The following is a 72,089-nucleotide window of genomic DNA, read 5'->3' as shown; positions in this document are numbered from 1 at the left end:
TGCCTACCCTCAACAAGTTTTAGTCCTCATTCTTTTTATATGTGAAGCCATCACTTCCCATAAGATCATTACATGATCTTTCATGCTTTTGTTCTATTCTCACTCTTTTGATCATGACAAGAGGCAAAGCCCTTCAACTAAGACACTCTTTATTATATGGCTCACGAGCAAGAATACATCGGGCGTGACACAAAGTTAAACTCAAAACTAAAACACTAAAAAAATTAAACTAGTAGAGTAAAATAAAACTGAAAAAGAAAACTAAAACAAAGGTAAAGGCAAAAGATGTGATGGTGATACGATACCAGGGCAACTCCCCCAAGCTTGGCAAACGCGAAGGGGATTGCCCATACCAATGCTCAGTTGTCTTCCTTTGGTGGTGATGGTGGAGTTGTTGCAATCTTTGACTCCAGGAGGGCCATCAATCTTTGATTTATACCCTGGAGATCTGCGATATGTTTTTCCAGCAAAACAACTTCACGAGTGAGACAAGTATTGCGAGCACGAGTTGTTTCACAAAACCTCAAGAGTTCAATCAAAGATGGAGACAGTAGGTGGAGGTAGGGTTGGAGGAAATCCACTTCCTCAACTTCTTCCTTGTTGAGCACAGGTTGCACTTCGTCCCATGCCTGATCCTTCTCCTTAGCCTTGCCCTTGGTTTATTTAGGTAGCCTTTCCTTAGCCTCCATGACCTCCATCCTTTTCAGATCAGCATGAACTTCTCCCTAGGCTTGACGGAGATTGTTCTCCCCCACACACTCCTCGGAAGACATCTTGCCCTAAATCTGCGGCAGAAAACAGGCTCGAAACAGAAAACAGAAGAAATCTGCGTGATGTAGGGGCCAGACCAAACGGGAGTATATATAATGACTTTTTCCAGACCAGAAGGAGTACCCTGCACAAAAATGGAGTCCGGGAGGCGCACGAGGTGGCCACAAGCCCTCACGGCGCGGCCAGGGGGTGGGCCCGCGCCGTGCATGCTTGTCACCTCCTCGCGCACTTTCCGGACTACTTTCAATTTTTGTATTTTTTCAAATATTCCAAAACAAAGAAAAATTCCTATTGGAAAAAGTTTTGGACTCTATTTTCTTACCGAATCACATATCTCTTCGTTTTCGGAGTCTGAAACAGGCTGATAAATGTCCCTTAGGTATTCTTCCGGAGTTATGGTATTGATGATATTGCTGTCAACATTTATGGGAGTACCTGAGATATAATGCTTGATTCTCTACCCATTTACCACTCTCGGACAATTACCTTCCGTGTTGTTGATCTTGATAGCACCGGAACGATATACTTCCTCAACAACATAGGGACCTTCCCATTTAGAGAGAAGCTTGCCTGCAAAGAATCTTAAACGAGAGTTATATAGCAAGACATAATCACCTACATTGAACTCACGCTTTTGTATCCTCTTATCATGCCACCTCTTAACCTTCTCTTTGAACAACTTGGCATTCTCATATGCCTGAGTTCTCCACTCATCAAGCGAGCTAATGTCAAATAACCTCTTCTCACCGGCAAGTTTGAAATCAAAGTTGAGCTCTTTGATTGCCCAGTAAGCTTTATGCTCTAGCTCAAGAGGTAAATGACATGCTTTACCGTACACCATTTTGTACGGAGACATGCCCATGGGATTCTTATAGGCAGTTCTATAAGCCCACAGTGCATCATCGAGCTTCTTAGACCAATTATTTCTAGACCTGTTGACAGTATTTTACATAATTAGTTTAATCTCTCTGTTGCTTAGCTCTACTTGACCACTGGATTGAGGGTGATAGGGAGACACAATTCTATGGTTGACATCGTACTTAGCAAGCGTTTTACGGAAAGCACCATGAATGAAGTGTGAACCACCGTCGGTCATTAGATATCTAGGGACTCCAAATCTAGGGAAGATAACTTATTTAAGCATCTTGATAGAGGTGTTGTGATCAACACTACTAGTGGGGATAGTTTCTACCCACTTAGTGACATAATCAACAACAACTAAGATGTCAGTATACCCGTTGGATTTTGGAAAAGGTCCCATATAATCAAAGCCCCAGACATCAAATCGTTCAATGACAAGTGAATAGTTCATAGGAATTTCCTGACGTTTGCTAATATTACCTATTCTTTGACATTCGTCACAAGACAAGACAAACTAACGGGCATCCTTGAAGAGAGTGGGCCAATAGAAACCTGATTGCAATACCTTGTGTGCAGTTCTATCTCCTGCATGGTGTCCTCCGTAGGCCTTGGAGTGACACTTCTGTAGGATCTGTCCCTGTTCATGTTCAGGTACACAACGTCTAATAAGACCATCTACTCCTTCCTTATAAAGGTAAGGATCATCCCAAAAGTAGTGTCTCAAGTCAAAGAAGAACTTCTTCTTTTGCTGGTACGTGAAACTGGGTGGTATGTATTTGGCAACGATATAGTTTGCATAATCATCATACCACGGTGCACTACGTGAAGCATTGATGACATTCAATTGCTCATCGGGAAAGCTATCATCAATAGGTTGTGGGTCATCAAGAACGTTCTCCAACCTAGAGAAGTTATCTGCTACTGGGTTATCAGCACCCTTTGTGTCGACAACATGCAAATCAAATTCTTGTAGCAAGAGAACCCATCTGATAAGTCTAGGTTTAGCGTCCTTCTTCTCCATGAGGTACTTAATAGCAGCATGATCAGTGTGAATAGTGACTTTGGAATCAACTATGTAAGACTTGAACTTTTCACATGCAAACACGACTGCCAAAATTTCCTTCTCCCTAGTGGCATAGTTTCTCTGGGCACTGTCTAGAGTTTTACTAGCATAGTGAATAACATTCAACTTCTTATCGACTCTTTGCCCTAGAACAGCACCAACAACATAATCGCTAGCATCACACATGATCTCAAAATGCAAGTTCCAATCAGGCGGTTGAACAAGAGGTGCAGTTATCAAAGCCCTCTTAAGTATTTCGAAGGCTTCCTCACAATCATCGTCAAAGACAAAAGGAATATCCTTTTGTAAGATATTGGTAAGAGGCCTAGAAATCTTAGAGAAGTCTTTGATGAACCTTCTATAGAAACCAACATGACCAAGGAAACTTCTTATACCTTTGATATCTTTGGGGTATGGAATTTTCTCGATTGCATCAACCTTATCCTTATCGACTTCAATACCTCTTTCAGAAATTTTATGTCCTAAGACGATGCCTTCATTAACCATAAAGTGGCACTTCTCCCAATTCAAGACAAGATTGGTGTATTTACATCTGTGTAAGACTCGATAAAGGTTGTTGAGGCAATCATCAAAGGAAGACCCATAAATGGAGAAGTCATCCATGAAAACCTCGACAATCTTTTCACAAAAGTCAGAGAATATAGCCATCATACATCTTTGAAAGGTGGAAGGTGCATTACATAAGCCAAAAGGCATACGTCTATAAGCAAAGGTACCGAAAGGCCAGGTGAAAGTGGTTTTCTCCTGATCAGATTGTGCAACTGGTATTTGGGAGAAACCAGAATAACCGTCTAGAAAGCAGAAGTGTGTGTGTTTAGACAACCTTTCTAGCATTTGGTCGATAAAAGGCAGAGGGTAATGATCTTTTCTAGTGGCTTTATTCAGTTTCCTGAAATTGATCACCATCATATAGCCAGTAATAATCCTCTGTGGGATCAATTCATCCTTATCATTAGGGACAACGGTAATGCCTCCCTTCTTAGGGACGCAATGCACCGGACTCACCCAATCGCTATGAGCAACAAGATAGATAATACCCGCTTCGAGGAGCTTTAGTATTTCTTTTCTTACTACTTCTTTCATCTTAGGATTCAATCTCCTTTGATGATCAGCAACTGGTTTGAAGTCAGGATCAGTTTTAATCTTGTGCTGGCATAGAGTGGGACTAATGCCCTTAAGATCATCAAGAGTATATCCAATAGCAGCACAGTGCTTCCTCAAAGTTTTTAGTAACTTCTTTTCTTCATGCTCTGAGAGGCTAGCACTAATAATGACAGGATATATCTCCTTTTCATCAAGATAGGCATACTTAAGAGTATCAGGCAACTGTTTAAGCTCGAACACAGGATCACCCTTTGGTGGGGGTGGATCCCCAAGCAGTTCATCAGGCAAGTTATTCTTAAGGATAGGATATTGTTCTAAGACAACTCTATCTATTTCATCCCTTTCATCCATATGCATATCATTTTCATGCTCAAGCAAGTATTGCTCTAAGGGATCAGTAGGAGGCACGACAATAGAGGCTAAGGCAATAGTTTCATCCTTACTAGGCAACTCCTTTTCATGAGGTTGTCTACCAAACTTAGAGAAATTGAACTCATGTGACACACCTTCAAAGCCAACAGTGACAATTTGCTTCTCACAATCGATATGAGCATTGACAGTATTGAGAAAAGGTCTACCAAATATGATGGGACAAAAGCTATCTTGTGCGGCAGCAAGAACGAGGAAATCAGCAGGATACTTCGTTTTACCACACAAGACTTCAACATCCCTAACAATTCCCACATGGGAGATAGTATCTCCATTGGCAAGCTGAATAGTGACATCTATAGGTTCTATCTCAACAGGTGCAATCTCGTCTTTGATTTCATCGTATAAGGATTGAGGTATTGCACTAACACTAGCACCCACGTCACATAAACCATGATAACAATGATCTCCTATCTTAACAGAAACCACAGGCATGCTAACAACAGGCCTATGTTTGTCTCTAACGTGAGGTATAGCAATTCTAGCAGCATCTTCACAGAAGTGAATATTATGCCCCTCAACTTCTTCAGACAGAAGATCTTTGATAATAGCAATGCTAGGTTCAACTCTAATTTGCTCAGGGGGTGTAGGCGTTCTAATATAGCCTCTACGTATCACAGTTGAAGCTTTAGAATGATCCTTTATCCTAATAGGGAAAGGTGGTTTCTCAATGTAAGCACTGGGAACCACAAGATCATTATAGGCAATGACTTTCTCTTCAACTGGAGTCGGTTTAACTACATTGAATTCTAAAGGAGGATGAAATTTAAACCACTTCTCTTTGGGGAGATCAATATGAGCAGCAAAGGATTCACACAATGAAGCTACTATCTCACAGTCAAGTCCATACTTAGCGCTTAAGTCACAAAAAGTATTTGTCTCAACAAAGGATTTAACGCAATCAAACGTGAAATTCATACCTGACTCCTTACCTTCTTCAAGCTCCCAATCTTCAGAGTTGCGTTTCATTCTCTCTAATAAATTCCATTTGAAGTCAATATCTCTCTTCATAAAAGAACCGGTACAAGAAGTATCAAGCATGGTGCGATCATCACGAGAAAGCCGAGCATAGAAGTTCTGAATGATAATTTCTCTCGAGAGCTCATGATTGGGGCATGAATATAGCATTGATTTAAGCCTCCCCCAAGCTTGAGCGATGCTTTCTCTATCACGAGGCCAAAAATTGTAAATATAATTCCGATCACGATGTACTAAATGCATAGGATAAAACTTTTGATGAAATTCCAATTTCAACCGATTGTAGTCCCATGATCCAGTATTATCACATAGCCTATACTATGTCAACTCCTTATCCTTCAAAGATAAAGGAAAGACCTTCTTCTTGACCTCATCCTCGGGCACACCTGCAAGCTTAAATAGACCACAAAGTTCATCTACATAGATCAGATGCAAGTCTGGATGTGATGTTCCATCACCAGAACCTTATCCTTCATCGTTGCTAGCCATGTTTCGTATGATTAAATCTAGTCAATTAATGTTAGACCTAATAAAATGGATAATGACATAAAAAGGCCAATGTTTTGCAGGAATGTTGATTCATTCCCATTGCGGCAAATCCTGGGCATTCGATATTTCCTAGTTTGTAGCACAAGTCATGCCGAAATTCACGGAAAATTTCGGCATGACCTTTGCTACAAACTGGACAAATAGAGCACCTGAAATTTGCCGGAACGAAAATGAATCAACATCTCGGTAAAACATAGGTCACTCGGAATCATTCCCTGCAAACAACAAAAGGCCACTTGGGCACAATCGAACCACTTCAATGAAAATATATAACATGACCACTTCAATCAAAAGATATAATCAACAATAATGGAATATGCAAATGAACATCAATGACATATATCATATAACATCAATTCTGTTTTTTGTTTATAGCTAAATGCCGTAGCTACTATTTTTTATTTTTAGGTAAATGCTTTTGTTTTTTGTTTAAAGCTAAAAGTCTAGGAAAGGATCATCTTTAAAATAAAACTTGCCTAAATTCTTTTCCTTGAAAAATAGTGGTCTTCTCAAAAATCAAAAACCTTTGCAAAATGACCTCACTAAACACTTCTCTGCCTAGGACAGAACCCAAATTCTGTTCTAGCTATTCCTCTCTCTCTCACACACACTATTTTCTATAACCCTTCTGTGTCTAGGACATAACCCAATTAAATTGCAAAGGAACTCCATTTTCTCTAGCCCTTCGGACCTCAACAAATTTTTCATAGTCCAAATAATTCGAATTTCATTTGAATGAAATTTGGACCAGATTCAGGTCCATAGTCCAAATAATTTTTGCTAGTTAACCTAGTTAGTTAACCTAGTTTACCTAGATAATTAACCTAATTAAACTAGTTAACCTAGCTAGTTCTCTGTCAGAGCCCTAACTAAAATTTTGCACTAACCTAGATAATTAAACTAGTTAACATAGCTAGTTCTCTATCAAAGCCCTAACTAATTTTTTGGACTAACCTAGATAATTAACCTAATTAAACTATTTATCCTAGCTAGTTCTGTGTCAAAGCCCTAACTAATTTTTTGCACTAACCTAGATAATTAACCTAATTAAACTAGTTAACCTAGCTAGCTAGTTCTGCGCTATGCATGAGAGAGAGAGAGGAGGGGTGGGGGCTTACAGAGGATGGCTCCGGTGGTGGCGAGGGAGGCAGGGGCGTCTCCGGCTACGGTGAGGGAGCCAGTGGTGGCGAGGGAGGCATGGGCGTCGAGGGTGGCTCCGGTGGCGTTAGGGCGGCTCCGGTGACATCGACGGCGCGCGACTCTGGTGGCTCCGGGGGTGTCGACGTCAGCAGGAGACGGCGGCGAAGTGGGGCAACGACTAGCGCTTTTTGCACAACGCGCTACTGCTATAACTATTTATTTTCCTTTTATTTTCTGTTTTCCTTTTCCCTTTCTATAGCAGGGGTTTACAAAACGCTTTGCTGCTACATTATCTATAGCGCGTGTTCTGAATAAACGCTACTGCTATGCATTTCTCCTTTGTTTTTCTTTTTCTTTTCTTTTTCTTTTCTTTTTCTTTTTTCCTTTCTCCTTTTTCTATTTCTTCCATTTTCATTTACTTTTCTATTTGTTTTTCATTGTATATTTTTTCATTAGCAGTAGCGCATTTCCCGAAAAACGCGCTGCTACAATAATCTTAGCGGTAGCGCGGTTTTCGAAGATCGCTGCTGCTATTTGTGCCTACCAGCTTAGTATTAGGAATTTTAGTAGTAGCACTTTCCCAAGAAAACGCGCTACTGGTACACACGTATCTGTAGCGCGGTTCACGTGCACGCGCTATGGGTAATTAGCAGTAGCGCTTTCTTTTGACATGCCTACTGGTAAGATTCTGTGTATAAGCTTTTTCCTAGTAGTGAGAAGTTACTATGATACTATCATGGTCAAAGGAACGTAAAACACATGTTAACACGTGTTATAACAATTGGTTTCAGACGATATTATCTCGAAGTATAAAAAACAAATTTGGGTCGATTCAATGTGATCGTTCTTCTAACGTCACACTCTCAATGTTGTTTTAGAATCATCATTACACTTAACGATATCCTAAGATCCTGAAAACTTAACCACCAACAACACTTGAGCTAGTCATAGATGAAAGACTAGGAACCTTATTTTATCATTTACCATTCCACACGTGCATATGAGTTTTTCACTGAATCGTGTATTCGGATCATAGCGGTTATAACATAGGATATAAACTCTTAATTATGAATATGGACATATAATAATACAATATTATTGCTTTTAGGGCATATTTCTAACAATTGTGGTGCCCAAATTGGGCGTCTCGTGAACTAGGAGCCGTGTCGCGGTATGAGCGACGCAACGCTGCCCGTCGCTCGATCTTCACCAAGTCGGACGCGGCGTTGGACTGGATCCTCAATGACCCCGACCATGTCGCCGCCTGGGCCCTCGACCATGGTACGTATTCTTTGTATCTATAATTTTTGCTTGTTTCATGTCAATACTCTATAATTTTCATATACTTTTGGCAACATTATATAATGTTTTTGGGACTAATTTACCGATTCAGTGCTTAGTACTAGTTTCTATTATTTTTACATGTTTTGTAGAAAATCCAATGAAGTCCAAACGCGATAAAATTTACAAAGATTTTTTGGAGAATATATGTGAATTTTGAGAAGAAGAATCAATGCCACATGATGCTTGAGGTGCTCCCAAGCCAATAGGGCACGACCAGGGGTGGGTTTTATCTTAATGATCTTTAGTAGTCGTGGACGCTTGCTAGATTTCTAATCATAATTGCGTATGATTCAAGTACGAAAAATATGTTCGATCATGCATCTCCCTCATATAAAACTGTAATAATGATTACGATCGAGTTATGGACTCCCTAGGAGCAAATCCTTTTCTTGTGTTACAAAAAGCTTTCTAAACAACTAACTTTCATTATCTTGCAAAGTATCCGTAGTTTTATTTTCGAAAAGTACTTCTAGTTTTATTCCTGTAAAATAGTTTCATACTTGTTCTAGGTAAAATAAGCGTTAGCGTGCATAGAGTTGTATCGGAATATTAATTCTACCTTTAGCTCTTCGTTGAGTTCAACTCTTACTTATTAAAAAAGGCTACAAACGATCACATATACTTATGGGTTATCAGACCACTTCCTCACCACCATGGAGACGTGCACGAGGTGCAGCCACCGCCTTGATGACGAGGAGTGGTCGCTTAGCGACTCCTTAGGGCTCCCGCTAGCGCAATCGCCATTGGCAACGGTCCTCCGCACCGCGTAGGAGGAAGTGAGTCGGCTCCTCCATGAGCGCCAAGTAGCGATCGAACAAGGCTGCCGTCGCGGACCCGCGCCCTTCCTCCGTTGGAGGGACTATGACGACGACACAGACGATGACGACGGTGTAGCTGGACAAGGCGTCCATACATACGAGGTCTCCGTCACCTTTTTCTTGTTTTATGTTACACGACCAAAATATCCATCATTCTAACTAAATTGTGCGTGAACTTGAATGAACCGTTGTGTTTGCTGAAATTTGCCCCATTTGTTAAAATTCAGTTTGAATTGTATGTGGATACAGTTGGATGTTGCTCTCGCATGAGTGTGATCAAACTGCTCCGAATCCGCGCACAGATACAATGTCCACTTTGGACGTCAAAATCCTTATAATTTTTTGTTTTAAGGTTCTGACCGAAAAAGTGTCCACAACAGAAACTGTAAAAGTGCTTCAACCTGTAAAATTATTAAAGGACGCCGAAAATCCACACCCGAGACCCTTATATTTGAATGCTAGAAGGCCGAACCGAGGGAGCAAACACGTCGCCAGGGAATTTGCTGGAATGTGCCCGAAACTCGTCGGAGTTCATCATCGCACATCGAAAAAGGCCACTTGACACGGAATCGATCACTGCCGGTTCTAAATGGACGAGCTCGGCCTCGCCGTGGCCTCTCGTGACCTCAGCCGGTCCACCGAAATCCTCCCGACGCAGCCGACAAAGGGGCACGTCTCTGTCGGCGTGGCTGGCAACGGAGCATGGTGCAACCCGTAGGGCTGGACGCGGCCGACGTGTCCGGTTGAGGGAAGTGGCGGCGCTTGCTGGGCTGAAGGAAGGAGCTCTTATCGTAGTTTTACAGTTTGCTTTTTACAGTGTTTGTTCGACCGTAACTAAAATAGATCCTTAGAAATGCATTTTTTTATTCTTTATTTCAGTTTTACAGTTTATGGTCTTAAGGGTCAGCTAGAGATGCTGTTGTACCTCCAAGAAATAAAAAGGAGTCATCGTGGCCGTAAAAATCTAATCACTCAGTCATTTGTGTTAAATTCGTACTCCCTTCACTCTAAAATAAGTATCTAGAATTTAAAATAACTTTATGCTATAATAACATAAAATTAGAATAGTTATTTTAAGACGGAAGAAGTATCTTATAATGGTTCTTCTATGAATGTTTCCGCACCTAGTTTGTTCACGACATTTCTCCCGTTGTTTGTGCATCCTAGATTTTTCCAAAAAAGCATACACGAACGTAGACCCCCTCCGGGGCGCGGTGGGCAGTGGGCACCGGCCCTGGAAAACCACGTCGAACAGTAGCAACTCAAACGGCTCACAGCTTGTCGGTCCCTTTTGCCGATATTTTGAGCCTGTACAGCTAGACCAGCTAGAAAAGACAACGTTCTCTGCATGCAGCGCAGCACAGGGCGGGAAGGAAAGATCTCCGCCCCGCACCGCAATCATAGCAACAGAATAAGTCGACATGGGCCCGTGTCACAGACATACTACCACTGGCCACTGCAGGCTCGAAATATCGAGGTTGACGATGGAAAATATCTGGGAAAATATCTCCGGCGGCGAGGCGACGGAATATCCAAGCCCGCCCCCGGCTCCCGTCCGTCCATCCTAGTACCACTGCCGCGCAAAAGCGCACGCGAAAATCATAAAATACAGCCGCCCGCCCGTCCGTCCGAAAGTCGGAAAGCCCGGCCTTTCAGCTGCTAACCAAAACGGGCCGTCGCTGTCATCCCGGGCCCGCCCGCCAGCGACGCCGCCGCCCCCCCGCGGTGGTGGACCGCGGCCCCCGCGAGTGCGCGGACGAGTGAGAGGGAGAGGCTAGTGGCGGGCGCAGCAGCGGAGCTTTTCGGCCCGAACAAAACAATACCCGCCAAGCCACCCCCCGTGCACACTTCTCCCACCCATGACGGCTCACTGACACGGTGGCCTAACTATCACCAGGCCCGCTTTGTCAGTGACGGAGCGAGTGGACGGGCGGCGCGGCGTGGACCGCACTGGCGGGAACCGGAGCACACGTGGCGCGCCTATCCTGCGCTGGAATGACGAGGGTGCCCTCGTAAAAGCGCAAAAGCGCGGGCCGGGGGGAGAGGGGGGAGATGCCCTTTTCGCTTTCTCCCTGGCCCACCCGGTCCGGGCCCGCCTCATCTCTCCCCCCCTACGCTACCACTTCCTCTTACCGCTACTACTTGTACCGCGGCGCGGCCTCTCTTGCTCTCTTTTGTTGTGCTCCTCTCCTCTTCCTCCTCCTCCTCCTCCTCTGCTGTACATCTCCTCCCTCTTATCCCTCCGCCGTTCCAAATCGTTCTTCGTCCGGCCCCTCCTTTTTTTCTTTTTTCTCTTTTCCTGAGAGAAAGAAGAAAAAAAAAAGTTCCTACGCGGGCTTGGGCCTGCCGGAGCGAGCTTCGGGCCGCTGCCAACCGCCGCCTGGGGGTGTCCCGGCGCCGGCTGGATCTGACGAGCTGCGGTTTGCTTCCTTCCTTCAAGGTGCGCGCCGTGCCTACCTTCTTCTTTAGTCGCTTCTTCGTGTTCCTCTTTGGAGTTGGATTTGGATTTGGGGGACTCCGGTGGCGCGCGAATCTGATGCTTCGGTTCTAGCACCACAGGCTTGTTCGTGGTCGTCGGGTTTTGGATCGAGTTATCACGCTCGGGAAGCTTCGGTACCGCTGGATGGATTTGGTTGTTGTTTCCCACGGCCGCCGTTTTCTTACGCTGATCGCGCGGCTTGCTTTGATCCGGGGTGTTTTACTTTTCTATTGATTCGGTTCGGGTTTTCACGATTGGGCTGGCGACCTCTTCGGTTGATTTAGCTTCGATTATTATGTCGCCGGATGGACCTCCGGATTCTTCCACACCAGCCTTGTCGTCTAGTTCTATTTCGATTCCTGCACTTCTAGATATTACCAGTAGTAGCATCGGTTTTCCTCGGACGTTTTCCTCGAGCCATCCTCCGTTTTTAGCAACAAGCGTAGAATGATTTCTTCTGCAAGCACGTTTTTTTAGATTGATTTTTCTAATGAAAAAAATAACACCATGTTTTCGATTGTAGCTTTTCTTTATGATGAAATAGGCAAAAAGAAAAACGGTCGGTATTTAAATGGACTTTAATAAAATAAATTATATTTTTATTTGCAAAGGAGATGTCAAAAAATCTTATGTATTTTATCTTTATCCGCTAAAGCGTGCTTTGGTGCGCACGAACTGAAAAATAACTTTCGAACTTTCATACGGAGTACTGTATAAAACAACTTTTTGTACCACTTTGTTCGCACGAATAGTCCATTTCGTCCCCCTTTCCTTCTTCTTTTCCATTTCCATTTTCCTTCTGGACTCTGTCTAAATGCAATTTAATACTAGAAATCGACCATTTTAAGGTTCCGCATTAAAAATAAACACTTCCTGATGTTTACTAGTAGTTTCAGCCCAATAAAATCAATATTGTGAGGCCTTTGTTCCCTTCATTTTGTAACTCCTGTTTGATATAATTCCTGCCATTTGCGATGCTTGTTGCAAACCGCATATTGTCCTTAGTTGATCACTTGATTGGTAAAGTTGTGATAGGATACAGTTTATTCAATGGTAAAGTTGTGATGGAATACAGTTTATTCCAATGTAAAGAATGATATGGTTGCAGTACCAATTGACCAGTGGGGAATATATACTTGTAAGCAACCATTGTGAATTGTAGAAAATACCGAGAGCAGAAGATCCCAAGACTAGTGCTCTGTACTTTTGTAGTGGGACTCCTACTTTATATGCTGGTCGGCAAATTGAGGCGGAGTCCACGGTATACGTGCCCATCGAAACCTAAAATCTTCTTAATGTAGATGGCGGCAAGATGTCCCAATTAGGAAGTAGATATATATTATCCATGATTTTATATTATTTTTACCTTGATGCAAGACGTCTATGTGGCGCAGCATGATTGTTGCTGCATGTTTTCAACACTTCTCTTTGTTTGAATTGAAAAGGCAGTTCCTTTGGTCAGCATATAGTAATTGCATCATGTTAGTCTCATGTATGCACCATTAAATCCCTGTGTGCTGGTTTATGATGTTATATCCATTCCATCCTAATGAGTTCTACTAGCACGCATTTTTAATGACTGATTGTCCCTACTACACAGGTTTCTTGCAAATTTGGGTCATCTTGAAAGCTCGTGAAGAAGGGGTTGTTGGTCAAGTAAAAGATATTGGAGCTGGCTTAAAGCGTTGTCCATTAAAACAATCATGGGTGCTCTCTGCGATTACTGTGGGGAGCATAGGTCCATGGTTTACTGCCGATCCGATGCAGCCTCTTTGTGCTTGTCATGCGACCGCAATGTGCATTCAGCTAATGCTCTTTCTCGGCGCCATACAAGAACCCTTCTATGTGACCGGTGTGCTTCACAGCCTGCCATGGTCCGCTGCCTAGAAGAGAACACCTCACTTTGCCAAAATTGTGACTGGAATGGGCATAGTGCTGGATCCTCCGCTGCTGGACACAAAAGACAGAATATAAACTGCTATTCGGGGTGCCCATCATCTGCAGAGCTTTCAAGAATGTGGTCATTCATTTTGGATATTCCTAATGTAGCTCCTGAGCTGAATTGTGAGCAAGTAATAAGCATGATGAGCATCAGTGACAGTGCTGTCAGTAATGGAGACAATGCTCAAGGGGACAACAGTTTGGTAGATATGGCTTGTGCAACACTTGATGAAGAAGACAAGCAAAAGTCTGTGATCGGCTCATCTTCCGAAGCTGGTCTGAACCTTCTTCCACCTACTAATGATCAGACAGCTGTATCTGTGGATTCGACGACACCTAAGGTGCACTACATATCCTTCCGCGCGTAGAACTATTAATAAACTTATGCTGTTGCATATACTACTATGGTACTATGCCATGGTTTTAAGATAGCCAGCAGATTTCCTCCCTACAGTTGTTAAGTCTTTCACTTGCACTACATGTCATGATTTTATTTCATTTTGTGCATGCATGTTGCACTTGAATATATTTTTGTTACTTACTACAAAAATTTAGTGCAACTTAGTAAAAAAAATACCACTACTGGAATTTTTTCCAAAAATAAACACTGCCTACAATATGCTAGCATTGGTGGGGTTACAAATGAATCTTGATTCTTGCCATGTCATGGGTCATTCAGGACATATTTAGAAAAATGAACACTACTTGCTACTGATGGCATAACAAGGTTACATGGCATCCCACCAGTGGAGTGATAAGGTAATATTCATTTTCCAAAACAAATTAGGGTGAGTTTCTTTTAGAACATCTTTTTTAAAATCTTTATTTTGGGGAACAAATTAGGATGCACTTTGGTTGGTAATTAGCATATGTAAGTGAATATTAACACAAGCCAGATGATAGGAAGCTGTGCATATCACACAAACTAATGTTGTGTTTAATTGGAATGAGATAGTACCTTTGTTTCTAAATATAAGATGTTTTGGTAGTTGAATTGAACTGCCAAAATGTCTTACATTTAGGAACAGAGGGTGTACTTGCCAAATTTATGACTATTGGTTGTATACTTCCACCTATGGGGTAAATAGGTAACCATGTATTGTAAGCTATTGCCCGTTCAGTATGAGTAATGAATCGTCTACATGTAAGTTAGCATACCGTAAGCATCTCCTTAGTGAGTTCTTAAGTTGGGAAATTGTACATTGTCTGTCCCTTCTTTGCCTTTGTTTTGGTAGCAAGAATGAATATGAGAATTTGCAGATGTGTACAGATAAAAGACTGAACACGAGTTTCCCTCATTTGCATTTGATATTATCTCATATATTTCTTTCTCCATGGACTGGCATATGCAACATCTGTAGGTTTCTTCTCTTTAAGTTCTTACCCTGCTCTGTGCTTCTTCAGATATTAATTTTTACTAATGTGTGCTTATGGTTTCCTTGTGCAGTATACGCCAGACAAGCATATGTTCAGCAAGGATAGCATATATGAAGATTTCTCTATGGATGATATTGATCTGAGTTACGAAAACTATGAAGAACTATTTGGTAACTCTCATATTCAGACTGAGGAACTCTTTGATGATGCTGGCATTGACAGTTACTTTGAAATTAAGGAAGTGACTGCTGTGAATTCTGATGAGGTTTGTAGCTTGTTCCCGCTAGCCATTTATTTAGTTAGAGAAGATGTTTTATAGGTGTTCGCATTCATGTGGCGATGTTCTCATAACGGGAGTTATCTTTGTTTGAACAATCACCTTGCTCTAATGTCAATTTAGTATTCCTCCCATGCAGGCATACTTAAGAATTAACATATACAGTGCAATTTCATGTTTTCTTTGCCAAAATTCAGTTTAAAAAACTTAATGTGTAATTGATTCATATGGTTTACCTTTTGAATTACAATCATTGTTGAGAAAAGCATCAATAATGTGTAATTGATTGTTATGGTTTCCTTTTTGAATTACAATCATTGTTGGGAAAAGCATCAACTGTCACTTTTGAATTACAATCATTGTTGAGAAAAGCATCACCTGTCACTTTTTACTCTGTCATATTGCAATGCTTTTTCTTTCTTTGTTTTTTTGGCTGACCTCAAGATTACTTGGTTACAGCAGCCCAAGCCAAAGCAGCCGGCTGCTAGCAATGCATTATCTGCTGACTCAGGGATGTCAAATCCAGCAGTAAAAGAAGATGATTCCAGTCTTTGTATCCCTGCGAGGCAAGCTATTTCCTATTCTGGCTTCACTGGTGAGAGCATTCCTGAAGAATACCAGGATTGTGGTGTATCACCAATGCTCCTTATGGGCGAGCCTCCTTGGCTTCCTCCTGGCCCTGATGGGTCATTTGCCGGAATTAGAGACAATGCTATCACACGGTACAAGGAGAAGAAGAAAAGAAGAAAGTAAGTGTCTTTATTATAAACTTCCCGTGCCTTCTTATTTGTGGAAGGCGTTGCATGTTTACTTGTAACGATGTGGTAGCTTTTAATCATACAACAAAAATATTTTGTAACTAGTATGTTTTGTGACAAGCTTTTGTAGCTCTATCTCCTATTTTCCTTGATATCTAGCTGACTATTCTTCATCTGTTGTGGCCCTTTTGATAGGTTTGACCACAAGATCAGATATGAATCTCGCAAGGCTAGGGCGGATGTGAGGAAGAGAGTTAAGGGCCGGTTTGTTAAGGCCGGCGAAGCGTATGACTATGATCCGCTCGACACAAGGAGCTACTGAATGCAGAAAACCACTGTGCTTAGATTAGCAATCCTAAACCAGTGCCTATTGCAGCTGGGGTAAATCGATAAATCAGATGCTGAAGCAATCATGGCATACCCACCTCTGGAAAGGAAAGAATGGAAAGCAACCAGCGAGACCAAAAGATTTGAAAGTTGTGCAAGTTTTCGACGCTGTTCCTCCTGTTTCTTCTGTACAGCGGATGGAATACGCGTCTTCTGTTGCTTTTGGGGGAGCGACGCGTCTTCTGTTGCTTTTGGGGGAGCGACACGAGTCGCTCTCCAGTTTTGGTGAATGAAGACAAGACAACTAGATGGACTTCCAGCGTTTCTCTCTTTCTTGCTTGTACTGACTATGTGGCATCCACCTACCCTTGCTGTGGTGTTTTCGGCGGTATGCTTCCAGATTGTGCTCTCTTAGACAAAAGATGGCTGTAGTTGTGAAGTACCCTGCTGTGTTATATTTTTATGTGAATTCTACTGCAATCCGGAGTTTTGTTTGCAATATGCATGTGTAAATACCAGATCGGAAATAAGCCGGTGGTTGTAAAGTTTGTTCTTTCAAGCTGGTGGTGGTGATGGTGCCCATGTAAACTCGCCACCAATTTTCTGTGCTCACCCTGCCCAAATAAGCAGACATTCAGACCTACTCAATGCTACTGTTTGTACTTGAGCATATATATGCTCTGATATGTCATTTTTTGGTGATCTGTTTGGCTTCTAGTTGCTCAGAAACTGGGTACATTTTGATAGAACATGGGGATCTAATAGGCATAGATAGATCCGGTAGAACACATGACTTTACCTTGTCGTGAGCCGGATGAGCTCCCACCGGTCTCCATCGTTGCGGTAGCGCCGGCGATGACGGAGGAGGGTTAGGTATAGGTGGAGCTTTCCGTGAACACTGCGCTTAAACTAGATCGGATAGGTATGTCGGTAGGGGTGTGACGGCGGCGAATCTCGTAGTTCGTGTCCCGGCACCCCACCGTCCTTTATATAGCGTGGGTCATATGGGCTCACCAACCATAATGGGTTGGGCGCCCCCGATCAGGGCGCATAGATCGAGGCCCGGCCCCTTTGGGCCCACGCGGTGAGAGATCAACCTAACATTCTTCCCGTTGATCTCAACTTTTACTTTTGACTTTATACTTTTCATTTTATTTGTTCCATCACATATAGGCATGTAGAGCATGTCTCATCGTCACAGCTTAATTGTCGATAAAATCATACAGCTACAACACACTTTTGTTTTGAAACAAATTAATTTACTTTTGGGCCTTTTATAATCCAGTGATCATAGGCTTTCCATCAAACCCGTGTCGGCTAAGTGTTCCTTGAACACACTGGACGGTAAGCCTTTCGTTAGCGGATCCGCAAGCATATACTTCATACTTATATGCTCGAGACTTATAGTTTGATTCTGGATTTTATCTTTCACAACGTAATACTTTATATCGATTGTGTTGGAAGCATTACTAGACTTGTTGTTGTGAGCATAAAATACTGCAGGTTGGTTGTCACAGTATATCTTTAGTGGCTTGTGAATACAATCTACCACTTTCAAGTTGGGTATAAATTTCTTTAACCATATCGCGTGCCCGGTGGCTTCAAAATATGCTATGAACTCTGCTTGCATCGTGGACGATGCAACTATGGTATGTTTGGAGCTTTTCCATGAAATAGCTCCCCCTGCGAGAGTGAACACGTACCCAGACGTGGATTTTCTATCATCTCTATCTCCCGCAAAATCTGCGCCTGAGTACCCTTTTATCTCTAGGGACTCAGATCTCCTGTATGTTAGCATGATTTCTTTTGTGCCTTGCACATAACGTAGAGCTTTCTTTGCCATCTTCCAGTGCTCTTGGCCTGGATTTGCTTGATATCTACCGAGTACCCCGATGATAAACGTCAAGTTAGGGCGTGTGCACACTTGTGCATACTGTAAACTTCCAACAACTGAAGTATATGGTACTGTTTTCATTTCATGGAGCTCGTATTTATTTTTGGGACATTGGTGATTCCCAAAACTATCGCCCTTGACTATTGGAGCAGGTGTGGCTTTACACTTATGCATATTATACTTTTGGAGAACTTTCTCTAAATATGCTTTCTGTGAAAGTCCTAAGACTCCATTTTTTCTGTCTCGGTGAATTTAAATTCCCAAAACATATGATGCATCACCAAGGTCTTTCATGTCGAAGTTCGAGGATAAAAACTTCTTTGTCTCTTGTAGTAGACTAATACCATTGCTTGCAAGCAAGATATCATCCACATACAAGATTAGGAAAATATATTTCCCATGTTTAAACTTTGCATAAATGCAGTTATCCTCAACGTTTTCTTGAAATCCAAACCTTTTAATAGTATCATTAAACTTTATGTACCACTGTCTAGAGGCTTGCCTTAGCCCATAAATGGATTTATTTAGGTGGCATCCCATATTTTCCTTGCCTTCCTTGATAAAATCATTGGGTTGTTTCATGTAGACATCTTCTTCTAAATCTCCGTTTAGAAATGCCGTCTTTACATCCATTTGATGCAGCTCTAAATCAAAATGAGCAACTAGTGCCATTATGATTCTGAAGGAATCCTTACAAGAGACTGGAGAAAAGGTCTCATTGTAGTCTATTCCTTCTCTTTGTGTGAATCCTTTTGCCACAAGTCGGGCTTTATACTTATCTATATTCCCATTAGAGTCATACTTTGTTTTGTAGACCCATTTGCAGCCTACTGTCTTTGCTCCTTTAGGAATAGTCTCTAAGTCCCAAACATTATTGGAACTCATCGATTTCATCTCATCTTCCGTTGCCTCTAGCCATTTTAATGAGTGAGGGCTTTTAATGGCTTCTTCGTATGTGGTGGGATCACCTTCCATATGAACCATTTCCGTGTTATAGACTTTATAATCAGTAGAAATAGCAGGTCTTCTTGTTCTATTAGACCTTCTAAGTGCCTCATTGTCTGGCACACTTTCTACTATTTCTTGCCGCTCTTCCCTTTCATGATCAACACCGGGTTCAGTCGGCTCCTGAAGGACAGGTTCCGGGTCTTCTCCCATAGTTGTCATCGTTGGAGTCAGAGCGGGTAGCGAGAAAAATGGCTCTTGAATCATTGGAATGGGTGCATGCACCCTTTTCTCCTCAAGATCAATTTTCCGAGCTACCATGCTCCCCCTCATCATTTCGTCCTCTAAGAAGACAACATGTCTCGTTTCCACAAACTTTGTGTATCTGTTAGGACAATAGAAACGAAAACATTTTGATCTATCAGGGTAGCCAATGAAAACATTTTGATCTATCTGTTTCCACAAACTCACTGTCTTTGGATCTAACTTTCCAATGTTTGGATTAAACATTTTGGCCTCAGCTGGACATCCCCACATCCTGAAGTGTTGCATGGATGGCACTCTTCCTGTCCATAGCTCGTGCGGTGTTTTGGGCACCGACTTGCTTGGTACTCTGTTGAGAATGTGAATGGCGGTTTTAAGCGCCTCCATCCACAATCCCAACGGTATGTCGGAATAGCTCATCATGCTGCGCACCATATCCATGAGGGTACGGTTACGCCTTTTAGCTACTCCATTTTGCTGAGGCTCACCCAACATTGAATACTGGGCGACAATGCCAGTCTCCTGCAAGAACTTTGCAAAAGGTCCAGGGGCTTGGCCATATGGTGTGTGTCGACCGTAGTACTCCCCCCACGGTCTGACCTCACAATCTTAATCTTTTTGTCAAGCTGATTTTCAACTTCAGCTTTGAATATCTTGAATTTATCCAATGCCTCATTCCTTTCTTTGATTGGATAAATGTAACCGAAGCGGGAGTAATCGTCTGTGAATGTTATGAATGAATCATAACCATCCACACTTTTCACCGAAAACGGTCCACAAATATCAGTGTGGATAATTTCCAGTGTTCCTGTGCTTCGGTTTGCACATTTCTTTATCTGTTTTACATATTTTCCTTTAATGCAATCCACGCATTGTTCTAAGTCAGAGAACTCCAACTTTGGAAGAATTTCTCTTTTGATTAATCTTTCTATTCTCCCCCTGGAAATATGGCCCAATCGATAGTGCGATAGTTTCGAGGAGTCGTGAGTTCTCTTTCTTTTCTTTTGTTCGTTGTTCGACGAAGAACTTTGCACATTCACATTATTTGCATAATTCACTTTGTCACGAATTGATAACAAATAAAGCTTATCATGAAGAAAGGCATTGCCTACATAATCATTATTGTACCAAACGGTACATTTACCATGTCCAAAAACACATTGATAATTGTCTTTGTCTAAGCATGACACACTTATTAAATTCCTATTACATGAAGGCACGAACAATACATCTCTAAGCAAAAGGTTGAATCCTTCGGTTAGCTCCAAGGAGACGTCACCTACAGCTTCAACTTCTGCTTGGACACCATTAGCGACTTCAATGCTTCTTTCTTTTTGGCACATGGTTCTCGTCGAACTGAACCCATGTAAAGAGTTTGCAACATGAACAGTTGCACCTGAGTCAATTCACCAAGTAGATTTTGAAAACTTTACATACAGAGATTCATTTACTAAGGAAACAATATAGTTACCTCTCTTTGCCATGAAGACCTTTAGCCAGGTAGCACAATCCTTCTTGTAGTGCCCTTTCTCCTTGCAGTACAGACAAGTTTCCTTGTCTACTGGAATGGGCTTGTGCTGATAATGGATGGGAGCTTTGCCATGATCTTTGCCCTGTGGCTTTGAGGGAGAACCTTTGTTAGGTGGGAAAACCTTTTTCTTTTCCTTCACATAGTTAAGGGAGCCACCATGTGAAGCCTTGATTCTCTCCTCTTCTTGTGAGCACATTGCGATGACCTTTTCTATATCCCATGTCTCAGGTTGCATGTTGTAGTTTACTACAAAGGTCTCAAATTCTTTAGGCAGCGAAGCCATGACCAGGTGGACAAGGAGATCTGGTTTGATCTCCAGATCCGCATCCATGGGCTTAAGCTTGGCTGCCGTGTTGCTCATCCTAAGGATGTGCTCCCTTATGCCATGTCGACCTCCATTGTAGCTCTCTGTCACCAGTTGTTTGATCAACTGGGTGGCATAGGTCTTAGAAGAGCCAGTAAACTGACTCTTTATCTTGTTGAGCATCTCCTTTGCGGTAGGGCACTCTGCTATTGAGCCCACGATGGTGGTCTCAATGGTGTTCTTTATAAACGCCAAACATTTCTTGTTGGCATTTATCCATAACTTGTTGCATATGGAGTAGGACATCTCCTTTTTGCCACAATCCCATTGCTTTTCTCCTAACTCTCATCATCCTCATCAGCATCTCTGACCGGGTCTGAGGGTGCAACTGGCTGTGGTTCCTCTAAAACCCAATCCACCTCAGCAATGCACAAAGCCATGTCAACCTTCTTCCTCCATTCAGACTAATTATCCCCTGTGAGTGTAGGACGTCCTTAAGGCAACTCATCAGGTGAAAACCTCCTGAAATCACCATATAAGCGAAATCAATACGATAATTATATGCATTCAGTAACGTTGGTTAAAATAATCATACAATTGCCTATGCAAATGTCACGCCCAAGATGCGACCCTATCCTCAATTTGGCACGGGGGCCTCGTCAGGGATAGAAGCGCATCTCGTCGTGTCGCAAGAATGGATATCGTTACAAGTACATGTACTGAAAAGAAGAGGTATAAATAGAGTTGGCTTACACTCGCCACAAGCTACAACAGAGTCACATCAGTACATTACATAATCATCAAGAGTAAGAGCAGGGTCCGACTACAGACGAAAACAAACGACAAAAGAAGAACGACGTCCATCCTTGCTATCCCAGACTGCCGGCCTGGAACCCATCCTAGATCGATGAAGAAGAAGAAGAAGAAGCAACTCCAAATGAACAATCAACGCGCTAGTCAAGTAGCCTTTACTTGTACCTGCAACTGGTGTTGTAGTAATCTGTGAGCCACATGGGACTCAGCAATCTCATTTCCAAAGGTATCAAGACTAGCAAAGCTTAATGTGTGAGGCAAGGTTAAGTGGTGAGGTTGCAGCAGCGGCTAGCATATATGAGGTGGCTACACTTACGAGTACAAGAAATAAGAGGGGGAAGATCTACGCATAACAGACGTGAACTACTGTTGATCAAATGAATGACCCTGAACACCTACCTACGTCAGACATAACCCCACCGTCTCCTCGATCGGAGAAGGAACTCACGAAAGAGACAGTCACGGTTATGCACACAGTTGGCATATTTTAATTAACTTGACTTCAAGTTATCTAGAACCAGTGTTAAACAAAGCTTCCACGTTGCCACATAACCGCGGGCACGGCTTTCCGAAAAGATTTAACCCTGCAGGGATGCTCCAACTAGTCCATCACAAATTACCACAAGCCCATAGAAATCCTCAATCACGAAGCTCGCGATCTCGTCGGATTCCCTAGTGGAAAACCTCAACTCTGAGATTACCCAAAACATCACCGGAATCCCGATGCACAAGATACCTCGTCAAAGGTAAAACTAATCCAGCAAGGCCGCCCGACGTGTCGACGAACCCGATAGGAGCCGCGTATCTCGTTCTCAGGACACGACGGATGGAAAATCCTACAGGTGCCAAACCTCGAGTTGCCCCGTGGTGGCCCCGCAGTCTGTCCAGTTTGGACCAACACTCATGAGGAGCACTGGCCCAGGGGTTGATTAAATTAGTCCGCGGGTGCCGGCGGGTCCCTATGCATTATTATTAGGTTATTAGGCAAATGTAGTACCAAAGTTGGGCCTTGCCACACCAGCTTTAATCCAAAACGAATTATCAAGGGGGTCCCCATAACAACCCCGATCGTGTTAGGAGCGCTCATTTATAGAACATAACATCGGTAGCCGAAAACTAAGGGGGGGGCAAAGGTGGAACAAAACACCAGGCTAGAAAGGCCGAGCCTTCCACCTTTTACCAAGTATATAGGTGCATTAAATTAAATAGCATTAATAGGGTGATATAACAAGGAACCCATGTTATCACATGGAAGCAACTGCACCTGCAACTAGCAACGCTAACAACATGGTTAAGCAAGCGGTAACATAGCCAATCCGTGGTTTGCTAGGTTGAACAGGTTGAAGGTTTCATGGCAATGTTGAGAGGCTGATATTTAACATGTGGTAGGCAACGAGACATAAACGATAGCATCGAAATAACTAGCATGGCAATGATAGTAATGGTATCTGGGAAAATGGTCATCTTGCGTGAGATCCCGCTTGAAAGAAGAATGCCTCCGTGAAGCAGACGGACCGACGTAGTCGAACGGGTCCTCACAATCCGGCACGCTGCGGAACTCTATCGAGACGGGGAAAACCGGAACAAGCATCAACACACGGAATTCACCACACGGTGCACAACACAAATGATGCATGAGCAGCTGAATACATGCAAGTCACGGCATGACAATTCACAACAACCAAATACTACACATTAAGTGAAGTTCAATTTGCAACGAGTTGCATATTGACGAAACTCCACGTTTATTATTTAGTTCTATCCCGAATAGATACACGGCAATATTAAATGTTATTAAACATGGCAAGAGGTGAAGCGCAATTAATCTACCTATCTAGGCATTTTAAATGAGGTCGGAAATGACATATAGCATCTCCGAGACGACCTCACATGTTAATTTACAATTTTGTCCAGATCTGAACTAATGCATTTAATTAGTTGCTAAACAGCAAAACAAATAGGTTCACATGATTCTACGCGTCATTTCAAGCAATCTACACATAAAGAACATCTCCAACGGAGCTACGGTTCAAAAGATACAAGCACCGCAAGATATGATCGCATGAATGCAATATGTGTGCAACGACGGTCACGAGCACTTCAAAACATACAACCAGCAAGAGAAAATGAAACTACACGACATTCTAAGCAAGTTTCGTGTAGGACACGATCAAATCGGAGCTACGGATCTACAACTACGAGCAAAACAAGATATCACTACAAACTGCCAAAATCAGCCACATTGCACTTTCTACGCCCCACAACTACGAGCTACACAACTCCGATAAACTCAAGCAAGGCATGACACGAAAGAGGGCAAGAAGCACTACTACAAGCAACTAACAACAATTAGCATGGCATCATGGAACACTAGGAAAAGAAGTCACAAAATGGCATCCCACACACTATTTCAGACTTGGTGAAAATTACACCTCATGAAAGTGCAGTTTTCGATCTGAAGCCATATTGACAGCAACAAAACTATAAGCTACAAGACTCCAAAAGGCATGAAAATTCACAGCATGCTAGAGAAACACAAGGGCTACAACTAACTCCATTGCACCAACCTCAAAAGAGCTACAGATCAAAAGATAGAAGAAAGACAAGACATCAACAAAATATAACAGATTCCAGACTTAGAAATATTTCAGCTCCTCCAAATCAGCACTATTTCTAGCAACTTGAGAGCAATCAAACCACACCTAAACATGCATTTCTATTGCAACTAAAAATACCGGGGGCTAGACAAAACATCAAAGAAGAACTCCCTAGTTGACAACTCCGTCAAACGAAGCACGGAATAAATCCTACGAAATAAACAAAAGGGCAACATGGCAAAATATCTCGCGAACTAACTTACTCAAAAGCTAAAACTAATTGCATACCCCGAAAACATATAAAATATGTGGGGTTGCAACACATAAATAATGCCACACATAAATGCGAGATAATGGCCTAGACACGGAAAAATAAACTAGCGGCAACCCTATACGCAAAAAATACGAGTGACCGCTCTAAAATACAAGAAAAAATGGTTCCTAAAACATGGGCATTTTATCTAAGGCATACGGAAAAACCGGACACGCGTGAAAAATAAACTACGGGCAAAACACATTAGGACAACACGCTAAACTAGGCATTCGGCATGCTAAACTACATCAAACAATTATGCAAGTTGGATAATCGTATTCTACGCGAAATTCTACGCCAAAACCATATACAATACATCGCGATCCGATACACGGTTAATTAACTACGGCCGTTTTAATATACGTATATCTACTAGAATTTATTATAACTCCGAAAATCCTTCTAACCTATTGGGCCGAAACCTGAGGCGCAACCTAACAAAAACTAAAAAAAATGCACAGGCGGGGGATAGACTCGGGGCTTACCTTGGGCTCGGCCCATCTTGGAGGGGAGGCAGATGAGCCACGAGGCCTGGCTCGGGCGCCACCTGGGCCGCGTGGGGAGGCAACGCTGGGGCCGCTGCGGCGCGGATGCTGGGCCTGCGCGGGGCCCACGGGGCGGCGCGAGCTTGCTCGTCCCCAACCCTGATCCAGATCGAGATCGAGGGGAGTGGCGTCGGCTCGAACATGGCTGGCGGCGAGGGGCTCCGCCTGGACGTCGAGGAGGCCGGGAACTAAGGTGAGGGCGAGCGGCTGCGACGGATCCGGGGCTACACCGGCCGGAGGAGGCACTAAGCGGCGGCGGCGGGGGCTAATGAGGCCACGGCCGGCTGGGGCGATGGCTCACCGACGGGCAGCAGAACTAGGGTGCTGCTCGGGCAGGGACGACGACAGGAGGCAGCCGGGGCGGCGCGCAGAGGACGACACGGAGGGAGCCGGGGCTCGGGGCAAGGCTGCAGGAGGGCTCGGCGAGCAGAGACTGGAGGCGAGGTGGCGGCGCGCTACAGGCAGCGGGGAGGCTCGGGAGGAGGAGAGCTGCAACCCCCAACGGGCTCGTCTGGGCCCAGATGGGCTCGGGCGGGCCCCGATCTGGGCCGGGAGGGCCTCGCGCGAGGAGGGAGACATGGGCGTTGGGGGTGGCGGTTGCACACTGATTCACACGGGAATCGAGGTAGGGAGGGGCTAGGGCTAGATTAGGAAGGGGAGGCTACCTATTTATAGACACGGGGCTAGGGTTATCCGAATTCGGCCCCATTTTCGCACACGCGATCGGAATCGTACGAACTCGAACGTGGGGTCGGCTAAGTGAACGTGTAGAGTAGGCTAGCCGGAGAAGAGAGGGAAATGGTGCGGCGCGGCAACGCGATTTTAAACACCGGAACACGTCCGACGGTAGACCGAATACGGTGCCGCTACGGTCGACCGTTCGGGTACCAGACGGACTTCGATTGCGACGAAACTTGACAGGCGGCCTACCTATATATAAATAATACCGCACGACAAATTCCAGCTCAATCGGAGAAAGTTTTATACACGCTTTAAAAGCAGGGTTTGATGATGCCGCGGACGCGTACAAGTGCGGTCAGGCTCGGAACGAACAACGACGATAACCGATAACTAACAACGGATGCAACGTTTGAAAACTGGCGGCAACGGAGATGACGATGCAATGCAGATGATGCGCATGATGCGATGAAGATGCGACAAAATAAAATAACCACACAACGAAAACGGGATAAAGGGGGAATCTTCTGGAACGTCGGTCTCGGGCTGTCACAGCAAATTCATCTATATTACCGTTGGGCAAATAATAGAAATAAATTCATCTTTTGCAATATGCAACATGATCATGTTACTAAACAACGTTGGTTAGAATAATAGCATGACCATATTTCATATTTCATTTAGCAGCGGAAAACGTGAAATTAAAATTTCATATGCCTTTTAACTTTACAGAAAAATAATTCTGTCATTTAAAATAAAATTCATGAACCTTATTAATGCTTTTATAAAGATCATGAACTTTTCTTTTTCAGAGAAAACTATTTTATTCTCAGAGACCTTTTATTTTTCTTTTCAGAAAAATAACATTATAATTCTGTCTAAATTAACAGAAACTTTGAACATTTTTATTTGCTATTTCTAAACATATTTTCATAAGAAAAAGTGCCTAGAAAATACTTTTAAATCTACCTTAATAGACAGAAACTCGGAAATCCTTTAAAATAAAGGAAAACGGCCGTCGTGTGGACTCTACTACTTTCGGCCCGAGAGGCTTCTCCCGCCGGCCTGAGGCGTTGCCTCGGCCCAACAGCCAACTGCCTCGGCCTGGTCAGCCAACCTGGCGCCCAGCGCCCCTTTGGGCCGGCCTATGCCTCGTGGCTTCGTTTCGGCCTGGTGGCCCGCGCCGGCATTAGGTCTTTGCCCTGGACCGTCGGATATGATTCGACGGCCAGGCGCGGTTCTAGCTTGGACAAAAGAGGAGCCGACAGGGAGGGGCGCAACCCTAATCTCATTTCCCCCTCCCCCATCCCACCACTCTCTTCTCTCGCTCCTGTAGTCCTCCAGACGCGCCGGACGGCTCCTCTCGCATGGAGGCATTGTAGCCCCGCCGGAGGGTGCTCGGGTGGCCGCCGGCCGTGGCGGCCGAAGGCCCCGCGCCGCGCGCTGTCTGCCTTCTAGCCTCTAGCGCGAAGGGTGTGCTAGCTGGCCGCCAGCTGCGACGACTTTAAGTCCCGTGCCGCGCGCGCCATGCTTTTGCAAGCTCTTCCCGGAGCCATAGCCCGCCTCTCGCCGGCAGCGCACACGCCTTACGGTGGGTGCGCCGCCATCGAGCGATCGGCGGTGGCTCCTTTTCCTCTTAGCCGGCATGTGCTTTCACCACGACGACCAAAAATGGCCTTGTATGCGTGATACTACGGCGCCACTTCCGCCCCCTTTGCCGGTGGCGCGTTTCCGTTAGCGGAAGCGCACCACCGTCAAACGGCATGGTCGCGGTGCTTATACTTTGCCTTTTTCCTTGATAGAGAAGATGCATGGCATCATCCCTGTTCCTTTGTCGGCGAGCGCGAGCACCTTCTAGGCGAACGCGCCACCGTCAAGGGCGTGGTGGTGGTGCCCTTTGCTCGTGTTCCCTCCCCCTTTTCTTTCGCTTGCCTTTACCGGATTCGATCCGATTTTTTTGTCTTTCTTTTGGATCTAATCTGATCCACACTTTGCCTCCGAGGAGGTTGGTTCTTCTTCCCCACACCTCGGCTTGCCGATGCGTGTGGGGATCGAGAGGAACAGGCGCGGCCTTGCGGCGACGCTACTTTGCCGATGAGGCCCTAGGCCATCTTCGGTACCTTGCCCATCTAGGGTTCATGTCGGGGCGAGGAAAAAGAACTTGCTTTTCAATTTCATTCAACCGAATAAGTCTATTGCCTAGTGGCTCATGATACCATTGATAGAACATGGGGATCCTAGAAGATCCGGTAGAACACATGACTTTACCTTGTCCTGAGCCGGATGAGCTCCCACTGGTCTCCATCGGTGCGGTAGCGACGACGGTGACGGAGAAGGAGGGTTAGGCGTAGGTGGAGCTTTCCGTGAGCACCGCGCTTAGGGCCTCTTTGATTCACAGGATTTTGAAAACACGGGAATAGGAAAAGTAGAGGGTTGGAGTGGCATATCCATTTGAATCCTATATGCAGGGCCGTTGAGGGGCCTGTGCGAGCTGTGCGCTCGCACAGGCCCCCCAAAATTGTGGGGCCCCCAACTAGGATCCATATGTATATATATAATCTGAAAAAAATTAGGCCAGATAAATATACCAGGCAGCAGATGCAGGCCCCGCCTGGGCCATGCAGGCAGCAAACGGAAGTCCCACCCCTGCCCTGGGCTACGCACATATCATCCAGTCGCAACCCCTGACCCGTTCCTTTGGACTGAAACGGCGACGGCGATCGAGACGACCAGGATATTCATCCTGGAGACGACGAGATCGCTTTTCAGGTTGCTGGCCGCAGCGAGGCGACGAGTAGAAGCGGACGCCGGCAGGACGTCGTCGTCGCTCGTGTGTGACCTACCAGCGGAGGTACACAAAGTTCCTCAACCTGATTACCTGAATCGAGACACCACTGCTGAACAATTGGCTCACGACACCCTTCTAGGTGAGATTTCCAAAGATCACTTGCCCATAAAAATTTCTGAATCTCTCTGAATATTGAGCTTTCTTAAAGCTTTGTTTTTCCTGCGTATATGCGTACAACGGTACAGATCACATGAAGCGAGTCTCTCATCAAGGAGTACTGGAATAGGCTATTTTGCAGGACAAGAGACTGCCTGAATGGTAAGAAATTTCTGGAAAAATATCCGATGGCATTTTATTCAGCTTGTGGTTGTCATAGTCTAAATCTTGCGCTATGTGATATGGCAAAGTCTTGCCGTAAAGCAACAGACTTTTTTGGAGTTGTACCACGCATATATACAATATTTGATAATTCTACTAAACGATGGCAAATTCTCAAAGATAACTTAAAGAAGTTGACTGTCAATTCATTGTCATCTACTCGTTGGGAGAGTCATATTGAGAGTGTTAAGGCTATACGATATTCAAATGCCAGAAATAAGGGAGGCTTTACTATAAGTGGCTGAAACTGATAAGGATCCATTGACAAGTAGTGAAGCTCAATCATTGGCAGAAAATGAACTTGGTGGTTTTGAATTTGTAGTGCCTATAATTATCTGGTATGATATATCATCCGCTGTTAATTTGATCAGCAAGCAGCTACAATCAAAGGACATGCTCATTGATATTGCAATTGAGTCTATACAAGGTCTGCTTTCCTTTTTCAGTAAGTATAGAGAAAATGGCTTTTCAAAAGCATTGGAAGCTGCAAAAGAAATTGCACTTGAGATGGATACTCATGAGAGTTCCGCACCAAGCGTAAAATCAAAAGAAAACGACAATTTGATGAGGGCAAAGATGATGGATCTATTGTTTCACAATCTGCACAGGAGTCATTTAGGGTCAATTATTTTCTGCAAGTGGTTGATCAAGCTATAGTTTCACTTACCAGGAGGTTTGAGCAATACCAGGGGTATGAAAAAACTTTTGGTTTCTTATTTACTTCAGATAGGCTGCGATCTTTGGATGATAAGAGTTTGCTTGCTGCTTGTGTTAATCTTGAGGATGTACTTAAGAATGGAGAATACAAAGACATTGATGGAGCTGAATTGTTTCATGAGTTAATTTTCATCTAGGATTTAGTTAAGAACTCCATGGGGCCTGTTGATATTCTTGAGATTCTGATGAAGCGTCCCTTCTATCCTAATGCTATTATTGCGTATAGGATTTTGTTAACCATTCCTGTAACTCTTGCAACTGCGGAAAGGAGCTTTTCTAAACTCAGGTTGTTGAAATCCTACTTGCGTTCTACTATGACACAAGAAAGGCTCAATGGTTTGGCGACAATAGCACTTGAAAATGATGTCTTGGAGAAGATTAACTATGAAGATATAATTGAAGATTTCATTTCAAAGAACACAAGACGAATGACACTTTTCAATAGAGCATGAGGTTAGTTTATTGGTTTAAGTATTCCATATTGATACTTGAGAATTTTCTACGCATTGTACGAAATAACATAAATTTTAATTACATAATTAGGTGATCATGCTAGTGTTATATTATGTTTTTTTAAATGTTAGGGCCCCATTTTTCTTTTCGCACCGGGGCCTCGAATTTCTGGAGACGGCCCTGCCTATATGATTAACAAGGAGTGTTTGATGCCATAGGAAAAACAAAGGAATTGTAAAAAGAGGTTGAAATGGATGTTAGATTTCCTATGAAATGTAGTACAAAAGATTTCATAGGAAAAAATCCTATGGATCCAATCCTATGAATCAAAGGACCAATGTAGGAAAAATTCCTAAGGATTTCAATCCTCTAAAAATCCTATAGAATTTCTTTGAATCAAAGGAGCCCTTAACCTAGATCGGATAGGTATGTCGGTAGGGGTGTGACGGCAGCAAATCTCGTAGTCCGTGCCCCGGCACCCGACCATCCTTTATATAGCACGGGTCACAGGGGCCCACCAACCATAATGGGTTGGACGCCCCCGATCAGGACGCATAGATCAAGGCCCGATGGGCCCACGCGGTGAGAGATCAACCTAACACATTTGTCATACAGAATTTTTACTGAGCCAAGCTGCTGAAACCGTGGTTGCCCAGAACTCCTGTGAAACATTTGTTCTACTACTTCAATTTTCCTTTTGAGTGCAAGTGATGAAAAGAATGTCGATTTGCCTACACTATCGAACTACATTCTTGGCCCCGCTGTCAGTTCCCAAAGCTGAATCCTGGACTGGGGCAAATTCTTGAGGGCGTGTGCTGTGATCCGCCCTTTGTGGAATCATCTATCCTCACTATGTACAATCCTTCCTCGCCGGAAATCAGAATCGATGAATGCATCACCAGAAGATGTTTTCTGGCGATCCATATGTGTGTGCACCAGCAAAAACATGATGCAAAAAATGGCTCCTAATTAGCTGGTACGAGTTCCTTCTCAAGTTGGCCAAATATCTTCTTGAGGCGAGAAGACAACTTCGATGCCACCTCTTGCGTGATCTTCTTTCGATTCTTGCAGCTCTTTAGCCATGCCATGCCAATAAATACTTGGACACTGCATGACTTCTGCTTGGACGAATTCTGCTCCAACTGGTATCGAATATGGAGCTGTTGAAATTAAGTAATAGCTATGTGAGAAGTCAAGAAATCTGAAAAAAGAGAGACAAAACTAATGAACTAATGAATATGGAGTTGTGACAAAATGACTGAGAAGATAGACAGTTGTTGCCTTTGACAAAACTAATGAACTAAACGTGAGACTACCTTTTTCCTGTTTAGGTGTAAAATAATACATACATGTGTAAACAATGTGATTGTTTTGTATATTTTGTACCGACAAATTTCTAAATTCAGGATGGCCACTTCACCACAGTGACCACTGAAATCTCGTTGAAAGGTTTTCAGTTCAAAAAAATAATCTTGTTAAAAGCCACGAACCCAAGCAACCAAGATATATGCGCGGTGTTATGTTAACCACAGAGAAAAAAAAACAGGGCATACAAATTCAAGATTATCAAAGCTAACAAAAGATCGATTGCTTGACTACAAAGATGTCATGTCAACAATCAAGAGGAAGATGTGATCAAGAAAGCAACATAAGAAGAGCAGGCAAGAACATGACAAGATAAGCACGATATGATACCATGCATAATCAAAATCTATAGCTAATACTAAGATTTTAATAAAAATTAAAAACATTATAATACCAGAAAGTTGTTTCTTACATTGAAAAATTCGCCAAGTGGGATACCTTCAAGTGTCATCACTTCTTCAACGAGCCATCCATTCTTATCAGGCAATGGGCACTTTTGTTGGGTGCTCATTACTTCCCCCTCACGGCGTGCCACTTTCTTGTCAAGCCTGTAATGGACTTGTCTCTGGTGCACATCAGCCCTGACTGGTTCCCATGCTGTCACAGAGTAGTCCATACAGCCAACTTTCTCCATAATTCGACGCTCCACAGGACCACCCTCAAATATGCCCATGAGTATTGGCACCTGGATGAAACATGGAAGTTGCTTTCAATGTAAAGTTGTAACTGTTTCACTTGTTGTACATCACACGGTGGATTGTGCATCATTGTCAGAACAAGATAAGGACTCTTACGTCAAAAGGTATTGCAGATGAAAATACTTCTGACATTTTGACATCCTCGGTGCCTAAGAAAGATCCACCTTCTTCATTTTGGAGGTCTTTCGTTTCTGATTCCTCTTCTACCAGCTGAATTTTTTCTTCAGGGGTCAAAGACCTCGCCTTCCACAGTGCTATTATTGTTCTGCAAAGCATGCAATTCACAATTTTGAAGAACATGCTCATGAAGAAAGAAAATTAAACCGGACAGTAAATTGGTGTCCCTTCAAGTAGTTTATTGCGATGGCTAGCCACATATGATGAGTCAATGTTTATCATCCAAGAAAACGAACTTACTTATGTGCTGCGTTGAATGACACAAAGGATTGGAGATGAAACTTGAGTCTCCCTTCATCGTCCAGTTGCTTTGCTCCATGCCTCGCATCCAATCCTCTGCCCTTGCGAAGAGTAATCAGCAGAGATGGGCTTCCCATCGAAGATAGAGTTGCAGGAACCAACTGGATCTCTTCAATATCTTCCCAAAGAAAGAAGAATTTTGTTTTATGGCCGAAAAGATTGGTGTAGAACCCAATAATTCTTGGGGATAAAAACAAGCGACCCTGCAAGACAGCCATGAGCATAAGCAGTCAAAGAGAGTCACACAAAACAGAGGTTTATATGTCTAATTAAAGTGTAAATTCAGATTAACAGTATCATGGCCATGCAAAATATGACAATGATTACTGGTAATCATAAGTATGCTTAAGTGGTTAACAGACAATATTTGTTACCTTTTTATGGCTGTTTTAACTTTTAACTGGGTTTAGAAACTGAATAAGTTTCAATGGAATCTTTGTACTACATCACACTGGCTGAAAATTTTGACCACCATCGGTAGATTTGCATATTTTTGTAATCTGGAATGACAGTTGTGCCTATTCGGTATCCCAGCTGACTCTTTAATTTGAGGATACTGAATCCACTTTCTCGGCACGTGGTACTGTATCACGAAATGAATGAGGGCTTGCTTGCATTACAACAGAAACACAGTACAAGCAAATAAATTTACCTGTGTGAGCATCTTGCGCTTTAAATGGCAGGTAAAATCATTGATAAGGAATTCTTCTGGTGGCAAAGCAAAGATCTTCTGGAACTCTAAGTTTGTGTGAGGTGACCGCATAGCAATCTGCATAATGAGATTGGCATCAATCAAGTCATAGACTGATTATATGATATCATATACACCTATATTTGGTGTGCACACTTGTGAATTTCAAAATTTCTCACTAAAATTGTAGACAGGAGTTGCATGTGACAAAAGAAACATAATTAACAACAAAATAAGCATGCAAACTTTGGTCTTTTTGGTACAGTGCACATGTGATTATATTCTTGTAGAACTTTTAGCAAGTGAACATATTCCAAGTTTCTAACATGCTCGACATTTATAAATTCTATGAATGTACACAATTGTAGTACTATTTGGATGATAGGCTCATATGGTCCTAAGAGCATGCTTTGGTTTTACCACTTGATGATAGGGAATAGAGACCTACCTTTCTGCCAACCTCTTTCTCCATCCTGTCCAGGTAATCCTTCACAACTTCTGTACCCCTTGAATTGTTCAAGAAAATTCTTAAATGCAATTTTGACTGACATGCTTGAGCCAGCTTTCCCTTGAGAGGAATCCAAATGTCGGCAAGCTCAGATATACTATATTTCAAGAAATTTATTTCAACGTGACCAAGGGAGGCAACTTCATCAAAAGGTCCATCAAAATCATATACGTTTATTTCCATCACCGAGGGTGGGTCTTCCATGGCATCAAATTCGAAAATTTCTGCACATTTCGAAAAGGTTATAATGAAACCTGACCACTTGAAAGACCTAAAAATACTTACAAATAAATAGAGGTTCCTTTGATCCCAATAATACATTTTGGTTACTGGGAGTTCTAAAGTTTAGCACTACATGAATTAAAGCAAAATGACAGCAAATGTAAATAGGTCAAATAAAGCTGGCTCCAAATGAGTTTCTAGCAAGTTATGAGATGGCTAGCAAATATTGCAAACAAAATAAATTATAGCTTTACCATTCCACTGAGGCTCAAGAGTGTGAAACTTAATCGAACTTGTCTTTGTCTGTCCATTGCAAGTAAATACAACATATGGATCAGAGTAACCCGATGACTTTGTTGCTGCTAAGTTGGTCCCATCTATCAAAGCAACAGTCAGCAACCAGCCATCGCCTTTTGCTTTGACACCATGATCACCGCCTACACATTCCAGAAGACCATGTAAGCAAAGTTTGCTCTTACGTGCAGATTATGAGAGTATATCTCCAGACTCCAGGCCGGGGGCATTCCCTCCTTTTTGAAAAAAGAAGAGAGTATATGCCCAGAATAATAGCTGAAGATTCTGGTGAAGAAAATAAAAGGTAACAGTGACCTTGTTTTATCAGAAAATTCCTAAAGAAGCATTTGTATCTTGTCATTGTCAAGTGTCAAGAACTGTTGGGTCTATCTGCTGAAATTTTATTATTCACACTTTCACAGTGATTCTGTTAAATAACACATGAGCTCATGCATAATGCTTCTATTCCTACTAGGAAAAATAACGGGAGTAAAAGCGGAAAGGAGATATGAGCTACCTCTTTGCCTCCTTGCCTGGACAAACCGTGCAATCATATTAAGGACACGTTGTCCTTGCAGAACAAGAACTCCACAAACCACAACTTCACCAACAGAATCCGGCAAGTCTAGGCCAGGGAACTCGAGACCTTGAATTACACTAGGACTTGCAAGGATGATGTGTGCAAAAACATAAATTAGCGCAACAACTGAGGATACAACAGTAAAATTTCCAAAGATTCGAAATGCTAGTTTCCAGTCGGATTCTGTTTCCGGTTGCACGGAAGACAAGCTTTCATTATTTGTTGTTGTATCTTTTGCATCAACTGGTCTGACATTTTGAGCCAGAAGTTCAGAGACCTGATTGAAGTTATCCTTCAGTCCTTGTTTTGCACCATTTTCTATCATGCCCTTCATCATGGTACTTTGCATGAAATTTACGCGCCAAGAGATTACAAGCTGTGAAGATCTTTCATCATCTCTTACTTCAGGCCCTGGCATTATACAGGTTAAAACCTCCACCCTAAAATTATTGCCAAAAGGGACCTCAGGAGTACTGACATCTGCTAAAACTGCATACATATCTCCATCTGCCTTCAGATATGTCACGTCTTCTGTTGCTTTCACGGCCTTAACTAGTTTAGTAGCAGCTTTTGTGTAGGTTATAACCCTCTTCAAGATCTCACCATCATTTTCAAGTCTCCACTGTTGAATATCCAAACCAGTAGTTCCTTGCATCTTCGCTAGTGATTGCAGTATCTCTGAACTTGGTGAGAAAATAAGTGCGTTCAAGTCACTGGGTGCAACAGCATAAACTTGATCGATAAGAACTCCACCTGACAAATTTCCAGGCATATCATTGCCTTCATGCTTAGATGCAAAGGCTTTTAGTAGTTCATCAAACGACATATTTACGCTAGTTTCAGAGTCCTGCTCATCAGAAATTTGTGCGCTTGTTGATGGCATTTCTTCAAGAGTATCCAAACCACGGTCGTGCTTGAACAGAGGTGGAACAGAAACTTCCGTGTCTTTTGGTTTTACTGAAAAGATTTGTTGCAGCCGGTTGACAAATGATGGACCAACATTTGATTTATCCTCCTTGGTGATTTCTGCTTCATCGCTACGCGGTGGCGACGCGGATATTTCTATAGGAATATTTGGCAAAGAAGATCCCTTCCTTAGTTCACTTGATTTGTCTGAACTTGATGCAAAGTCGTCTGAAGCCCAATGCGCAAGTGTCGCTGTCTCTTCAGGGTAACTTTGAGATAGAGATATAGTGAGATGAATTTCTCCTACAGAAGATGTTAGCAGCATGTAAATAACCGCCCACAGTGAAAAATAGGCAGTAGTCTATGCACAAAAAAACAAAGAGGATAATCATGTCGGTCGGATAGGCACTGTTTTTATTCACCTCATTACAAGCCAAAATAGTGAATACATTATTTTTTGTTGAGATTAAACGATGGGGAATGAGTGATGAGAAGTCGATCAAACTAGTGAACGGTAATATTGATGCTAATAGAAAAAGAGTCCCCGCGGTTTAGTTTCTTATAATTCCTAATAGTTTGAGTCGTTAAATTACATCATTCAAGGGTTAAACAGCTGATAGTGGGTTGGAAGCTAAGGATAAGTTAAAAAAAAGGCAGTAAAGCTATGACAGGTATACATCCACTACTGTGTTGATTATGTCAGAAGTTTTGGATAATCTGGGAAGTAATATATTCCCAGAAGTGATAAGGAACTGCTAACTGTTTCATAGCCCAACGGTGTGGCACCCTGCTCCTCAGGAACCAACTATAGATTGATTCATAGCAACCGCGGCTGGCGGGACATCCGTATGAACTTTCCCTATAATTTGCCAGATTTGAACTCATAACCTGTTGCTTGCGAGATTTCAGATGAGCACACAATTAACTAAGAAAAGAATATGAACAACATGATGCGTGGAAAGGTTACGGAGAGAAGCTGTTGGCGAAAAGAGGATGCAGAAAGGAGGGTTAAACTAGCACAACCCCATCTATCACAACGCTGGATCGGTCACTGTCCAACTAACACGAATTCAGGAAAACAACAAGACCACATTATCATCATCATGGAACAACTATTTAACTAAGAAAAGAATAGGGAAAGAAAATGATGTGTGGAAGGAAGATGGTTACCACAATCTCTGATCTTGGACTTCTTGCTCTTGGGCTGCAGCGGGTACCAGTGCGTGCCGAGGGAGCGGTTGTCGGCGTCGAGTACGGCGGAGAGGGGCACCCTGAGCTGGCCGAGGAAGTCGTCGGAGAAGTACTTGTCCTCGTCGGTGACGCGTATGAGGAGCTCCTCCTTGAGGTCCCCGACCCGGAAGGCGAACTCCTCGTCCCACACGGGGTTGGCCGACTTCCTGATCACCTTGGTCTTGGCCCGCTGCCTCCCCAGCTGCAGCTTGGCGTACGGGTCGCCCTGCCCCTGCGCCTCCGCCGCCGGGAGGTTGCGGGCCTCGATGACATGCACCACAAGCCTCATTTCCTCCTCTTTTTATGGTTGTTGTCAAGATTGATTGATTTGGGCGGTCTGCGTGGTTCAAATCAAATCAAGAAGCTTCAAGAAACTTTTTTTCTTTCCAATTCAGACTGAAAGCAGCTTCTTTTTTTGGAAGGAATTCAGAAGGAAATCATGGTGGCGTCTGGGACCGAATCAGAAATCAGCGAGAAGTAGCAGAAGAAGTCGCTCGCTTGCTGGGTCGGGGAAGCGCGGGAGAGAGCTGAGACCACATGAAGCTCCGAGCCAAGCAAGCAAGCGAGCAAAACGAATCAAACAAATCCAGATTGAAGCGCGGCGAATCCGGGGACAACGACGGGGCGCTTTCCAGAATGAAGCAACAAAAAGGAAGGGAATCCCCCGAACCGAAGGACCAGGGGGAAGAAAATCCAAGAAAAGAGACGGCGGTGAGCGCCGCACGGACTGGGAGAAGACGGACGGCGAGTCGAGTAGGGGCGGGCTTGGCTTGGCGGAGAGCGGGGTGGGGTCCCGGCGGCGGGGGGAGGAGGATTTCTTGGGGGAGGAAGGGAGGGAGAATGGGCGTTGGGTTTGGGGCATTGAAGACTTTGGGGAGGGAGAAGAGGAGATGGAAAACGAGGGAGGGATTTTGGAGAAAAGGAGTGACTTCACTGCCCGCGTCGCCTCCCTCCCTCCCTCTGCTGCTGACTTTCAAACTACCGCACAGCCCCCCGCAGCCGCCGGTGAGGTCGTGCGCGCATCGCCCTCCTTTCTGCCCCCTCCATCACGCCCGTTTTACCACGACCATCATCACAGGTATGCAAAAAGGAGCCCATAAAGTGTAGCCTTTACTCCCTCTGTAACGCAGTGCTTCTGTCGTCCGTCGCGGCATTTTTAAGTACCCTTAAATTTTTCGGTATTCAACCCGCGGTACGTTTTTAAGTGATACAAACAGAAAAACGTTTTGTTTTTATAGAAATGCCTCTGTAATTTTCGGAATTCAACCCGCGGTCCATTAAAGTGCTTAGGTTTCGGCCGCTTCCGCTGCTGCTGCTTCTTCTCGATGAAGTGGAGCGAGAGGACATCGCTTAGCGAGCCGCCGACCGCGGCCTGGAGGAACTCGCCGTCGCGGCGGAGCACGCCCAACACCTGGTCTAGGGCCCCACCACCTCCTCGCCCCCCGCTCCCGCCCCGCTGGTGCGTCAGGCTTTGCTTGTTCCTCTCCCACCACTTGTCGTTGTTGCTCCACCGCCGCTCTTCGCAGCACACATGGGCAGCACGACGGGCCGCAACAGCAGCGACATCGCATCTGCTCCGTGGTGGCAGAGGCGGGCGGCGCGTGGTGGTGGCCGGTGGCGGGGGGCGCTGGGTGGTGGATGGGGCGGGAGACATGGTCGGGACTGGGAGGGTGGGTGGAGGAGGAAGAACGTGGAGGTGGTGGGTGGTGGCTCAGGATGTGTGGGAGGTGAGAGGATAAGGTGTGGAGGTTGGGGTGAGTTAGGGGTGCGTGGGTTGGGGTGATTTTTTTGGCTTCGTTTCACTGCGTTCTGCCGACCCTTTTCCAGATACATGGGATGGTCTTGGAGCTGGTGCCCGCTTCTGCTTAGCTTGTTCGACCATCAGCTGCCACTTTGAAAACATATCACTTCCTCCAACTGCCTGCCGAGCAGCGACATTTGCTGCCGTTGTTCTCATTTTACCATCTTCTTCTTTGTTGGGCTGCAAGAGATTAAGTTATCAGGAAAAGAAGAGATGTCAAACTAGAGAGACAACATCGGATACTTACGTTCACATTCTTTGGACAGCTTTCCTCTTTTTCTTTCTCCAATTCTGCGCCACCACTGCCACCACTACTACCACTTCAACTGAAAAACGTTTCGTTTTTGTAGAAACGCCTCTGTAGTTTTCGGAATTCAATCTGTAGTCCATTAAACAAACACATCACGCCACATCCCCTTCCTCTTCCCCACACACGAGTCTGCGCCCAAAGGAGGAGGACCTCGAGGCCTTCTGCCGCCGCTTCGTCAGGTCCAGGATCCGACGGGCGAGGAGGCGATGGGCCGGCGACTGCCTGACGACGTCGCTTGGAGGCGACGGGCCAGAGACGGACTAGCGACGACGCGCTGAGGCGGAGAGGGTCGGGCGTGACGAGCATGGCGATGCGGCGACGGGGATGGCCAGGGGGCGGGGCGGGAGGCTAGCGGGCAGGGGCGGCGCGACGACGGGGATGGCCGGGCCGGAGCACGGCGAGGCCGGGGACGCATCAAGGGAAAGAGGAGGCCGGCAGGCTTCACGCGGAGAGAAAGGCGTTCCATTTCGCCGGATCCAAATACGTTGATACCCCAAGACTCACCAGAGTGTTGATTTTGCAATATCCATTCAACACACCGAGGGAAGCATGGAGCCTGAGGATTGAAGTCCGGCGATGGCACCATAGCCACCCATGATGTGTCATACGCACACGGCGAGAATTGAGGTTTCGCTATATTTCCGTATTCTAGCATCCCGTTCCTGATATATGTCCAACATTTAACCAATGACATGAATCTCATGACACGGACTTTAAACAATTAATCGAAACAAGGGTTAGAAGTGATGCTATAGATGTCTTAATTTACATTTAACATTTAATGGCAAAACAAATAGGTTCTGCAACTTTTTCTAGCCCGGTGCAACGCACATGCATTTGTACTAGTTAATATAAAAGCAATTAGATTACTAAAATAGTGTTCTAAATGCTCTTATATTAGTTTACGAAGGAAGTACTACGCTTATTGTGTTCTTTCTATAAAAAGCATTATTATTATTGTCTTTTTTTCCAAGCTGAAAGTGTTGTCCTCGTATTCATAGTGTTTGGTTAAATTTAAAATGTCCGGACTGACCAACACTTTTCATGTTCAATCAATATCTAAGATAAATACGAGGAAGCCTGGACGCGAATGGACAAGTTCGCCATGTCGACTATGTCCAAAGGCGAAGCCATCTCAAATCGGAATCAAATCGATCGACCCAACTTCTCCCAGCTCCCTCCTTCATTTCCCATGTTGCCGCGCAACTGCCTAACTCTCCTTGTTAGTCCTTCTCGCTCGCCTTCGCTGATGTCGTCGCCAACGGTCATGTCCGTCTCCATGGTCACGGATGATAACCCTCATCCTCTGATCATTAGAGCCTGTGAAATGTTAAACTTGGCAAAAGATAACCCTCATCCTCTCATCATTGGAGGGGATTTCAATTTGCTTAGGTTTCCATTTGAGAAAAGTAGCGGACGGTTCGACAGCCGTTGGCCTCTTTTGTTCAATGCAGTCATTGACAGCTTCAACTTAAGAGAAATTACAATGGTCGGGAGATAGTTCACTTGGGCTAATTCTCCCCCTGAACCCACATACAAAAAGCTAGACAGTGTACTGATGGATACTGATTGGGAATCTAAGTTCCCACTGGTGTCAGTACATGCTCTTGAGCGGGATTGTCGGACCATGCTCCCATTCTATTGATCGCTGGCATGCCTAGACCACAATGTAAACCATGTTTCAAGTTTGAACTTGGGTGGTTACATCGTGAGGGGTTCCATGAGATGGTTAACAAAATTTGGGAAAGACCGGTGGCTGGTGACACGCCAATCCAGAGGTGGAACAATAAGATGCGTGCTTTACGCGCGCACCTCATAGGCTCGCCATACCACCGGTTTACTTAAAAAAGAAAAGGAACGGCTATCCTCGATCATTGATGCTTTAGAGGCATTAGCAGAAGTTTGTTTGTTATCTACGCAAGAGATTGAGTTAAAGAGCCAATCGAATGCACAGATAGCGATACTTCCGTGTGAGGAGGAGTTAAAATGGTATCAAAGATCCAAATACCAATTTATCCTAGAAGGAGACTCGAATACCCGCTTTTTCCATGGTATTGCCAATGGCAGACACGGGAAAAATTGTATTCATTCTCTAGTCCAGGAGGAGGGAACGATCTAGGGCCATGAACAACTAAAGTCGTACATTACAAATTATTATAAAGGCCTGTTCGGAGCCCCGGAGGAAGGCAACTTCACACTGGGTGAGTCTCGAACAGAGGATATACCCCAGGTTTCAAATGAGGAAAATAACTTACGTACTAAACTCTACTCAAAGGATGAGGTGAGAAAGGCAGTTTTCCAAATGAAACATAATAAAGCACCTGGACCTAATGGCTTCCCGACTGAGTTTTATCAGATTTTTTGGGATGTCATCAAGTCTGATTTATGACAATTGTTCGCATGTCTTCATGATGGACAGCTAGAGTTGTTTCGTCTCAATTTTCGTGAGATAATTTTATTACCTAAGTTTAATGAGGCTGAAAGGATTCAACAATACAGACCTATATGCCTCCTTAACGTTAGTTTTAAAATATTTACCAAAATCGCTACGATTCGATTGAACAGTGTGGCAGATCATGTGGTTCGTCCGTATCATACGAATTTTATGCAAGGTCATAATATCCTGGATGGGGTGGCGATCTTACATGAAACAGTTCACGAACTACATAGGAAAAGGCTGAATGGGGTAATTCTTGAAATAGATATTGAGAAAGCCTATGATAAAGTCAATTGGTCTTTTCTTCAACAAACACTCAACATGAAAGGTTTTTCTTCTGAGAGGAGAGCGTTAATATATAGCTTTGTTTCGGGAGGAAGTGTAGCCATCAAAGTCAATGATGATACTGACAAATTCTTCCAAACGAAAAAAGGTCTTAGACAAGGTGACCCGTTATCACCAATGCTATTTAATATAGTGGCTGATATGTTGGCCATCTTGATCGAACGCGCAAAAGTTGTGGGCCAAATTGAAGGTGTGATTCCACATCTAGTCGATGGTGGTTTATCGATTCTTCAATATGCCGATGACACAATTCTTTTTATGGAACATGACATCGAAAAAGCTCGTAACTTAAAGCTGATTTTGTCAGCATTCGAGCAACTTTCGGGTCTTAAGATTAATTTTCATAAAAGTGAATTGTTCTGTTTCGGCGAGGCTCAAGAAAACACCACCTTGTATGCTGAACTTTTTGGCTGTGAACAAGGTCAATTTCCTATCAACTATTTGGGTATTCCGATTCATTATCAGAGACTTACAAATGCCGAGTGGAAAAAGGTGGAGGAAAGACTTCAACTAAGACTAAATAGCTGGAAAGGCAAACTCCTATCCCTTGGTGGAAGATTGGTCCTCATAAATTCGGTACTAACAAACATGGTACTGTATATGATTTCATTCTTCCAACTACCTAAAGGAGTCTTAAAACGATTGGATTACTTCTGAATTAGATTATTTTGGCAAGAGGATGGTGAGAAGAAAAAATATCGGCTGTCTAAGTGGAGTGTGGTTTGCTGCCCTAAAGACCAAGGAGGGCTTGGAGCTCAAGACCTTGAGGTTAAGAACAGAGCTTTGCTGGGTAAATGGCTATTCAAGCTTCTTTCCGAAGATGGAGTTTGGCAAACCCTCCTTAGGAGAAAGTATGTGGGAAATTGATGCATCTCCATCGTATCTACTTTTCCAAACTCTTTTGCCCTTGTTTTGGACTCTAATTTGCATGATTTGAATGGAACTAACCCGGACTCTCGCTGTTTTCAGCAGAATTGCCATGATGTTGTTTTTGCGCAGAAATAAAAGTTCTCGGAATGACCTGGAAATTTATGAGGATTTTTTGTGGAATATATAAAAAATACTAGCGCAAGAATTACCTGGAGGGCCCGATCAAGGAGCCCACAAGCCCAGGAGGCGCGGGCCCCCCGGTCACGCCTGGCAGGCTTGTGAGCCCCTCGGGGCTCCGCCGCCTCCAATTCCAGCTCTATATATTCTCTCTCGCCCGGAAAAAATAGAGAGAAGAGTTCATCACGTTTTACGACACGGAGCCGCCACCACCACTAGTTCTTCCTCTGGAGGGCAGATCTGGAGTCTGTTCTGGGCTCCGGAGAGGGGAGATCGTCGCCGTCGTCATCATCAACCTTCCTTCATCGCCAATTCCATGATGCTCTTCACCGTTCGTGAGTAATCTCATCGTAGGCTTGCTGGACGGTGATGGGTTGGATGAGATATATCATGTAATTGAGTTAGTTTTGATGGGGTTTGATCCCTGGTATCCACTGTGTTCTGAGATTGATGTTGCTACTACTTTGCTATGCTTAATGCTTGTCATTAGGTCCCGAGTGCCATGATTTCAGATCTGAACCTATTATGTTTTCATCAATATATGTGTGTTCTTGATCCTATCTTGCAAGTTGTAGTCACCTACTATGTGTTATGACCCGGCAACCCCGGAGTAACAATAGCCGGAACCACTCCCGGAGATGACCATAGTATGAGGAGTTCATGTATTCACTATGTGCTAATGCTTTGTTCCGGTTCTCTATTAAAAGGAGACCTTAATATCTCTAAGTTTCCATTAGGACCCCGCTGCCACGGGAGAGATGGACAATAGATGTCATGCAAGTTCTTTTCCATAAGCACGTATGACTATATACGGAATGCATGCCTACATTACATTGATGAACTGGAGCTAGTTACACATCACCCCATGTTATAACAATAACATGATGGATGTCATCCGGCATAATTATCCATCACCAATCCAATGCCTACGAGTCTTTTCCTACTGGTCTTTGCTACGTTACTTTGCCGCTACTGCTGTCACTGATGCTACTGTTACCGCTACTGATGTCACTGCTGCTACTGTGACCATTGCTACCTTTGCTATCACGCTACTTTGCTATTGAAACTTTGTTGCAGATACTAAGTCTTTCAGGTGTGGTTGAATTGACAACTCAACTGCTAATACTCAAGAATATTCTTTTGCTTCCCCTTGTGTCGAATCAACAAATTTGGGTTGAATACTCCACCCTCAAAAACTGTTGTGATTGCCTATACTTGTGGGTTATCAAGACTATTTTCTGGCGCCATTGCCGGGGAGGCCTAGCACTATTCTCTGAGTCACTTGGGATTTACGTTTGTTGATCACTATGAGGAATCCGAGAGATCCAAAAACTAAAGTCTTGCCCTCAACTACGAGGATAGGTAAGGAACTGCCATCTAGCTCTGCACTTGATTCACCTTCTGTTATGAGTAAGTTTGCGACACCACCACTTGCTAGAAATTCTGATAAGTCGCCTGTGCTTGATGATGCTACTTCTGCTATCCATGATGCTTATGATGATGCCTTGCTTGATACTGCTTTTCCACTCGGTGCCTTCCTTGATCCACAAATTGCTAGAGTTGCTGCTGAATGTGATGATACTTCTGAAACTGCTGAAATTATTGAAGTAGAACCTGTTGCTTCACCTGTTAGAACTAGCTCTCCTAAATATGAATTGCCTGATATACCTGAGGGTTATGTTATGGAGGGAGAGGTAGATGAGGATTGTCTTGCTTGTAAGGATAGCTATGATCTTGAGAATTTATTGCGCAAGTGGAAAGAGAAATCTCGGAATGCTAGGATGAAATACGATCATAAGTTTGCTACTTCACCCATCTTTGTGATCGATAAGGATTATGAATTCTATGTCGATCCTGAGTTAATCACTTTGGTCGGATCTTATCCTTTTCATGGTTATGACTCTGAAACGGTTGTAGCACATCTTACTAAGCTGCACGATATAGCCACCCTATTCACGAGTGAGGAAAATATCCGCCACTACTATATCCTTAAGTTGTTTCCTTTCTCGCTAAAGGATGATGCTAAGACTTGGTTCACTTCTCGTGCTCCTGGTTGTGTGCGTAGTCCCCAGGATATGATCTACTACTTCTCTGAGAAATATTTTCCTGCCCATAAGAAACAAGTTGCCTTGCAGGATATATATAACTTTGTGCAAGTTGAAGAAGAGAGTCTCCCACAAGCTTGGGGGAGGCTTGTCCAGCTACTTAATGCTTTGCCTGATCACCCTCTTGAGAAAAATGAAATACTTGATATCTTCTATAATGGACTAACCGATGCTTCTAGGGATCACCTAGATAGTTGTGCTGGTTGTGTTTTCAGGGAACGAACTGTGGAACAAGCTGAGATTCTATTGAATAATATCTTGTGCAATGAGAATGTTTGGACTATTCCCGAACCACCTCCGAAGCCAACTCTGAAGAAAAGAGGTATCCTATTCCTCAGTCCTGAAGATATGCAAGAAGCTAAGAAATCTATGCAAGAGAAAGGCATTAAATCTGAAGATGTCAAGAATCTACCACCTATCGAAGTAATACATGGTCTTGATAACCTGACACAGGTAGTAGAGGTAAATTCTCTTCGTAGATTCAATGAGAGCGATATTCCTTTTGATAAACCTGCTAGTTTATGCTTAGATGAATTTGATAACTTTGTTGTTAAACAACAAAGTTTCAATGATTATGTTAGTAGACAATTGGAACATAATGCTCGTATGCTTAGTCATTTAAGTGCTTGTGTGGATAGAAATGTCAATGACCTTAAGATTTTGAGTAAACATGCCTCTATGGTCACCACTCAAGTAGAACAAGTACTTAAGGCTCAAAATGACTTGCTCAATGAGCTGAATGACAAACATGTTAGAGTTATCACTAGAGGAGGTAGAATGACCCAGGAACCTTTGTATCCTGAGGGTCATCCTAAGAGAGTTGAACAAGATTCTCAAGGAGTTAGCACCGAGGCACCTAGTCATCCTAGGAAGAAAAAGAAAGATTATAGGAACTTGCATGCTAGCAACCCTGTTGCTGTTACACCCGAGAATCCAAACGATGTCTCTGTTTCTGATGCCGAAACACAATCTGGTGATGAACATGAGCCTAATGATAATATCGATAGTGGTGTTCATGTTGATGCTCAACCTAGCAATGATAAGGATGTGGAGATTGAACCAGTTGATCTTGATAACCCACAACCTAGGAATAGGAGATACGATAAGAATTATTTCATTGCTAGGAAGCATGGTAAAGAAAGAGAACCATGGGTTCAGAAACCCATACCCTTTCCTCTCAAACCATCCAAGAAAAAGGATGATGAGGATTTTGAGCGCTTTGTTGAAATGATTAGACCTGTCTTTCTGCAAATGCGTTTGACAGATATGCTCAAAATGTCTCCTTATGCTAAGTACATGAAGGATATTGTGACTAACAAAAGGAAGATACCTGAGGTTGAGATTTCCACCATGCTTGCCAATTACACCTTCAAGGGTGGAACTCCTAAGAAACTAGGTGATCCCGGAGTGCCCACTATACCTTGCTCCATTAAAGGAAACTATGTTAGAACTGCTTTATGCGATCTTGGAGCCGGTGTTAGTGTTATGCCTCTCTCTCTTTATCGTAGACTTGAATTGGATAAGTTGACACCCACTGAAATCTCCTTGCAAATGGCCGACAAATCAACTGCTTTCCCTATCGGCATTTGCGAGGATGTGCCTGTTGTAGTTGCTAATGTTACTATCTTAACAGACTTTGTTATTCTGGATATTCCCGAGGATGATGCCATGGCGGTCATCCTTGGAAGACCCTTTTTAAACACTGCAGGGGCTGTTATTGATTGCAACAAAGGCAATGTCACTTTCCATGTCAATGGTAATGAGCATACGGTGCACTTTCCGAAGAAACAATATCGAGTACATTGCATCAATGCTATTCAAAAAACTTCATCGATTCTTATTGGGAGCCTTGAATGCCCTATACATACTGTTAAGATGAAGTATGATTTGCTTGTTGGGGATATGCACATCCCCATTGAGGTAACCTAGTGACTATTTGAAAATTCTCCGGTTTTATGCGATTCGAAAAAAGTTTGTCAAGGAGACTTGATCAACCTCATTGATGGATTTCTTTTGATGACCATGAGATGGATGAATCTAGGAGTCACAACCTTCTGTTCTGAGCTTTTACTTTTTGTTGTTTAGAAGAAAAATGATAAAATTAGCTTTAGTTTTTCCCGTTTTCTGCTTTTTCCGTCCCTTAGAAAAGTGTCCCGAAAATAAAAGTTCTTCAAATGCCCTGAAAATCAAGTTTGTTTTTTCTGGTATTTTTAAAAAAATCTGAGACACAGAGCTAGTGAGGGGGATGCACCAGTGGGCCACAAGCCCAGGAGGCGCGGCCACCCCCTGGTCGCGCCTGACAGGCTTGTGGGCCCCACGTGGCCCCCCCTCCAATTATTCCATCTCCCATCTCCTTCTCCTACCTCCAGAAAAAATCATTCCACGGCTCAGACCCGTGTTCTTGCTCTTCTTGCTGCGTTTTTCGATCTCCTTGTGCAAAGCCCCATTCACCAAACTATTTTGGGGAAATTGTTCCTTGGTATGTGACTCCTCCATTGGTCCAATTAGTTTTTGCTCTAGTGCCTTATTCGTTGCTTATTATTGCTGCCTTGGTGACCCTATTCTTGAGCTTTGCATGTTAATTTTAGTTGGTCCCAAGTAGTTTTGATGCATGATTTGGCCTCTTGGCACTTGTAGGAGTAGTTGCTATGATTTTCGTTGAGCCTTGTTCACTTTTCCTGTGAGTTACTAAAAATTTCAGAAAAGGAAGATATTCAGGAAAAACTATCATGGTGGTTCTTCAAGTAAGAGGGGTCCCCGTCTCACGATTCGGGAGCCCGATCCTTACCAACCGAGGAACGCATAGGTACAACCATGTGAATGGCCTTCTGATGAATTCATGATTGATGCAGGTTTCAAAGACAAGTTTGATACATTTGTTCACAACACCGGGCTCGAAGAATTCATCTCCAATAAATGCGAACAGTATACTACTCTCACTGCCTCTTTTGTTCGTAGATTCAAATTTTCAGCTGGCCGTGACACATCCATACTGTTTGATCTCTATGACAAATCGTATACCATGGATTTAGGGGATTTCAATAGAATTTGCAAGATACCTGATTGGGGTAGTCTTAATGATCCTCCTAAGTCTTCGGTTAGAGATTTTTTTCTCTAGTATAACTGTTGGAGAAACTCGAGATATTATGCACGCTACCATGGGGAGCATTCATTTTCCTGCCTTGCATTATTTTGCCCCCTTCATAGGTAGATGCATTAACGGCAAGACTGAGCATTGTCACATCTGCGCACCTGACCTTAGTGTTCTTAAGAGCGCAGTAACGGGTGATAGAAGTTTCAACATGGGAGCTATAATCGTGAGGAGGCTAAATAATGATGCCAATGAAGGGGATTTCTTTGGTGGGATCTATGCCACTCGCATAGCAAATTTTCTTGGAGTACCCATCCGCGAGGGAGATCCCCCGCTCCATACAGCTTTCCTTGATCGTGCCGTTATGATGCGTTATCAGTTCCTTGAGAGGGATAATGAATCCCTCCTATACCAGTTAATATTTAACCGACAACGTGTTTTCCATATTACCCTTCCTGCTCCTGCCTTCTTTGACTTTTAGGTAAAACGAAGATATTATATAACCAGAGGAGAGGCAGAGGAGTATGAGAGGGAGGCAAAGGCTGCTCGCCTCCGTGAGGCAGCTATTCAGGCAGTAACTGTCGCATTCCCGTACAACCCCCATTAGGATTTTGGATATCGCCCGGACCAGCCATGGGAGTAGACCAACTTAGACAAAAGCCTAAGCTTGGGGGAGTACGTGTTTCTCACCGACTTTACATTCATGCTCACGCTTTCACTTTGATAGTCGGTGTTCACACCTTGCCACTGTATCATCCATGCTAGTTTATTTCTTTTTCTCACTTTCTTCTCGTGTGTTTGTTTAGATTGAGGAAACCCAAAAAGATTTCCCGTTCTTCTTTTGCTTGTTGGGAGCTTTCCCGTGTAAATAGTTTTATTTTTTCTTTGGGTCAAGGTAGAAGACCATGGTTAAAATGTTTAGTGGCTCTCGCATGCATATCTGTTTATCTGTCAAAGAGCCATATTACTTTGTCTTCTCCTTTGTGTTTGCTTGCAGATTCCAGCTCAGTCCAATGCACGAACACTCTCATTATGATTCACATCATTCGGTCGTGCAAGTGAAAGGCAATAATGACGATATATGATGAAGTGACTGAGCCTGGAAAAGCTGGTATAAACTCGATCTATTTTGTTTTTTGTAAATATGACTAGCTCATCGTTCCTAATTCAGCTTTGTTATGAGAGAAACATGTTTGGAATGACAACTTAGATATCATAGTTTCTGATGCCATGCTTAATTAGCTAGGAGCTTATAATGGTTTGTCTTGGATGCCAACATGACTTTCAAGATGATTATGATGTAGTATGATAGGATGGTATCCTCCTTTGAATGATTCAAGTGGCTTGACTTGGCACTTGTTTACGCATGTAGTTGAAACAAAATCAACATAGCCTCTATGATATTCATGTTTATGGTGATTTATGTCCTACTCATGCTTGCACTCAATGTTGGTTAGTTTCAATGCATATTCATGACTGTTGTCGCTCTCTAGTTGGTCGCTTCCCAGTCTTTTGCTAGCCTTCACTTGTACTAAGCAGGAATACTGCTTGTGCATCCACTTCCATAAACCGAAAGTTGTTCCATATGAGTCCACCTTACCTACCTATATGTGGTATCTACCTGCCGTTCCAAGTACATTTGCATGTGCCACTCTCTAAACCTTCAAGTAATAATCTGTTTTGCATGCCCGAACCTAAAAGGATCAATATGGTTGACTAGAGGGGGGGTGAATAGACAACGACCACTTTTAATTAAACTTAGCAAGTTAGGGTAAACAACATATGGGTTCACAAATATTACGACAATGAGGTGAACCCTAATGAAGCTAACAACGAGAGCTACTAAGACAAGGAAGATATAGACAACAACATAAGCATACACAAAGTAAAGGTTAGAGATAACCACAAGTGGAACCGATGGAGACGAGGATGTGTTACCGAAGTTCCTTCCCTTTGTCAGGAATTACGTCTCTGTTGGAGTGGTGTGGAGGCACAATGCTCCCCAATAAGCCACTAAGGCCACTGTATTCTCCTCACGCCCTCGCACGATGCAAGGTACCGTGATTCCACTATAGGTGCCCTTGAAGGCGGCGACCGAACCTTTACAAACAAGGTTGGGGCAAACTCCACACAAAGCTTGGAGGCTCCCAACAAGACCACGAAGCTTCACCACAATGGAATATGGATTCGAGGTGACCTCAACCGTCTAGGATGCTCAAACACCCAAGAGTAACAAGATCCGCAAGGGATTGGTGGGGGAATCAACTTTTCTCTTGGTGGAAGTGTGGATCTAGGCCTTCTCAACCAGTCCCTAAAGAATCAACAAGTTTGATTGGCTAGGGAGAGAGATCGGGCACTTTTGAGCTTAGGGAGCAACAATGGAGCTTGGGAGGATAAGAGATGAGGTTCCACAGCTAGAAGAACCCTTTATATAGTGGGGGGAAAATCCAACGGTTTTCCCACTCACAGCCCGTGTCTAGCGGTACTACCGCTGGGTGCAGTGGTACTACCGCTGGCACTCCAGCGGTACTACCGTTGGGCCCCTGGTAGTGCAAGCACTACCACCGCCAAGAAAGTCTTCGCAAAAAGGTCCGTCCATGCACAACCGCTAGGCAGGCGGTACAAAGCTCCTGGAGTGGTACTACCACTGACCAGGGGTGGTACTACCGCCAGCTAGCGGTACTACCGCTGGCTGCAGCGGTACTACCGCTAGCACTCCAGCGGTACTACCGCTAGGGCTAGCGGTACTACCGCTGGGGACCATTTGCAAAGAAGAAGGAAACACAAAGGCGGGAGCCACTCCAAAGTTGCCGGCAAGGGGAAAATATGTGAAGTGTGAGTGTGCAAAGATGGATTCCACCCAAACCTTTCCACTACGGTTCCCCTCTTGATAGTACGGCTTTCCTATGACTCAAATAAAGAGAATCGTAGAGAACGCCGTGCTTCTGTTCCACGAACGAGGAGGCGAGTCGTCTTGTGCCGTTGACGTGTGTTATCTGAAATCTTAACACACACGGTTAGTCCTTTGCGGTACTGTCATCAATCACCAAAATTACTTAGGCATAAACTATGCCCCAACAATCTCCCCCTTTTTGGTGGATTGATGACAATACCGGATTTGCACATAGAATAATATGAGAACAAAAAGATAGAGATATATGACAATACGGGGCATATGACTCACATCATATGATGGAAATAAATCTCACATAAGTTCATGTCTCACAAAAGATAGCAAAATAGAAGCAAACCAAGTTCGAAGCAAAACACGAAATAAAGCAAAGCAAAGCAAAGTTCGACTCTCAAAGCAAATCCAGCTCCTAGGCTCTCTCCCCCTTTGGCAGAAGACACCAAAAAGGGGCACACCTAACGCCACAGGTGGTTACTCCTCATCCTAAGCATCGCCAGACTCGTCTATACCCTCCGGATCGTCCTGCTCCTCCTCTTCCTCCTCAACGCCAGACCACTGGTAACCTTGAGCTTGCATCCAAGTAGCCTCTGGAGTGATGTCGTCCTCTGATCCGCTGGAGATGTCAACATCAAGAGTCCTTAGGACACGCTTGTGCCTCTGGCGGCTCTCCTTCTGAGCCACGTGCGTCTGGTACTGGCCCTTAGCCTGCATACAAAAGAGAGTCTTCATCTTATCATGTAGTTTGATGGCCCAAGATGGCATGGCAGAAGAGCGGGACTGAGAGGCGGTTCCTCTGTCAGCAGCAGCCTCTGTGTCAGTATCCATGTGCTGAGAGGAAGTTGATGGGTTGGCCCATTTATCCTTGACGCGAAGCTTGACAGGATCGTGCACAATGTAGTCAACCTGAATGTATAACTCCTCCTGCGGATAGGTATCCTGCCACTTCTGACGGATATAAGCAAACAGATAGGGCCCGTAGATGGGAACCTTGCACATCATGATGCAGTTCCAGAGCTCAGTGAACATAACATCAGAAATATCAAGTGGGGCAGACTCCTTAGTCATAGCCTCCTCACAGAGCAGTAGCATCTCAGCCAGAGAGCCATGTACCTCGTCGAAGTTGCCAATGCAAGGAAAGAGGGTGTTGTGGAAGATCCGATGCATAATGTCCAGATGCCTGGGGAGCACTCCCTTCTTCACATAGAGTAGCTGCAATCTATCCTTGGCGGGGGCCCTATCAGTGGAAGCTGCAGCATGAGGACGCAACCCAAGTGGAGTGTTAGCTCCCTGGAACCCAACCTTGAGGAATGCCATGAATTCACGCCAGGTACCAGTCATCTTCTGAGTCCCAGTCATCCACACCATGGAGCGCTCGTCATCAGGAGAGAAGTGAACCGTGACATAGAACTAGGCAACAACATTGGGGTCAAAGTCTGACTTGAAAGTAATGATGTCCTTGATGCCCAGTTTGTCAATCAGAGAAAGAGCATCACCAAAGTAGTCCATGTTCCGCTGAAGGTGAGCCAGGTCAATCCACTGAACGGGGATAAAGTTCTTCTTGAAATTCATGACAATATCACGGAAGATCCTGCAGTGATCCCTTTCCCAAACATGCTCAACATTTTTTATCACAGCCCGCTCTTGGAGGTAATGGTTTTGAGTGCGGAACCGCAGAAAGTCCTTAGGGGGCATTGTGCGGACATTGATCCCCTTGTCCTTGTGAGCGGTCTTCTTGAAGGCCTGCTTTTTGGGTTGCAGACCTGAAGTGGCGGAGCCCTCTGGAGCCTCTGGGTTGCGATAATGCTTTGACTGTGTGTCCCGTGAGGGGTTCGAGCGGCGAGTACCACCTGTGACACAAAAACACACACCGAAAAGGAGCGACAAAAAGAGTCAAGGCAATGAACTAGAAAAGGCAGAAAAGTAAACACTCATTGCCAAGCATATGAAAAGAATACACAGTGAATCCTCCTAGCGGTAGTACCGCTACCCTGGCGGTAGTACCGTTGGGGTTTGATTTTTAGATCTGACAGATAAAATAGACCCCATAGATATGGCTACACGAATTTTACGAGGGGCATGGGCTGTGTATGAACACTAAGAACTCCACCACAGCCCTACTCACATGAGAATCACAAGTACCACCTAAATAAGCACATGCCTAGGCAAGATAAAGCAAGTTTTAGATCTAATCCAAACATAGTTCAAGTGCTTGATATAAAACATGTAAATCCTAGGGCATGGCAAAATAAGCAACAAAGATTCATAGGACCTACACTCCCCTCAAATATCTCCTTCATGCCATCCAAGAACAAGGCACAATATCAAAGACATGGATCCAAACCACCAATGCTCCTAACCCTAGAACAAGAACATCAACCAAGAGAAGAAAGGGAGGAGCTTTACCGGGATTCATGGCCCTTGGAGGAGGAAGGAGAAGTGGAGCAAGCCCTCCAATCCAACGGAGAGAAGGAGCTCCACGAACAGAGATCAAAATAGGGGGATTTCGGGGTTGGGGAGGGAGGAGCCGCGAGGAAGAAGAAAGAGCCAGGGAAAAACGGGCTCCCCCTCCTTTATATAGCCCAAGGGGTACGAGCCAGCGGTAGTACCGCTGTGGACCTGGCGGTAGTACCGCTCCCCCTGGCGGTAGTACCGCTCCCCTTGAGACAGCCCTAAAAATTTCCTAGTTAGGTCGTGCTAGATTGGGATCCTGGCGGTAGTACCGCTATCCCTAGCGGTAGTACCGCTGGGGTCCTGGCGGTAGTACCGCTACCCCTGGCAGTAGTACCGCCGGGGTCCTGGCGGTAGTACCGCTACCCCTGGCGGTAGTACCGCTGCAAATGTCACAACGGGACCTAGGATAAGAGAAGAACGTGGGCAAATGACAAGTAAGTGGAAAAGGAAGATAGCACCAGAAATATATACTGACTTGTCATTTTATATCCTTTCTTCTATATGAAAGAAAGGTGGGGAGCGGTGGCCGAGGCCACCTATGTTTGAGACAAAGGTATGACACCACGAAGAATTATCCTTGGGTTCATGACCAATGCTCGTCTTTGAAGCACAAGTGCCATTTGACAATGGCTAAAGTGAAAGACTAGATCGATTTATGCATAATGGGGGGAGGAAAAGTTCATTGAGAGAACAACACTCCCCCTATGTCCATGCCTACATCTAGACCAAGATAGAATGCATAGTGAGGTGCAACATGCCTAGTTTCAATCCACATTACTTTAATCAATGATATTTAGCTCATGCCTTAACTCCCGGAACCTTGCTTCATCTAGAGGCTTAGTGAAAATATCTGCAAGTTGCTCTTCAGTGTGGATGAAGTGAACCTCAATATCACCTAGCTTGATATGTTCACGAATGAAGTGATGACGAATATCAATATGTTTGGTTTTGCTATGTTGCACTGGGTTGAGGGGAATCTTGATAGCACTTTGATTGTCACATAGAAGAGGCACTTTGTCACAAGTGACACCATAATCCTTTAAAGTTTGCCTCATCCATAGCAATTGTGCACAACAACTTGCAGCTGCCACATACTCAGCTTCGGTGGATGATAAAGAAACGCAATTCTGCTTCTTTGACGACCAACTTACCAATGAGCGACCAAGGAATTGGCATCCTCCAGAAGTTGACTTCCTCTCCACATAATCTCCTGCCCAATCTGAGTCAGAATAGCCAACTAGATTGAAGTTTGCTCCTTTGGGATACCAAAGGCCAAAGTTTGGGGTATGAGCCAAATATCGAAAGATTCGCTTAACAACCATGTAATGACTTTCTTTTGGTGCAGATTGAAACCGTGCACATATCCCTACACTCAACATAATATCCGGTCTAGATGCACAAAGGTAAAGGAGGGATCCAATCATGGAGCGATATACCTTTTGATCCACTGCTTTACCATTGGGATCACTGTCAAGCTTGCATCTTGTTGGCATGGGGAACTTGACCGGTTTGACATCTTCGAGCTCGAACCATTTGAGCATGTCTTGAGTGTACTTGGCTTGTTTGATGAATGTCCCTTCTAGACCTTGTTTAATCTCGAACCCGAGGAAGAACTTCAACTCTCCCATCATGGACATCTCAAACTTCTCAGTCATTAGTGCAACAAATTCTTCATTGAAGGAAATGTTAGGAGAGCCAAAGATAATATCATCAACATATAGTTGGCATATGAACAAATCCCCTTTAACCCTCTTAGTAAAAAGAGTGGGATCTATCTTCCCAATTTCAAACCCACGATCTTGTAACAACTCAGTAAGATACTCATACCACGCATGTGGGGCTTGTTTAAGGCCATAGAGTGCCTTATTAAGTTTGTACACATGATTGGGGAGCTTGGGATGTTCGAATCCCGGGGGTTGTTTGACATAGACCAACTAATTTAAAGGACCATTAAGAAAGGCACTTTTCACATCCATTTGTTGTAATTTGAAGTTATGATGAGAAGCAAATGCAAGCAACATGCGAATAGATTCTAGACGAGCAACAGGGGCAAAGGTTTCACCGTAGTCGATACCCTCGACTTGGGAGTAGCCTTGAGCCACCAATCTTGCCTTGTTTCGAATCACAATCCCATTGGCATCTTGCTTGTTCTTGAATATCCATTTGGTCCCGATGACATTATGTTCCTCCGTTGGCCTAGGCACTAAGTCCCAGACTTGGTTGCGCTCGAAGTTGTTAAGTTCTTCATGCATGGCCATAAGCCAATCCTCATCATCGAGCGCTTCCTGTACCTGTTGAGGTTCACAATACGAAACAAACACGTGATGCTCACAATAATTCCAAATCTGTTGACGGGTGGATACTCCCCTTTTCAAACTGCCAAGTACATTCTTCATAAGATGTGACTTGACTCTCAGCTTGTTCGCAACCTTGGCTGCTCGACGCTCCAAGAGTTCTTCATTAGATAACGGGGAGCATCGAATTGTTTACTTTGCTTGTCCTTGCGTCTTGAGCCAGCTGTCGGTGCTGTAGAAGGGAATTGTGAGACAGTATCCTGATCATCTTGTCCTTCGACTTGAGCAGGTTCACTAGTTTGTTCTTGTATTTGTGGTTGCTCTTGATCTTGATCTTGTGCTTCTACTTGGTCTGGATCTCGTGGTTGCACTTGATCTTGATCATGAGCAGGTACAGAGTCTTGGGAGAGTGCTTGAATATCCTGAGACACATCATCATTGTTGGGCAATTTATCTTGACCTTGAGCTTGTTCATTTTGTTGAGAGTCTTCTCTCTGTTCATCGGAAGCGTGTGGGGCTTGTGGAGGTGATGGCTCCACTTGAGTAGAGCATTGTCCTTCTCCTTCGGCCACAAAGGGTTCCTCAATGGGGAGTATTTGACCAATCCCCATTCTTCTTATGGCTTGGGGAGGAATTTCATCACCTACATCACAAAGACCACTTTGCTCCACTTGGGAGCCATTATTTTCATCAAACTCCACGTTACACGTCTCCTCAATGAGTCTGGTGGACTTGTTGAGGACACGGTAAGCATGAGAATTTGTAGCATAACCAACAAAGATGCCCTCATATGCTCTAGAATCAAATTTAGCTAAACGTGCACCTTTCTTGAGAATGAAACACTTACAACCGAATACCCGGAAGTACTTGAGATTGGGTTTGTTTCGAGTTAGAATATCATACGGAGTCTTGTTCAAGCCTTTGCGAATATAGAGCCGATTGGATGCATGACATGCTGTGTTGATGGCCTCTGCGCAGAAGTTATATGGAGATTTGAATTCTGCCATCATTGTCCTTGCAGCGTCTATCAAGGTCCGGTTCTTCCTTTGTGCCACGCCGTTTTGTTGAGGGGTATATGGTGTAGAATATTGGTGTTTTATTCCCTCATCACCTAGAAACTCATCCAAGGTGTAGTTCTTGAACTCGGTGCCGTTGTCACTTCTAATCATCAAGATCTTTGCTTCATGTTGACGTTGCGCTTCATTAGCAAAGTTGATGACAGTTTGTTGAGTTTCACTCTTCTTTTTAAAGAAATATACCTAGGTATATCTTGAGTAGTCGTCAACAATCACCAAGCAATACTTTCTGCCTCCAAGACTATCAAATGATGGAGGGCCAAACAGATCCATATGGAGAAGCTCCAATGGCCTCTTAGTGTAGATAAGAGTCGTTGGACGATGAGCAGTTTCATGAATCTTTCCTTCAATGCAGGCACTGCAAACACGATCTTTAGCAAAACTCACATTTGTTAGTCCACGAATATGGTCCCCTGTCAGAAGGCTTTGCAAAGATCTCATATTGACATGAGCTAAACGGCGATGCCAAAGCCAGCCCACATCAACTTTAGCCATTAAACATGTCGCGGTCTTAGTGGGTCGCTTTGAGAAGTTCACCACATAAAGACCATTTTCGACATATCCAACATAGGCTACTTTAAGAGTCTTGTTCCTCAGGAGGACCACAGTATCAAGATTAAAGAATGTAGAAAAACCCATAATTGCAAGTTGACGAACCGAAAGTAAATTGTAGGCAAGTGACTCAACAAGCATGACCTTCTCAATAGATAAATCTTGAGAGACGACCACCTTACCAAATCCCAATACCTTTGACGAGGATGCATCGGCGAATCGTACATGGGTGGGCATAGATGGAGAGGGATGCACATCCACCACTGCCCTTCTTGAGGTTTCCATAGTCCACCTTGTTCCTATTCACCTTCTGAGTCCTCTCACCCTCTTTGACAAAGATGTCCATGAGGGTAGGGGATCGTTTGTTCCTGTTCCTCCTTTTACCTTTTGACTTGGAGGAAAGTCCAAGTCCCTCCTTTCCTACAACACCTTTTTGAGTGCTCAAGAGGTCGTTCAGGCTCTTCTCACCTTGTATGCATGTCACAAGGCCCTTCTCAAGTTTCTCCTTTAACTTGGCATTTTCCTCCACAAGATGTACATGCTCACAGCAGGGATTAGTTGCACAAGCATTATCAATTAACACAAAGGGAGGACAAGTAGAGATCTCCTTGGTAAGCTTTGCTTGGAGTTGATCATGAGACTCTTTTAGAGAGAAATGAGCACCTTTCAAGGCCTTGTGGGCCTTGTCAAGTGTGTCAGACTCCTCCTTGAGTCTGTCATGGCCAACCCCAAGAGCATACTTTTCAGACTTAAGCATACGAGTAAGAACAACATCATGATCTAGTTTATTTTGCATTTTAGCGCAGTCATCATTGTATGACTCCTCAAGAGCCAAACGAAGAGTGCGCTCCTTTTCTAGATCAAGAGATAATTCAGCAATTTCATCGGCATAGTCACGACTGTGTCCCTGAAGCTCGGAGATGGTCTCCTCACGAGACTCAATGAGGTCAGTGGCCTCACCCAGTTGTTCCAAGAGAGCAACAAAGTGCTTCTTGGATTCTCCCTTAATAGTGCACAGAAACTTGTCAAGATCATGCTCATTAAGTTCCACAACATCACTGTCATCAACACAGTTTAACAATGAAGGAGCAGTAGCGATGTTGGTCTTAATGATGGGAGTTACCTGATTGGTACCTTTTGCCATGAGACACTTGGTGATGTGGTTCTCGTTGGGGGCGTTGAAGAGAGACACCTTCTGGGGAGAGGTAGTGGCAATAGCAACAGTTGCCGTTGCCACTGTATCATCATCATCATCATCATCATCATCGGAAGGGTACTCTTCAAGGGCCACCATCCCTTTTGGGTGGGGTTTCTTCACAAAGTTGTTCTTGATTGGAAATGATTTGGTTTTGTCTTTGCGAATGAGCTTGCCCCCGTTGTCTTCCCTTTTCTCATAGGGACATTCGGCCACGAAGTGACTCACGTTACCACAGTTATAACATGTCCTTACTCGTTGTTTGGGTTTGAATCCACTCGAGTTGTTCTTGGTGAAGGTGGGTCTTGAGTTCCTCTTGTTGCCCCAGAATTGCCTTGATGCAAGAGCCATGTGCTCATGATAGGCATACTTTGTGTCTTCAGGGCAGCCCTCCTCTTCCTCATCCTCTTCTTCTTCTTCAAGCATTGCTTTTGCTTTCAACGCAAGGTTGGGTGAAGTTGTCTTTGAGAGAACACGAGCAAGTGCATTGTCGGTTGTTTCGTTCATGATTGACATTGCAATGAATTCATCCAACACCTCACTGGAAGACAAGGAGTGGAAGTCTGGCCGCTGACGAATGACAGATGACATGGCTTTGTTGAAAGGCATGATGGCTTTAAGAAACTTGCGCTTGACCCATGTATCATCCACATCCTTGCTCCCATGATCCTTGAGTGCCACAGCAATAGCAGTCACCCTCCGATAGAGATCACGAGGGTCCTCGTCTTCCTTCATCACAAACTCATCGGCCTTATCAAGTATCACTTCATAGTTGGATCGTTGAATGCTTGAGCTTCCCTTGTACAACACCATAATATGCTCCCAGCAATCCTTGGCCAAAGTGAAGGGACGCAAGTGAGGAAGATCTTCAGGTGGCACTGCAGACTGGAGAATAAACAAAGCGGAGTGATTGTATTGATTGTCTGCATCTTCTCTTGGAGTGAGGTTGCTTGGATCATGGGGATAATATCCTTGCTCGATGATTCTCCACAAGTTTGTTGAGTTGTGATTCAAATGAGACTTAATAGAAAATACCCAGTTAGCAAAGTCACCTTTTACAAGCTTAGGAGGAGGACCAACAAGATTAAGACGTGGTGCGGGAACGGATCCTCCATAGACCATGGGGGGTGGAACTGAGGCATATGTTCCAGTCCCATCCTTTTCGTGAGATGAGGAAGGTCGCAAACCTTTAGCCACTTCCTTAGAGGAGTTGGCCTCCAAATCGGTGACGGTGGGTTTAACCACTATAGCCGGTTCGGGTGGACTTTTAAATCCCTCAATTAACTCTTTAAGCATGGTCTTGACTTCGTTCGTCAAGGACGTCTTGAGGGCGGCCATAGCCGTATTCAAGTCGTCCCTTGTGACCGAAGTCAAGTCCATGGCCTCGGGTTGCCCATGGTTAATTCCCTCTTCGTATTCCATACTCTTCGGGTGGTTAAACCCTTAATAAAGAGACGTGGCTCTGATACCAATTGAAAGGATCGATATGGTTGACTAGAGGGGGGGGGGTGAATAGACAACGACCACTTTTAATTAAACTTAGCAAGTTAGGGTAACCAACATATGGGTTCACAAATATTACGACAATGAGGTGAACCCTAATGAAGCTAACAACGAGAGCTACTAAGACAAGGAAGATATAGACAACAACATAAGCATACACAAAGTAAAGGTTAGAGATAACCACAAGTGGAACCGATGGAGACGAGGATTTGTTACCGAAGTTCCTTGCCTTTGTCAGGAAGTACGTCTCCGTTGGAGCGGTGTGGAGGCACAATGCTCCCCAATAAGCCACTAAGGCCACCGTATTCTCCTCACGCCCTCGCACGATGCAAGGTACCGTGATTCCACTATAGGTGTCCTTGAAGGCGGCGACCGAACCTTTACAAACAAGGTTGGGGCAAACTCCACACAAAGCTTGGAGGCTCCCAACAAGACCACGAAGCTTCACCACAATGGAATATGGCTTCGAGGTGACCTCAACCGTCTAGGATGCTCAAACACCCAAGAGTAACAAGATCCGCAAGGGATTGGTGGGGGAATCAACTTTTCTCTTGGTGGAAGTGTGGATCTAGGCCTTCTCAACCAATCCCTAAAGAATCAACAAGTTTGATTTGCTAGGGAGAGAGATCGAGCACTTTTGAGCTTAGGGAACAACAATGGAGCTTGGGAGGATAAGAGATGAGGTTCCACAGCTAGAAGAACCCTTTATATAGTGGGGGGGGGGGAATCCAACGGTTTTCCCACTCACAGCCCGTGTCTAGCGGTACTACCGCTGGGTGCAGCGGTACTACCGCTCGCACTCCAGCGGTACTACCTCTGGCTACAGCGGTACTACCGCTGGGCCCCTGGTAGTGCAAGCACTACCACCGCCAAGAAAGTCTTTGAAAAAAGGTCCATCCACGCACAACGGCTAGGCAGGCGGTACAAAGCTCCTGGAGCGGTAGTACCGCTGACCAGGGGCGGTACTACCGCCAGCTAGCGGTACTACCGCTAGCAGCAGCGGTACTACCGCTAGCACTCCAGCGGTAATACTGCTAGGCCCAGCGGTACTACCGCTGGGGGACCATTTGCAAAGAAGAAGGAAACACAAAGGCGGGAGCCACTCCAAAGTTTCCGGCAAGGGGAAAATATGTGAAGTGTGCATGTGCAAAGATTGATTCCACCCAAACCTTTCCACTACGGTTCCCCTCTTAATAGTACGACTTTCCTATGACTCAAATAAAGAGAATCGTAGAGAACGCCGTGCTTCTATTCCACGAACGAGGAGGCGAGTCGTCTTGTGCCGTTGACGTGTGTTATCTGAAATCTTAACACACACGGTTAGTCCTTTGCGGTACTGTCATCAATCACCAAAATTACTTAGGCATAAACTATGCCCCAACAGAACCGCTCATGTGGTGACAAGGGGCGGTCAATATCTTCCATGCTAGGCGTTTTATTCTCGATACATGTTTATTCACTATCACTCACGAGAAAGGGGCCGGTAATTGGAATGCCCAGTTCCATGCTCAAATCGGAAAGATAATTGCAAACAAAACTCCCCCTTGATTGTTTTGGTATGGATGGCACCCGAGGATTCGGCTAGTCGTGGAGTGTGATTGATCAGTGGTGGGGGAGTCAAAACTTTACTTTTCTGTTTGGGAACCGCCTATAATTTGTGTAGCATGGAAGATGGTGAAAAATCTTGGTCATCGCGTTGACAATGAAAGCATGCCACCCAAAATTTTTTAGCTCTGCTTTAAAATCTTGAGCTCTGGCACCTCTGCAAATCAATGCTTCCCTCTGCGAAGGGCCTATCTATTTATGTTTCTGTTGAGTCATCCTCTCCTTTTAAAGGCACCAATTAGAGAGCACCTCCATCATTTTTATGCTTTGCTTTTAATTGTTATTGAGTATGACTATGACTGGATCTTCTCTGCCATGAATTACAATGTTCAGTCAGCCCTTGGTCTTTGAAGGTGCTCTGCATTTATGTTTTGCGGTCTCAGAAAGAGTTAGCGAGATACCATCTGTTCATATTGCTTCATGATTGTTTTGATTGAGGTGTTGACGTTTGAAACTTATTATTATTGCTCGCTAGTTGATTATTCCATCGATATGAGTTTACCATGAGACCTAAATGCCATTCTTATGTGGTTAGCTTATGATCTTGATGAAAATATAAATATGAGTTAGACATAATTACAACAACAAGATCAAACAGAGTTCATAAAAGTTTTTCTTTTGTCTCTTTCAGTTTGTCAACTGAATTGCTTGAGGACAAGCAAGGCTTTAAGCTTGGGGGAGTTGATACGTCTCCATCGTATCTACTTTTCCAAACTCTTTTGCCCTTGTTTTGGACTCTAATTTGCATGATTTGAATGGAACTAACCCGGACTGATGCTGTTTTCAGCAGAATTGCCATGGTATTGTTTTTGCGTAGAAATAAAAGTTCTCGGAATGACCTGGAAATTTACGAGGATTTTTTGTGGAATATATAAAAACACTGGCGCAAGAATTACCTGGAGGGACGGAGCGAGGAGCCCACAAGCCCAGGAGGCGCGGGCCCCCCTGGCCGCACCTGGGAGGCTTGTGAGCCCCTCGGGGCTCCGCCGCCTCCAATTCTAGCTTTATATATTCTCTCTCGCCCGGAAAAAATCAGAGAGAAGAGTTCATCGCATTTTACGACACGGAGCCGCCGCCACCACCAGTTCTTCCTCTAGAGGGCGGATCCGGAGTCCGTTCTGGGCTCCGGAGAGGGGAGATCGTCGCCGTCGTCATCATCAACCTTCCTTCATCACAAATTCCATGATGCTCTTCACAGTTCGTGAGTAATCTCATCGTAGGCTTGCTGGACGGTGATGGTTTGGATGAGATATATCATGTAATCGAGTTAGTATTGATGGGGTTTGATCCCTAGTATCCACTATGTTCTGAGATTGATGTTGCTACTACTTTGCTATGCTTAATGCTTGTCACTAGGGCCTGAGTGCCATGATTTCAGATCTGAACCTATTATGTTTTCATCAATATATGTGTGTTCTTGATCCTATCTTGCAAGTTGTAGTCACCTACTATGTGTTATGACCCGGCAACCCCGGAGTAACAATAGCCGGAACCACTCCCGGAGATGACCATAGTATGAGGAGTTCATGTATTCACTATGTGCTAATGCTTTGTTCCGGTTCTCTATTAAAAGGAGACCTTAATATCCCTAAGTTTCCATTAGGACCCCGCTGCCACGGGAGGGATGGACAATAGATGTCATGCAAGTTCTTTTCCATAAGCACGTATGACTATATACGGAATGCATGCCTACATTACATTGATGAACTGGAGCTAGTTACACATCACCCCATGTTATAACTGTCACATGATGAATGTCATCCGGCATAATTATCCATCACCGATCCAATGTCTACGAGTCTTTTCCTACTGGTCCTTGCTATGTTACTTTGCCGCTACTGCTGTCACTGATGCTACTGTTACCGCTACTGCTGTCACTGCTGCTACTGTTACCATTGCTACCTTTGCTATCACGTTACTTTGCTACTGAAACTTTGCTGCAGATACTAAGTCTTTCAGGTGTGGTTGAATTGACAACTCAACTGCTAATACTCGAGAATATTCTTTTGCTTCCCCTTGTGTCGAATCAACAAATTTGGGTTGAGTACTCTGCCCTCGAAAACTGTTGCGATCCCCTATACTTGTGGGTTATCAGAAATCAAGCCGTATCTCAGGTTCTTTGGAAGCCTGGCGATTCGCACTTTTGGGCAGGCCTGATGGCTACGAAGAATTTCTTTTTCCCACAAGGATCATTCTCAATTATGGATGGGTCTGAAATTCGCTTTTGGGAGGATAAATGGCTAGGCCCATCCACTCTCAGAGAGCAATATCCAGCTCTGTATGCGATTGTACGAAACAAGAGAGACACGATTGCTAAGGTGGTGGGTACCTACCCACCAAATGTTTCGTTCAGGAGAAGTTTACTTGGAACAAGACAAGCATCTTGGAATGTCTTGCTCATCTGATTGGATCCCATCCATCTGTCGGAAGGTCCAGATAAATTTCGATGGAATCTTTTGAAGAATGGTAAATTCTCGGTTGATTCCATGTATAGAGCATTAATCCTACACGAAGTACCAGTCGGGATTAAGGACAATAACAAAATTTGGAAGATGAAGATCCCGCTAAAAACTAAGGTGTTTGCGTGGTATCGCCGTCGAGGTGTAATTCTTACAAAAGATAACCTTGCCAAACGCAATTGACATGGAAGTAAAAAGTGTGTCTTGTGTCAACACGACGAGACTATTACACACTTATTCTTTCAGTGCGAGTTCGCTAGGTCTATATGGTCAGCCATCTAGATAGTTTCTACCTTACATCCCTCAACTTTTGTTGCAAACATTTTTGGCAACTGGTTAAACGGGGTTGATCCTAGGTTTAAAATATTCGGTAGGGTGGGAGTGATTGCTGTTATTTGGTCGCTATGGCTATGTAGAAATGACATGGTTTTAACGACAAAAATGCTTCTTTTATGCAGGTTATTCATTGGTGTACAACAACGCTTCAAGCTTGGTCGGCCCTACAGCGTGTGGAGCACCGAGACTTGTTTTTGGAGGTGACGTTATGTTTGGAGGCAGCGGCCAGAGAGTCATTTTCTCTGCACGGATGGCAACATAGTCTCCGGATTGATCTACCATCCTCTTTGGCGGCTTTACCAATTCTCATCATGATATGTTATCCGCCTTGCTTTATTTTCAGTTTGGGTACTCGTGAACTCGTGAACTTGTGGCTATGTGCATCCTTATTATGCAGAGGCCGGGTGTAATGCTTAAAACTCTTAAGTAATAAAATCCCTTTATCTAAAAAAAGGTCACGGATGATGCCTCGGCGGAATCAGTCAGGGTCCTCGGCTTGGCTTTGGTTCCTTGCAAGGCGGAGAACCTTGCCCGGAAGGAGCATCGCCAGAGGCAGCATGAGTGTAAAATATTGAAGAAGATAGCGGTGGTGAAGCCAACTGCGTACACGACATTAGTGTCCGGGACATGGACGCGACGTTGTCCATTCCGCCGGCCGTGGCCATGAAGACAATCTGCTTATTGTTGTTGCCCGACCAAGACCACTTTGTGTTTGACGGAATGCCCGACCAAGACGCAGTGTAATCGTTCACCCTTTGCCATTTGCATTCATAGTTTCTTTCGTTGCACATATCATCGAATCCTATTAAATAGGACGATAGTTATATTGCAATGGATATTGCACGAAAAAAATTGCATGGCATGATAAATTATGGTCAAGAGTCTTTGCAATTTACTAATCCTGATATCAACCTCTTGGATGATGAAGAGAAGAAGTGGTTTCTGCGCATGAAGAAGAGGATCAAGGACCACGAGGAGTGAAGTTATTGATTCATTCATGTATTGTGTATCTATGCATGAACTACTAAATTATATTTTGTCATGTATTGTGAATTTTCATTGTATAATCGTCATGCATGGGTTTGGGTACTCAAATTTAGAGAGTATGGTTGTGGAAGGGGCCAAATGTGCACTTACCCGGAGCTATTCGGGGACGCATCCGGGCGTGTATGTGTTGGAAATATGCCCTAGAGGCAATAATAATTAGTTATTATTATATTTATTTGTTCATGATAATTGTTTATTAACCATGCTATAATTGTATTGATTGGAAACACAATACTTGTGTGGATATATAGACAAAACACTGTCCCTATTAAGCCTCTAGTTGACTAGCTCGTTGATCAAAGATGGTCAAGGTTTCCTGGCCATAGGCAAGTGTTGTTACTTGATAACGGGATCACATCATTAGGAGAATCATGTGATGGACTAGACCCAAACTAATAGACGTAGCATGTTCATCGTGTCATTTTGTTGCTACTGTTTTCTGCGTGTCAAGTATTTGTTCCTATGACCATGAGATCATATAACTCACTGACACCGGAGGAGTGCTTTGTGTGTATCAAACGTCGCAACGTAACTGGGTGACTATAAAGATGCTCTACAGGTATCTCCGAAGGTGTTTGTTGAGTTAGTATGGATCAAGGCTGGGATTTGTCACTCCGTATGACGGAGAGGTATCTCGGGGCCCACTCGGTAATACAACATCACACACAAGCCTTGCAAGCAATGTGACTTAGTGTAAGTTGCGGGATCTTGTATTACGAAACGAGTAAAGAGACTTGCGGGTAAACGAGATTGAAATAGGTATGCGGATACTGACGATCGAATCTCAGGCAAGTAACATACCGAAGGACAAAGGGAATGACATACGGGATTATATGAATCCTTGGCACTGAGGTTCAAACGATAAGATCTTCGTAGAATATGTAGGATCCAATATGGGCATCCAGGTCCCGCTATTGGATATTGACCGAGGAGTCACTCGGGTCATGTCTACATAGGTCTCGAACCCGCAGGGTCTGCACACTTAAGGTTCAATGTTGTTTTATGTGCTTTTGAGTTATATGGTTGGTTACCGAATGTTGTTCGGAGTCCCGGATGAGATCACGGACATCACGAGGGTTTCCGGAATGGTCCGGAAACGAAGATTGATATATAGGATGACCTCATTTGGTTACCGGAAGGTTTTCGGGCATTACCGGTAATATACCGGGAATGACGAATGGGTTCCGGATCTTCACCGGGAGGGGGGACCACCCACCCGGGAGGGCCCAAGGACCTTGGGGGTGGCGCACCAAGTAGGTGGGGTCAGCCCAAGGCTGTCTTGCGCAAGAGAGGAAGAAAAAACCAAAAGAAGAGAAAGAAAAAAAAGGAAAGGTGGGAAAAGAGAGAAGGACTCCACCTTCCAATCCTAGTTGGACTAGGATTGGAGGAGGACTCCTCCTCCCTTGGTGGCACAGCCCTTGGGGCTCCTTGAGCCTCAAGGCAAGCCTCTCCTCCCCTCCTCCTATATATATGGAGCTATTAGGGCTGATTTGAGACAACTTTTGCCACGGCAGCCCGACCACATACCTCCACGGTTTTTCCTCTAGATCGCGTTTCTACGGAGCTCGGGCGTAGCCCTGATGAGATTAGATCACCACCAACCTCCGGAGCGCCGTCACGCTGCCGGAGAACTCAACTACCTCTCCGTCTCTCTTGCTGGATCAAGAAGGCCGAGATCATCGTCGAGCTGTACGTGTGCTGAACGCGGAGGTGCCGTCCGTTCGGCACTAGACCGGAGCGGATCATGGGACGGATCGCGGGACGGTTCGTGGGATGGTTCGCGGGGTGGATCGAGGGACGTGAGGACGTTCCACTACATCAACCGCGTTTCCTAACGCTTCTGCTGTGCGATCTACAAGGGTACGTAGATCAGAAATCCCCTCTCGTAGATGGACATCACCATGATAGGTCTTCGTGCGCGTAGGAAATTTTTTGTTTCCCATGCGACGTTCCCCAACAGTGGTATCAGAGCTAGGTTCATGCGTAGATGTCTTCTCGAGTAGAACACAAAAGTTTTTGTGGGCAGTGATGTGTGTTTTGTTGCCGTCCTTAGTCTTTTCTTGATTCCACGGTATTGTTGGATCGAAGCGGCTCGGACCGACATTACTCGTTCGCTTACGAGAGACTGGTTTCATCGCTACGAGTAACTCCGTTGCTCAAAGATGACCGGCGAGTGTCGGTTTCTCCAACTTTAGTGGAATCGGATTTGACCGAGGAGGTCCTTGGATGAGGTTAAATAGCAATTCATATATCTCCGTTGTGGTGTTTGCGTAAGTAAGATGCGATCCTACTAGATACCCATGGTCACCACGTAAAACATGCAACAACAATTAGAGGACGTCTAACTTGTTTTTGCAGGGTATGCTTGTGATGTGATATGGCCAACGATGTGATGTGATATATTGGATGTATGAGATGATCATGTTGTAATAGGAAATATTGACTTGCATGTCGATGGTACGGCAACCGGTAGGAGCCATAGGGTTGTCTTTAAACTAACGTTTGTGCTTGCAGTTGCGTTTACTATATTGCTAGGACGTAGCTTTTGTAGTAATAGCATGAGTAGCACGACAACCCCGATGGCGACACGTTGATGGAGATCATGATGATGGAGATCATGGTGTGACGCCAGTGACAAGAAGATCGTGCCGGTGCTTTGGTGATGGACATCAAGAAGCACATGATGATGGCCATATCATGTCACTTGTGAATTGCATGTGATGTTAATCCTTTATGCACCTTATCTTGCTTAGAACGACGGTAGCATTATGAGGTGATCTCTCACTAAAATTTCAAGACGAAATTGTGTTCTCCCCGACTGTGCACCGTTGCGACAGTTCTTCGTTTCGAGACACCACGTGATGATCGGGTGTGATAGACTCAACGTTCACATAGAACGGGTGCAAAACAGTTGCACACGCGGAACACTCGGGTTAAGCTTGACGAGCCTAGCATGTGCAGACATGGCCTCGGAACACATGAGACCGAAAGGTCGAACATGAATCGTATAGTTGATATGATTAGCATAGAGATGCTTACCACTGAAACTATTCTCGACTCACGTGATGATCGGACTTGAGATAGTGGATTTGGATCATGTACCACTCAAATGACTAGAGAGATGTACTTTTTGAGTGGGAGTTCTTAAGTAATATGATTAATTGAACTAATTGTCATGAACATAGTCTAATGGTGTTTGCGAATTACGATGTAGCTTGCGCTATAGCTCTACTGTTTTTTATATGTTCCTAGAGAGAATTTAGTTGAAGGTTGATAGTAGCAAACTTTGCAGACCGAGTCTGTAAAACCGAGGTTTGTCCTCGTTGCTGCGCAGAAGGCTTATGTCCTTAATGCACCACTCGGTGTGCTGCGCCTCGAGCGTCGTCTGTAGATGTTGTGAACATCCGTCATACACGTTTCTTATGACTACACGATATTTCAGTACAAAATACTTAATGGCTTAGAAGCAAGGCGCCGAAGACGTTTTTGAAACGTCACGGAACATAAGAGATGTTCTAAAGAGATGAAATTGTGATTTCATGCTTGTGCCCTTGTTAAGAGGTATGAGACCTCCGACAAGATTCTTTGACTACGGAGTAAAGGAGAAAAGCTCAATCGTTCAGCGTGTGCTCAAATTGTCCGAGTACGACAATCGCTTGAATCAAGTGGGAGTTAATCTTCGAGATTAGATAGTGATGGTTCTCCAAAGTCACTGCCAAGCTGTGAGAGCTTCGTGCTGAACTATAACATATCAAGGATAGACACAATGATCCTTGAGCAATTCGCGATGTTTGAGATTGCGAAAGTAGAAATCAAGAAGGAGCATCAATAGTTGATGGTTAGTAAAACCACTAAGTTTCGAGAAAGGCAAGGGCTAGATGGGACACTTCGTGAAACGACAAAACAGTTGTTGCACTAATGAAGAGACCCAAGATTAAACCCAAGCCCGAAACTAAGTGCTTCTGTTATGAGGGGAACGGTCACTCAGGCGGAGCAACTCTAGATACTTGGTAGATAAGAAGGCTGGCAAAAGTCGAAAGAAGTATATTTGATATACATGATGTTGATGTGTACTTTACTGGTACTCCTAGTAGCACGAGGGTATTGGATACCGGTTCGGTTGCTAAGTGATTAGTAACACGAAATGAAAGCTACGGCATAAACGGAGACTAGCTAAAGGCGAGGTGACGATACGTGTTGGAAGTGTTTCCAAGGTTGATATGATCAAACGTCGCACGATCCCTCTATCATCGGGATTGGTGGTGAAACCCAAATAATTGTTATTTGGTGTTTGCGTTGAGCATGAACATGATTGGATCGTGTTGGTTGCAATACGTTTATTAATTTAAAAGAATAATAGTTATTCTATTTTCTTGAATAATTACCCTCAATGGTTTATTGATTCTCGATCGTAGTGTTACACATGTTCATGATATTGGTGCCAAAAGATACGAGGTAATGATGATAGTACCACTTACTTGTGGCACTGCCGCTTGAGTCATGTTGGTATAAATTGCATGAAGATGCTCCATGTTGATGGATCTTTATACTCACTTGATTTTGAATCACTAGTGACATGCAAATCATACCACATGAGCAAGGCCTTGTTTTCATTGAGATGAAAACAAGATAAGTAACTTGCTGGAAGTGATACATTTTGATGTATGCAGTCCAATGGGTGCTAAGGCACGCAGTGGATATAATTATGTTCTTACTTCAATGACGATTTGAGTAGATACAAGAGTATTTACTTAATGAATCACAAGTCTGAAATATTGAAAAGTTCAATTCTGTTTCGGAGTGAAGTTTGTCGTAACAAGAGGATAAACTGTCTACGATATGAACATAGAAATGAATATCTGAGTTACAAGTTTTGGTACGCAGTTAAGACAATGTGGAAATTGTTGCGCAGTTCATGCCACCTGGAACATCATAGTGTGATGATGTGTCTGAACATCATAGCCACACACTATTTGGTATGGTGCATGCTATGATGTCTCTTATCGAATTACCACTATCTTTTATGGGTTATGCATTAGAGACAACCGCATTCACTTTAAATAGGGCACCGCGTATTTCCGTTGAGATGACACAGTATAGACTGAGGTTTAGAGAAATCTAAACTGTTGTTTCTTGAAAGTTTGGGGCTTCGACACTTATGTGAAAAAGTTTCAGTCTGATAAGCTCGAACCCAAAGCGGATAAATGCATCTTCATAGGATATCCAAAACAGTTGGGTACATCTCCTATCTCAGATCCGAAAGCAAAGTGTTTGTTTCTAGAAACGGATCCTTTCTCGAGGAAAGGTTTCTCTCGAAAGAATTGAGTGGGAGGGTGGTAGAACTTGATGAGGTTATTGAACCATCACTTCAACCAGTGTGTAGCAGGGCGCAGGAAGTTGTTCCTGTGGCGCCTACACCAATTGAAGTGAAAGCTGACGATGGTAATCATCGAGCATCGAATCAAGTTACTACGAACCTCGTAGGTTGACAAGGTCGCGTACTACTGCAGGGTGGTACAGTAACCCTGTCTTGGAGGTCATATTGTTGAGCAACATTGAACCTACGAGTTATGAAGAAAGCAATGGTGGGCCCGGATTCCAACAAATGGCTGGAAGCCATGAAATCCGAGAGAGGATCCATGCATGAAAACAAAGTGTAGACTTTGGAAGAACTACTTGATGGTCATAGGACTATTGAGTAAAGATGGATCTTTAAAAGGAAGACAGAAGATGATGGTGATAAGTCACTATTAAGAAAAGCTCGACTTGTCGCAAAGATGTTTCCGACAAGATCAAACAGTTGACTATGATGAGACTTTCTCACTCGTAGCGATGCTCAAAGTCTGTTAGAATTATGTTAGTAGTTGCTGCATTATTTATGAAATATTGCACATAGGATGTCAAAACATTGTTTCCTCGATGGTTTCCTTGAGCAAACATTGTATGTGATACAACCAGGAGGTTTTGTCGATCCTAAAGATACTAGCAAGTATGCAAGCTCCAGCGATCCTTCAATGGACTGGTGCAAGCATCTCGGAGTTGGAATATACACTTTGATGAGATGATCAAAGATTTTGGGTTTGTACAAGGTTTACG

At 44.1% G+C, this 72,089-nt stretch overlaps 2 protein-coding genes across 5 annotated transcripts; one reads left to right on the top strand and one right to left on the bottom strand.

Moving 5' to 3' along the window:
* Nucleotides 1-11,237: 11,237 nt before the first annotated feature.
* Nucleotides 11,238-16,941, top strand: LOC123413031 (zinc finger protein CONSTANS-LIKE 9-like). 3 transcript variants are annotated; one of them, XM_045105978.1, is made up of 5 exons: nucleotides 11,238-11,518; nucleotides 13,158-13,839; nucleotides 14,946-15,140; nucleotides 15,615-15,901; nucleotides 16,106-16,941. In XM_045105978.1, exons 2-5 carry the CDS (start codon nucleotides 13,261-13,263, stop codon nucleotides 16,230-16,232), a joined length of 1,188 nt encoding a protein of 395 aa, XP_044961913.1. In that variant the 5' UTR covers nucleotides 11,238-11,518; nucleotides 13,158-13,260; the 3' UTR covers nucleotides 16,233-16,941. The 3 variants fall into 3 exon arrangements, with proteins under 3 accessions (XP_044961913.1, XP_044961912.1, XP_044961914.1); XM_045105977.1 differs by having other exon boundaries at nucleotides 15,612-15,901; XM_045105979.1 differs by lacking the exon at nucleotides 11,238-11,518 and adding an exon at nucleotides 14,178-14,257 and having other exon boundaries at nucleotides 13,748-13,839; nucleotides 15,612-15,901.
* A 14,133-nt stretch (nucleotides 16,942-31,074) lies between these two features.
* On the bottom strand, nucleotides 31,075-38,467 carry LOC123413030 (C2 and GRAM domain-containing protein At1g03370). 2 transcript variants are annotated; one of them, XM_045105974.1, is made up of 9 exons: nucleotides 37,369-38,467; nucleotides 35,230-36,501; nucleotides 34,673-34,855; nucleotides 34,137-34,420; nucleotides 33,650-33,766; nucleotides 32,938-33,200; nucleotides 32,617-32,785; nucleotides 32,235-32,507; nucleotides 31,075-31,617 (listed from the first exon to the last, which is right to left on the bottom strand). In XM_045105974.1, the coding sequence occupies exons 1-9, from the start codon at nucleotides 37,715-37,717 to the stop codon at nucleotides 31,423-31,425; spliced, it is 3,105 nt and encodes a 1,034-aa protein (XP_044961909.1). In that variant the 5' UTR covers nucleotides 37,718-38,467; the 3' UTR covers nucleotides 31,075-31,422. The 2 variants fall into 2 exon arrangements, with proteins under 2 accessions (XP_044961909.1, XP_044961910.1); XM_045105975.1 differs by having other exon boundaries at nucleotides 32,261-32,507.
* Nucleotides 38,468-72,089: the final 33,622 nt, after the last annotated feature.

Source organism: Hordeum vulgare, chromosome 7H (assembly GCF_904849725.1).
Source record: "Hordeum vulgare subsp. vulgare chromosome 7H, MorexV3_pseudomolecules_assembly, whole genome shotgun sequence".
Classification (NCBI taxonomy): domain Eukaryota; kingdom Viridiplantae; phylum Streptophyta; class Magnoliopsida; order Poales; family Poaceae; genus Hordeum; species Hordeum vulgare.
This window is presented reverse-complemented; position numbering and strand designations above follow the sequence as displayed.

Bases quoted from the DNA above. Each gene is read 5' to 3' on its own strand.
- LOC123413031 (XM_045105977.1), top strand. From the start codon at position 13,261: ATGGGTGCTCTCTGCGATTACTGTGGGGAGCATAGGTCCATGGTTTAC. The intron at 15,141-15,611 runs GTTTGTAGCTTG...ACTTGGTTACAG, and splicing joins CTGCTGTGAATTCTGATGAG to CAGCCCAAGCCAAAGCAGCC. The intron at 15,902-16,105 runs GTAAGTGTCTTT...CCCTTTTGATAG, and splicing joins GAGAAGAAGAAAAGAAGAAA to GTTTGACCACAAGATCAGAT.
- LOC123413030 (XM_045105974.1), bottom strand. From the start codon at position 37,717: ATGAGGCTTGTGGTGCATGTCATCGAGGCCCGCAACCTCCCGGCGGCG. The intron at 34,421-34,672 runs GTAAAGCTATAA...CGAAATGTGCAG, and splicing joins TCTTGAGCCTCAGTGGAATG to AAATTTTCGAATTTGATGCC. The intron at 31,618-32,234 runs GTAAGAAACAAC...TAATTTCAACAG, and splicing joins CACTTGGCGAATTTTTCAAT to CTCCATATTCGATACCAGTT.